Below are 71,467 nucleotides of genomic sequence, written 5' to 3'. Positions count from 1 at the left end.
CGGGGGTTATTTGGTAACAAACCTTATATCGAAAGTATTACCGACAATCATAAAACATCGACATTACTTCCCTCAGTGAAACACATATCGCTTCTACAGATTTATTTCGGTATGAAATCCTGGGGTATCAGTTTCACAGTAGACCCCGCAATCGTGACTCTAGTGGAGGTGTTGGAGCGTATATATCATCGAATATTACGACTGAGCGACGCCTGGATTTAGAAAACGAAAATATCGAACTTATGTGGCTGGAAATTCAACTGAATAATGCATAATAATTTATTGACCCCTGGATTCTTCCAACTTTCTGCCGAAAGACTTCAACCAACCTTTATCAGATAATTTAACTAAAACGATTTCGGAATCAAGTTATTCTAATGGGAGACGTAAATGTTAACTATTCAGACAAGAAATCGAATATTGAATTCAAAACGATCTTGAATTTACATGGTCTGAAGCAGCTCATAACAGCACCCACGAGAATAACGAAAGATACAAGAACATTGATAGATATTATTGCTACTACTAATTATGAAAACGTTAAATGTTCGTGCACTATTCAGTCCGGTATAGCTGATCATAAAATGGTTCGATGCATTAGAAAAGCTAATCACAATAAATATGAGCCAAAAACAATCACAGTCCGTGATTCCAGAAGTTACGATCCTGATTCTGCATGTAACGATCTAAACTCAAAGGACTGGAAGTACTTCTATTCCTTGAAAGACGTAAACTCAGCATGGAATGTTTTCTACGACTACCTTATTAATACAATCAACGTTAATGCTCCTATAATCTCGCGACGAATTAAGGGCAAAGCTTGCCCATGGATGACCCCTGAAATCAAAGGCCTTATGGCGGAGAGAGATCGCAGTTTTCGTAAAAGCAGGAAGACGAAAAAAGAAGCTGATATATCTATGTATAAAAACTGTACCAGACCACCAAGAAGGACTAATGCGACTTTCAAGTTCAAATACGTGTCCAAAGTTGAAGTGTAGTCTTACCTGAAATCAATCAAGCGAAACCAAGCAACTGGATTGGACGACTTGCCCGGTGGATTTCTTAAGGATACCGCAAAAATTATATCATCACCACTATCACATTTGATCAACATGTCTTTAGAATCAGGACTAGTACCAACACCATGGAAAGCTGCCAAAGTGAACCCAGTTGTTAAATCAGGATCCAAGAATGACTTCGGAAATTATCGGCCAATTTCGATCTTGCCAATTGGTTCAAAAATCATCGAAGAAGCTGTACAAAAGCAACTTACAGCATTTCTGGAGGAAAATAAGTTATTATCGAAAAATCAATTCGGTTTTCGATCAAAAAGATCAACTGAACTAGCTACCACTCTTCTTCTGGACGATATAAGAAAATCTGTTGATAGTGACTGCGTTATTGGAGCAGATTTTGTAGATTTCACAAAGGCATTTGACACTTTAAGTCATTCCGAATTCCAATCAAAATTAGCTGCTTACGGTGTACAGGATAATGAACTATCTTGGTTTTCGGACTACCTTTTTAACAGAAAGCAGTCAGTGGTATACGGTGGTCACAATTCCAATTCACAATCAGTTACATCTGGTGTTCCTCAAGGATCACTTCTTGGACCACTTCTATTTTTACTGTACTTGAATGACGTTGGTGATAATATAATACATAGTAATATAATACACTACGCAGATGACACCGTCCTTTACTATGCTGGAAAAGATTTATATGAAATTGAGTCAAAGCTGTCTACAGATTTCTCAGCCTTATGCAACGGGTGTGCAGATAACAAGCTCTTAATCAACGTGGAAAAAAACAAAACTGAAGTCATGATGTTCGGTACAGCCCAAAGATTATCTAAGCTGCCAAGAATAATCGAATATCAGTATGGTATCATTAACGTTACTACCTCATATAAATACCTGGGTATTAAAATTGACAGTACCTTGAACTTAAACAGCCAGTTTGATTTGATTATAAGAAAGAAAGTGCACGTCTCAACCTCTTGGCAAGATTACGAAATCGCATGGACATTGACATAGCTAATGCTATCTACACAACTATGGTCCTCCCGATGTTCAGATACTGTAGTCTTGTACAATTGAAACAAACACCAACGCAACTGAAAAAGTATACTACGTTTGAAAGGAGAGCTGCACGTATACTTGGAAACACTGACGATTCGAAACTACCAACAATTCAAGGCTTCCGGAAGAGAACAGCCTGCGAATTCGTTCGAAAGTGCCTTGATGATATGATATGTGAAAACTTTCACAACTACTTCGAGAAAGTTAATTATTCCTTCGCGACGAGAAACAACAATGTATCTTTACGTCTTCCCGCCCTGAGAACGGAGTATGGAAAACGGCCCAGTTGGTTTATGGCTGCAAAACTTTACAATGAACTTCCTATAAATATCAAAAGTGAAATGTCATTTACTAAATTTTCATTATTATTAAAAGAGCACCTCATATAGCTAATATCTAATGTTACCATTCTACTATATATATATGCTATATTTTAGTTTAGTTTTGATGTTTATCCATGATTTCATCCTTTCATTTCCTCATATTTTTTTGTTTTGTCATTCTTTAGTTCCCTTCAAATTCGAACTTTCTATTTTTTCATCCTATTTTGTTCAACATTTTAACATTTTAGCTACGCATTTCTATAAGTTGTATATTTTTACATACTGCTATATGATGCAAGAAGACTACCTCAATTTTCTATGTTTTTGGTATGTCTTTTTATATTGTATATTAATTAATTATATTTTGAAGTTTATTACTAATAGTTTTTCCCTGTGATTTAGTCGATGATTCACCCGAGTTCCTCATTCTAAGTGTTTTTACTTCAATTAATTTCTACATTTTGGTTCTGTCTGTTTTCAGCTATTGTGACAGTTTTAGTTTCAGTCTTTTGTTTTTACAGTTTTATGCGTTTCTATTCCTCATATTTATATTTATATTTGTTTTTGTTTTTACATTACACAAGACACATATGGAAAACAGCATTATATGTTGATATGTAAATATCCAGTATAAATATTAGTTAAATAAAATAAATAAATAAATAAAATAAAAAGCAAATTTTTGATATTATCCTTATTTCAGAACTGCGAAAAGTGAAAAAAGTAAAAATGGCGATGTCAGGACAACACAAATAATAAACAAAGAAATACCTACTTACTGCTGTGATAGTACATTAATTAGTGTACTTACTGAGTTAGCTAATTTATTCATAAAACATTTGAATTTGGAGGTGCCAAAGAACGTGGAAAAATGCAAAAACTTTACCAGCGTCTTATCTCAGTGATATACTTATGCTTTCCACCACAGCTATCAAAATGACTTATCCCGAAGGGTGGGTAACTGCTTCACCCCTCCCTTTGTTAATTTTTGGACGACGCCATCATCTTTTTTATATCAAATGTACATAAACAAAAAGACTATAGACATAAAAAGTTTCATTAAAATACCGATTCGGCCAAATTTGCCCACTCCTCTCTAGTGCTTAGGCGTCTAATAAAGCACAGGATCCCGGTAACTATATATAGGATCGTCTGAAAAAAAGAGTGACTCTAGATGCTCATGTATTTTTGGGAGCAAATTATTTATAAGGATCAGTACAAAACAAAACAAAACAAATCGGACGCAAACAACAATTTTTTGGCAGTTAGGGGGTAGGTATGTCTGGCTCTGTTAAGTTTGACGTAGTTTTTATATTCTTATTTATGGTAAAGTACCTCTTTTACAATGTTTGACCAAGATAAATAATTTGTCTGGCGTATTAGGCAAATATATAATGTTAAATAAAACAATAATGGGTGGACGAAATAATGTGAGACTTTCTTCCCTTTCTGGCATACAACTTTTAACTAACTTTTAGTCAAGTTTAAGGTGATGGAATACCTTTGGAGCTCGGAAGCAAAGCGAAGTGAGCGCCAGCAAACGGAGTGTAGCGAATCCCATTTCCTCATTAATTAAGGCAAATATAAGTAGGGTGGAGGGTTATAGGATTTTTGCCCCACTATACATCAAAATAATTGATTTTTCGCCGGACTTTTTTTTGGACTGGGTTGCCCAGTTGTTTAATCTGGTCATTCTCCTGTATAAATGTTTAATTAAGCGAGACAAGGTGGGTTCTTTTAAATACCGCGATGGAGTGCTTTTGTTGTTTTTTAAAGATGGCTTAGCGGGAAATCGTACTGTTTCAGAAGGTCATTTTCAAGAAACAAAGAAAGGGTATGTTTAGCTTATAAGTATAACACTATTATTTTACATGAAATGAACCCCTTCCTAGCCTCACTCACACTTACAGCTAGCTAGCAAAAGACTACCGACTTAGCTGGAATAATATTAAAACTTAGATAGCATATAGCTAACTATTATTTTAAGAAGAGTTAGCTAGATATCATAAAAAAGAACAAACAGTGCCATATAGCTAGCATAAAATTAGCTACAAAGCTAGCATAAAATTAACTACTTAGCTGGCATAAAACTAGCAATGTTGCTAAGATAAAATTAGCTATTTTTGTTGGCATAAAATCAGCAAAATAGCTAGCACAGAAAAATTCTTTGAGACAGATTTTTTAGCTATAGCTAGCTAGCTTTACATATACTACACAGTGAGTGAGATAATTCTACTCTGTAGGAATGTCCTATCACATAGCTTGTTCTAGCTACATTCTTTCACAGAATTTGTTTTCTATGGCAATTTTATACAAAAAAGTAAAGAAGCATAAAGTTTAGAAAGTCAGCAAAAAACGAACATAGCTAGCTAGATATTGTGCAGATAGTACGTTAAGGCATGTCACGTGTAATCATTTACCTTGCTGAGCCAAAAAAGGCAGTTTTTAACATAAGCGGGAATGGAGAGCCATATTATTGTGAACGATTGTAGCTATATAAATTGTACGCACGTCCAGGAAATAAACTTTTTAAACCCTGCCGGTTATCATACACCGTGCGGCTCAAGTTAACAGAAACGGAAATTATTTATTATCAGGAAACTTTTTTAACGTCTACAATTTTTTTGTTAGTTTTTGTTTTTTATTGCATGAGAGATATTTTCTTTATACAAAGTAATTTTCAATAATTAGTGGATCACTGTTGAAATACCTTGACGTTTCTGAATCATACAGACAGCATCTACAATTTTGAAGTAATGCACACATTACATACATCTTACCCACAGCACTAAGTTCAAGCTTAAGGTTTTTCTTGAAATTAACAAAATTACAACAAAGGTATCACCAAAACCCCATTCGACTGCTATTTGCACTTGACTCATCTTGAAATTCCATAGTGTTGTGGCGTTAGTCTTGTTCCTTCAGAAGCCAGCTTGTAAGTGGACTCTGAGTGGATAAGCTGGATCACCATAGATAATGTGAATCTCCATTACGTGCTTCATGCTTCATCGGCAAAGCTATGCCGATGAAGCGTTGGGAGTAACCCAGAATCATGACGTTTTTCTTCAGCAGGGCCAAAAAGGTTAGCTATAAGCCATTAGGAGCCACAACAGACTGAAATTTCAACATGTGCCTTTTTACGACCATTGTATACAATCTGTTGGTGATGTCTTTGTCTACTGATAGGTCTTACTGTTCCATCAACAAACCCCCAACAATTGTCAAAAGAAGCACCTTTTGCATCAATTTGATCTGCAAAAAGCTGCAAGTTATTGGTCATCCTGTTTTGCTGTATGTTTGTCAACAGTCTACTCGATTTGTTATCGTGCTAAGTAGAGAAACTGGACGAGCAAAATTATATTTTAAGTCAACATATCGACAAGGGTAGGCAAATCTACATAGCTTCAACAGAATCCTAAACAGTACCATTATAGCAGATGAATTCAATTGCATTACCTGAACTTAGTACATTCGCTAGCAAAATATCTTCCCTTACTTTTTTCAATTTTGGCGTTTTCTTTAAAATGTTTACTTTCGATTTTGCTTAGACAGGTTTTGTTTAAAGGCGCGCTTATTCCGTAAATTCAAACACACGGACAACGGGAATAATAAGTAATTAGTAAAAATAACGCCAAGATATGGAAAATGTCTTTCTGAAAATCACTTGAAGCTTAAAAAAAGTAAAAAAAAGAACAAAGTACTTTATCATAAAATATGATGCTGACATACGCATTCCGTTCAAAATGACTGCTACGTCTATTTTGAATAAAATGCATGTTCAGATAGGTCAAATTCTTTAGCCAATCGCTGCCACAGGTAACACAGGTAGCATGGTAGTACATACCATTATGACAGAGCAATAAATCCTTTTATATAATATCTAATATAGAAATATAATGCACATTTATAAACCTTGTGATTATGATTGTGAAATAGCGTATCAAACATTCTCTTCGATATATTAGCTCAATAGCATCTTTATTGCATAATCCCACTCGCTTTATTAGCATTAAATATCACAGTTAGTATAAAATATTGCTAACAATTGCTCTGTCAAGCAATAATGTTCATGTTATCAAGCTATAATAAGTTTCAGTCAACTAAGTCGTGAATTTTTAACCTCGCCCAATTGAAATTTTGTCAATTGTTTCCTTATAGGTTTCATTTAAGCCCATCGATCTTTCTAAGGTCATATGACCTTTAGACCCACCTTTCATCTGCATGTAAAAAAACAAAAAACATTACGAAATTGAAATATTTGTGTGGTCCTAACGTTGCTAGGACAGACAAAGGGCCTAGTTACTTATTTTACTGCAATGATTTTCGTTGTATAGTGGGAAGCATAATGTGAATGCAGTTGTTAAGGGGTGTGGAAAATAAAGAAATGAAAAGCTTTTACTAGCTATAAATAGCTTTGCGATTGGTAATTTCAGCTGACTTCAGTTGGCTTACTAGAAGTCAGTTAGCACACCACGTTTTCTACGCTATAATTAAACATGTTGTTGGTGAAAAGTATTTTCGTCGCAATTATCTTGTTCACTTCCATGCACATGATTTTATTACACGAATTAAAGCATTTAAATTTTACTCGAATACCTGATGTAAACGAGCAAAGTATTCTTGCAAGCGGACCTTTCATAAAACCAGTGAATTCGACCAACCTAAAAAGAGTTGCACCAACTAATTTTCTCAAGCTACACAACAACTGGGATATTAGGACAACGGAGGTAAGTTGTATCTTTGCATGAAATGCAAATCTTGTCAATTCTCATCAGTCTTAATTATAAACAATTCGCATCATAGAAAAATATTAAAGAAGGTGTAACTCTGTTGAAACTTTTGTTTTACGAAATTTTTTTATAATTTAAATACTTTCTTAAAATTTCAAAATAAATGTCATTAACTATTATCATTGTTGCTTGTATACCAATATATTGAAACCATTAAAACAATTTTCTCTACCCACTAGTGTCCTTTGGAAATTTTTACTGATTGTTATCTACATTACAAGTAGGAACGAGTTGTAACTGTATAATAGTTGCTCAAAAGTGAATTGGACAGGGGTTTTGGGGACTCCGTCTGTGGGTTGGTGATTCATAGACTAAAAAGAAAACCCTTCGAAACTGAAAATAGGACGGTTGGCATAAATGTTTGTTACCACATTGAAAGACACTTGTGATAAAAAAAAATTTGGATGACGTCATTAAGCCTAAGCTGACATCAACCCAAAAAAAACTAAAACGGTGGAAATTAGGATAAAGATTGCAAATATTTTAAATTTATTCATGTAACATGTTTTTAAAGAAACTTGCGACGTCTACCTTTACTTTCTGCATTTTTACATTCAAAAGTACTTGATTTATCATTCCGTGTTGTTTGTTTTTCGTAGAAATGCTTAAGAAGACTTAAAGATTTGGTTCGCCTAGTTGAACAAAAATTTCATCAGAAATACACATTAGTGCTGCTAGCTGGCTACACGTATGTAAAATGGACCTATCTATTCGCTCATTCACTACATTATGAAAGGAGAGCATTGGATTTAACGTTGCAAAGAAAAAATTCAACTAATTTCAAGGAAAAATACGTGAACAATGCCAATGCAAAGAACGATAGAATTCATCATCGACTTGCATGGTTTGCTTACAAGAAAGGAGGCTTTAAATTCGCAAAAATTACAAAAAATCATCATGGGGAACATGTGCATGTATCTTGCAGAAAATAGTTGTTTTGTGGCATATATCTTATCAATAACGTAGTTGTATATATTTATTTTATTATATACGTCGTATCTGCCGCAAATAAAGCCTGTCATACGAAAAGAAGCTTAGTATTTTTGTAAATTCTTTTCACAAACACAAATTACCTTTGACTGCGAACCCAGCAAATAACTGAGGTTCTAAACTAAGTAAATATAGGAGAATATCATTTAATAAGCCTGCGAAAAACGGGACGAAAATACACGATCCGTTTGAACGGATCAGTTAAATCTAATCCGTTTAAATGATGATACAACACACCTGTTTCTACGAGCGTTTTAAGAAAAGGCAAAGGTTGAAAAGTGGAGTTTTTATTGTTTTTAGATAATCCAGAACGTTCACTATTGTCAATATTGCTGTTGATTTCTGCCACCAGTATTTCATCATTAGCAGATGAATGAATTTCATCATTGGCAGATGAATTGTCATTATTATTACTAACCACAATATCACTAACTGCACTTTTTTCAACAGAACTCGTGTTAGAGCATGTTGCAGAAATTGTTGGGAGAGTCAATGGTGTTAGATGAGAGACAAGGTCAACATTTTCTTGGTTAACATGTGGAATTACTGCCAACTTCCGCACTTGATGCAAATAGTTAAGATCATCCAAGTCTATAACTTCCTGCATCATAGTACTACAAATTAAAACATTCAGGTAACTTCACAGGTGAATTTGCATATGATAAACATATGGTCTCAAGTAGTTCTGCAGAATTCAGAATTGATATAATTTTACGCATATTTTTGTAAACAACAACAAATTTCTTTTCTTCAGTGAATGCAATATCCATTGTTATTGTTCTATAAAATAAATTTTTTATTTATTAAAACTATTGGATTAAACGCATTTACTGAGTTAACAAAAACATTTTACATTTATAACCCCTATTTGAAAAGAAATTTGACGGCTAAAATGTTTTATCTTAATAAAATATAACATTGCCAAAACATGGATGGTCAATGAAAGAAAGAAAAAAATGTAACCTGAAAATAACCATATTTAATACATTCATCAAATTTTAAATAAATGCCATCAAGAAAAACAAGAGTCTACAAATTGAAATAATTCGACAGCTTTATTGTGTCATTATCAAACAAATATATACAAAACAAAAATTAAAAAAAGGTCAAAACAGAAGAGGTTAAGCAGGTATTAAAACTTATTTGGCACATAATACACAATTTATAACAAAACAGACTAAAACAATACGTGATACGCAAAAGTACATAAAATTTTCTGTCAATATAATACATTCCTAATGGATAAAGGTCCGGAAGGTGATCAATTCTAATTAATATATTGTTTTCACTTTTACGAACCAGGTAAGCATGAAAATGTGTGTCAAATTTTTCCTTATTAAGTTCTTCACATGACAGAAACGGTGAGTCATTGACCGTAATTATTTCACCCATTTCAAGATTTTTATAATCAACAGAAACAACCACAACACCACCTGAATATAATTTATTACCATTGTATGTTACACCCTGTGCTTCGAGAAGACTATGTGCAGGATGTGGTATAATTTGATTTAAGAGATCTTTATATAGTTCTGGAATTTCATTTATTGATTTTTTTTACAACCAACTGGCATAATGTCATGAGATGAAAAGCATGAGTCTTCTTTGTTGTACAAATACATAAGCATCTAATGATGAAAAGCCATAGACTTACATACATTCATAAATTTATATGAATTAGTGATTGTATTTTTAAAATAGCTGTGTTTGGATTCAAAACGAAGAGTCTTTATGAGCGTCCCAAATTTCCGAATGTTTGCAGGATAGTGTGTAATGAAATGTGCCTTAGATTTCAATGCTATTTCAGGAAATAAACAACAATAATTCTTTTAATTAAATGTTGTAAAACCTTAAAATGATCTTCGGTAAATTTTGGAGTACACAATCTCTTTACAATATCAATAAAATCAATCAACAACTTCCACATTTCATCATCTTCATCAACAGCAGGACCTATCATCAATGGAAAAAGTTGTAGTAAGTTCCATATCTCGCATGCAGTTTGCTTTACCCTTAACTGTGTAAGGAACTTTTCTTTAAGAATCTGTGGCTTATTAGACTTGTCAACCTCAGCATATGGAAAAGAGATAATAAAGTCATTTATTTTGCTCAAAGTTGTTTTCTTTTGTTTTATCCAATGGATTATTATATCTGAGAGAAGGTCATTAGCAAATCCTTCTAAAATATCATGTGCTATATCACCCGGTGCACCATTTGCGATGTGATAATATTCAAGGTCGTTTAAACAACAACTTTCTTTAATTCCATACAACTTTGTTTACGAAGCATTCTTTTCAACTTCTAAGATCTGTGTGTCATAGGCTTCATTAATTCTAATAACATCTTCACAATTGTTGTCCGAAATGGCAGATTTGACGCGATTACAGAAGCGACAAAAACTTTCTACAGTGGAGAAGTTTTGGTAATATCCCCCAATAGCATAGCATGCTAGGTTATCTGCCACAAGCATTGATATATTACCGAGAAAACTTATGTGTCAATTCATCAAAAGTGAGATTTATTTCCTAAAACTCAATGTTTTTTATCTTGTAAAAGAAAAGTAGGCTGAAAATTTTGTTATGTGAAAAAAATCCTGCATGCACAAACTAAACACTAGTTCAGTACACATAGATCCGCATTTTAAAGACGGCGTAGCCATGTACGCTTTTTTGCAAACTATCATAATTTATTGAAATATAGATGGTGAATATTGTCCACACGGTGGCATAGAAAAATAACTTAGTTAGTTGTTCTTGTTGTTTTTGTTGGTTCATCCCTGCAAACTGCATTTGTAATCAATTACGAAGCTTGATATTTTTGCAACAGTGTCTTTTACACCATGGGGAGCAATGCACTACGCATGATTGGGGACACTGTTGGTTACAATTATTATTATTGCACGGTATATGGTAACCGGGATGACATCCCTGAGGACATGTTTGTGTGCCAGTATATACGGATCCTTGAGGTAGGCAACAGCTTGTACAGCTTCCCCTTTGACAATCATCGGAGCATATTGGTGGACAATGCAACTTTGGAGATGTTCTCTCTACTAAGGTAGTTTTGCTTGTGGTTGCGCTGGTTTGTACAGGAGATGGGGTTGTTGTCGTCATTGTCCCTGTTGTCGTCGTTATTGTACTCGTTGTCGTTGTTCCAGTTGTTGTCGTCGACGTTGTTCCGGGTGTTGCCGCCGTTGTGGTCGTGGTCGCGGTAATATTACTTTCTGTTGTAGGTTTAGTTGTTGTTGTTGATGATGATGTTGTTTTTATGGTTGGCATCTCTATAAGAAAGAAAATAATTCCATATTAGTGATAACAAATAGAAAATCTACATTAAAATCAGTGAGAGGAAATGGTAAGAAAACGGCAAATTATTTTTCAGAGCGATTACAGTAGTTGGCTTTATTCTCTGTGCAATGACTATAAAATAGATAAGGTCGTAATATAACCATTTCGATCAAATGCCTATATTGGTGTTGACCATAGAGGTAATTGATCTGCTAAAGTGCGTGGGCGATATTAAATAAATATTATTTAAATAAAACACCGTTATTGTACATAATGGCGGTTATTTTAAACTTATCTACGCATCTGTAACGTGAAGGAGTGAAGTCTTATTAATACTGATGGCTGTATTATTTCCATGACATGTGTACATTCCTTGATCTGACATTGAAACATTGCTTATCGTTAAATTGTTTTCTGCGATACTGTGTTTATCATTTCCAAAAATCAGGGTCGTTTTAAATTCAAATCTTTGATCAATGTTGACTCCAGTGGCCATTTGCCACCATACAAAAGGTTTTGGATATGATTTAATTCTGCAAGACATTGTTATTGTGTCTGTTTCATTGACGCGGTAGCTTGTTGCAGGATAGCTTGTTACGAAAGTAGGGGGATCTAAAAATCGAGAATTAATTAACATTGTTGCACTGTAGAAATACCTTTTGAAGCAGGTATGCAGTGTGGAAAGAAAATAGGATCTTAAACACAGCAGCGTTATCTGTTCTGTCAAATGCAAAACAAACATTCGCTCTAGAAATAACAATTTTAATAAAACTTCCCTAAGTTAATTACTCTTAGAAGGTTGTGATGTACACAAATGTAGAATGTTTAACAAAAGTAAAATACTACATGTATTGTTCTACTATATTGTAAATGACTATTTTTGAAGCAAGGGACTTGTTTGCAGAAGAACAGTAAATCAATATTTTGTTTACAAGTTCATTACAGTGCAGATTAAATACTTTAAATTACGAACATTTCATTTAAAGCGTTCGAATTTTTATTTTCAATAATATCGTCTGTGTGATTGACGAAAGAAATTTACTATCAGCAATGAAGCCATTGACTTAAGCAACGCTGCGCTTGATTTGATATAAAAAGTGATCTTTTTTTAAGAAAGGTTAAAAGAACAATAAAAAACATTTCGAACAAAAACTATGCTGTTTCACACTAAAAATAAGAAATCAGGCCCTTGTAAAAAATTTATAAATTCTGAGCCGTCAGAAAAGAGAAGACCTTTTTATTGTTAGAAAAAAATTTTGAACGCATTTTTTAAAAATCTTTAAAAATCTTTAAAAATGAAGTAACTTGCAAGCAAAAGCGGAATAAGAACAGGAAAGAGGTCAAAAAAAAACAGGGATTATTAAAAACAATCTTTTTCTGGAGTTTTCTTTGCTTTCAAAGATTAATTTCAATTGTAGCGCCGGTCTACTTACTAAAAACTACAAGTTCTCCCGTCGTACGTAGTCGGGTCATCGAATTTTATCGAACAATTAACCACGCTTCTGTCTAATTAATTTTACCTTTAGTGTTGTCGCTCTTTTTTTAAAGCAAAAAGCAGAATCCTTTCATCTTATCCCATAAGAATTGTTTTTGCAGTACGCATGACGTAAGCTAAGCCTGACTGTGTTCTTAGCATAAGCATATCCAGCCTGACTTCAAAATTAAAATTGCTTTAAAGTCAAGCAAAGCGAGATTTGGTATCTGTAGGTAAATAATTGACAAACATCAAGTAAGTAACAGAGCGTTTTAAATACAGAACTTAAAGCAACGTTGACCCTCTATCAATATTTTGTGTTGCTTATGACAGAAATGGTTTTAATAGCTTAAGATTTACCGCGCATATAAAAAGCGTACCAGTCGCCTTTGAAGAATAACAAATGACATTTGTCTAAATCAAACGTAAAGTTATTTGACATAAAGCAAGATAAAAAGAAAAAAAATTACTTGACATCTTTAACAGGGTAGTTTTTTCATCATGCGATATGAAATTTCCAGCAATCCTGTTCCTTACTCGGCAAGTCCAATTCCCAAAATCACTTAAACCGACTCTGACTATTCTCAACGTAGAATCAACAGCCGTCTCATATTTTACATCTGAACGATGATAGTTTAGCTGTGGAAACAAAATGGAATTATTGTCTTTCAACCATGTAACAGTTGGCGCCAACTTTCCAGTTGCAATACATCGAATTGTGTAATTTTTCTGCGTCACGCCAGCAGAGATAATGTCTGAAGGAAATCTTCGTATCAAGACCTCCCCTAATAAAGAAAACAAACTTCGAAATAAGGTTGTATTGTTTTGGAAAAATCCACTTCGACAGAAGAACAATGGAAAAATATAGGTTGTGTTAGGAGTTTCTGACATCAGCAGTACATATTAAACAGATACTAAATTAGGTGAAACCGAATTTCAAAAATTTTTCAGTCCAGCTTGTGATATTCGACGAAACGCACCTGAGTCGCATATCATCAAAGCTAGTCTCAATAATTTTGATATCCGATTTCACCGAATCCATGTTTTATCATCCTCCCAAAAAAAGAATTGATATTGTTTGTGAAACATATCAAAATTATCTAGAAAGCTTAACAATGAAACATTTAACAATAAACATTTTTCCGCCACTCTCCTTTGTCGAGATTCTTTAGGATTAATTGAATTGTTTTTCCTAGGAACCGATAAAAGATGAAAGAGTGTCAAATATACGATATTAATTATCTAAAAATATTCGACAGAGCAATTCGCTTACGGGTTGATAATAAACAAAAATAGTTTCAGGAAAATCTGTTTACCCGTTGCCTTTATCGTATAGAGCTTAAAACGCCGATCAAGAAATTATATAGGATCATGTACTTTGGGGGGACGGTTACTGAAATATTTATGTTTAAAGGTGTTTTGATGACGTCATCAACCCATCCATTCCGAAAGGGATTCAGAAACCCACTTTGGTCACAAGTTTTGTACCCACTTTGGTACCAGGTTGTCCGTAGGTATCCATGCTGTTAAAAATGACCTCACCACCTCGTTTCCAAGTTAATTCGCCTCAAGATTGTAAAGGCATTGTAATGGCTTCATCATCTCAAGTTAAGCTATTGATGTTAAATTAATATTATTCACGGCGTGAAGTTAATTTTTTCGATTAACATTTAAGACGTGGATTTTGTGACACGAATGTTTGTTAGCACGGTAGTAAATAAGGATAAAAAAAATTCGAAGATGTCATGCAGTCCAAGATGACGTCATTTTGTTTTTACAACCCCCCCCCCCCCCAAAGGCATTGGAACACATATATTGGGATAAAAAAAGTGGTTCCAAATGTTTTGTGTAAATTACTTATAGAAACATAACTAAAAGCTGACTTTAAACCTAGATTTTTTCTGACCACCGAAACAGGCGTGACGCCATACCAAACATTTTTTTTACTTTTCTGAAGCTAACTAAAAATGACGAAAAGTCACCAATTTTTACGTCGTAAAACAATATGCTTCAGAAGTTATAAGAAAAAGGTTGGGCGGGCGCGAATAAGGTTTAAATGGCGTCCCCTATGGACAGGTGTCTGCTTTAAAGTGTTCGCTAAATTGAGGGTGTTTTTTGGGATTTATACTATCATTTCATCAGGTATAAAGGATGAGATGTCACTGTAGATGGATAGGGTTTTTATTCAAATAGTACGGGGACAGAGATTTTATTAAATGATTCAATAACCATAACTTTTTTTTTAACTTCAAACAAGCGGCTTCTAGTTATGTCAAGTTACACCTCCCAATGCATTGTACCCATTTTTCTACCAGCTAACTAACCATAAATCTAAAGCATCCAGTTCATGGCATTATTATTAGTTAATGTATCTTAAATTTTGCACATAATTTAGTGGAAAAGTATTTAATTCTCTCTCTTTCCCTCTCCCCTCTCCCCTCCGTCCCCTCAACTCATTCCTTCTTCTTCACTACTTCACAGTTAGTATTGCAGTCAAAAACAGCTTCGAAATTGAGGGGAAAAGAGGAATTAAAAAATCCATATATATTGTGACTCAGACAATTCAGAATTATTCTGATATAACTTAGTGGTCTCTAGAAAAGATCCGGAGTGACTATAAAATCTGGTTTAAGAAAGAAACAATGCGTAAAAAATGTCTTACAAAAAACTTCCACTTTGGTTGAAAGTATATCATACCCCACGCTGTTTGTAGCGTTGCACGTATACACACCACCAGACTCCAATGTTACCGGTTTCAATTTTAATATACTTCTAATTTGGTTGGTCCGTGGCCCAGGAACTACAACGATCCTAATTTTACCATTATGCCACATCTTCTTGCCATCCTTGTACCATGTAATGGTTGCCAACTCCTTGCTCTCAGCAATGCATGACATTTGGGATGTCCATCTCAAGTTAAGCTTCTTAATTGGACCGTGATATCGCGTTAATCGCGTTAACTTTGGTGGATCTAAGATTCATGATACATATGTTGCACGTTAATCTATTGTTTAATAATTGTTGAACATTTGCATTCTATTGCGTCTTAGCTAACTTTTTAATTGTAGTTTTCTGTAGAAATAGTACAAAATATACTTACATTTTACAACGATATTTGTAGCGCGAGAAACGTTTCCAAATGCATTTGTTGCCAGACATTCAAGTAAACCAATGTCATCTCTTCGAATATTCTCCATCTTAAGGATACTTCTTACAGTCACGAACTCGTTTTTAGTCGTAAGCGTAGAAACACTGTGATTAGTAATATTATTAGAATTCAACCATCATGTGAAAATGATAGGTTGTGGGTAACCACTAGCGGAGCATTCACATATCAAAGTCGTACCTTCCACAAGATTTTTAGTAGGTTGCACTAATGTATGATGAGTCATTCGAATAAACGCTTTAAGAAAAAAAATGTAAATTAAATTAAAAATTACAGCTAGTTTTTTATAGTAGCAACTTGTTTTCATAAAGTGGTTCTAATTTTATAAAACCTGCCAGTACTGATAACAGACTTACATCGGTTCTCCGTAAATTTATTATTTTCTTCCATCCTTTCTACTCCTTTCAACGCTCTTTGTGCGACAAGTTTGCTAGAAACATTATGGCCAATTAAAACTAAGAAGTAAAATGGAAGCCAAAACTGCATTACTGCAAAAAAAGAGAAACCCATGTAAGGTACAAATGGGCTTGCAACAACTACTGCTTGTCTTTTTTATACCGAACGAGATTAAATTATGCAGAAGGTTTTGGTGGCTGTTTAGAAAAAGGAACTGCTTTCAATAGGCCTGATAGACATGTTCAATAGATACAAAAAATTACAAAAAATAAAAAAGGCTAATATTTACGTACCTTACAGAAATACGCACTTTTTGTCAAATGTATAATTGATTTTGTGTTTTTTTTTTGCGTAAAGGAGATAGATATGCGTTAATAAAAATCCTGCTTGAAATTTTTTTCTGAGTTCTAAAAAAGCCTTATTAAGAATCAAAATGTTGAAAGTAAACTTATGTTTCAGTCCATTCAAACTACGGTTTCGCCGTTGCCTTAATCGAAATACCGTAATATAAATATGTTCATCATTGTTGTTTTGGTTGTTATTTTTCTGGGCCATCCTGCAGGGCGGGCTATCTGGGGCCTTTAATTCTAGGTTCGAATGTGATGAAAAAAATATTGATTTTAACCTAAATATTCCTTATTTCGCATTTTATCACCAAACTGGAAGTGCTTATCGCAATCTCAGCAAACAACCAGCAACTTATCTTAGACGCGTCGACTCACCACGGTAGTTGTAATACTCCTTAGCTTGAGTATATTTGACTCATTGAAAGACATCAAATGGTGCAAAAAAGATCGTCATTTTCGAATGACAACTAAGTTCGTAATTTTGATCCACCTCTGTGTACAATATTAGACTACCCTTTGGTATTCAATTTTACTAGTATTAGTCTCTCAGTAAAAGTTTATGAGAATTTACCTTTTCACTGACAGTGCTATCATTTTTAAGAATATGAATTCGCAATTAAGTACGGGAAATGAAGGTATTTGAGGCAGTTTCGGCGAAGGTTGCTTACTGTAAACGTTGGTAAAAAAAGACATTAATGATAAATGTACATGACGAATTGAGAAGCTATAGTGATTTTAAGTTGGTTTTATTGATAATAGAAAACAAGAATAGCAAGCTAGCTAAAAATTTGAGCTAGCTAAAAATTTTATTATAAAAGCATAACGTTCGTACTTAAGTATTTAGAATTTATTTGTTGAATAAATATATATTAAATCGTACTAAATCTGTCTTTTCTAAGCTATTTACTTCGCGTTTGTTGCTTTTAAATGTACTAAAAGCAGTAAGGTCACAGCAATTTCTTAGCCTAATTTCTCCTTATTTGTTCGTTCATGTATATCATAACATGTAGCACATTTAAACTGTATCTAATTTGGTCACGTCTAACTATTAATCGTATGATTGCGTTTTCAACAATTAGTATAGCGCAGGTTAATTGTAAAACGTATCTTCACAACATTCTGTTCTGCATGACGGAGCGCAGTTGATAGCGCAAGAGACTGGACACTGTTCGTCACAATTTTCTGACATACATGGAGAATAGTTTTGTACACAGGGGGGCGGACATGTTGGTTGTGACATCAAGTTAATGTCGTACTGTTTTGGATAATTGGAGCCTTCTGCGACGCAGCAATTTTGTGGGCATCCCTGTGGTGGACAATTATTTGGACATACTGGTGGGCAATAAGTTGATGGAGTTGTTATAGTTTGGTCTGTTGGGAAGGCCGTTATTGCCGATACGGTTTCTGTTGGTGTCTGTGAAGTCATGACAGTAGATGACCATCCGGTGCTTATTTCTGGTGTTGTAAAAACTGTTGTAGGAGATGCTGTTACAGGTGTAGTCGCATTTGGTGTTGTTATTGTTGAGGATGTTGTTGTGATAGGCATTGTTGAACTTTCTGTTGAAGTGTCAGTTGCGGTTGTGGTAGAGGTTGATGCAGCTGTCCGAAAAGTTGTAGATGTTGCAGTAGAAGTGGGTGTTGCTGTGGTTGTCGTTGTTGATGTTGTTGTTGTTGGCTTTGTTGTGGTTGTTGTTGTTGTTGTTGATTTTATTAATTTAGAAACCGGCGTGGAAGTCGTTCGAATTGTTGTTTTTGGTTTGGTTATACTGGATGTTTTAATAGTTGTTGTTTTTGTCTTTATTTTTGTCGTCTTTCTTTGTTTTGTGGTTTTTGTAGTTTCAGTTGTTGATAAAACCAAAATGGGCGAGGTTATTTTTCTGGTAGTAGTAGCAACTGTAGTTTTTTTAGTCTTCGTTGGTTTCTTTGTACTTTTTGTTGTTTTTGTTGTCGTTCTTGTTGTCGGTCTTGTGGTAGTTTTTACTTTTGTAGTTATAATACTTGTGGTAGTTGTCGTCGGTGTAGTTGCTGATGTGGTTGTGGTTGGTTCTGCTGTAGTTGTAGTTGTTGTCGTCGGCTTAGCTGTTGCTGTCGATGTCGTTGTTGTCATTGTTGTGGTTGTTGTCATTGTCGTTGGAACAGTTGTTGTTACGGTTGGCACAGTTGTTGTTATGGTTGGTTCAATTGTTGCTGTTGTCGTCACTTCAGTTGTTGGTCTCGTTGATTCGTTTGTGGTTGTTGTTGTTCCAGTCGTTATCGACTCAGTTGTTGTTGTTGTTGTAGGGTTTGCTGTTGTTGAAAATGGCGCGACAGTTGTAGATACGTTTTCTTTTATAACTAAAACAGGATGAAAGAAAGTTTAAAAATTAGCATTATGAGAAAGCCATTCACTTCATACGGAGGGCGACTAGCATGTCACATCCCTCCGTCGAAATATTAGGAGTATACCAAGCTATATTACCTTTATTACATAAATGTTTTGATATGGCAGAGGCCCACGAGTCTAGAATATGATAGTCAATCTTTATCATAAATGATTTTACGCCATTGTTTTTAAAATTTTGGACGATATCGTCGAGTTTTTCTTTAATTTTTTTGTCACCATCTACCAAAATTATGGCTACCTAAACGATAAACAACTATACATTTATGTCACAGACTTTAGGTAAAAAATAATTTATTTGTTGTATTTAGTTGTTGTAACATGGTGGCTGTGCAAAAAATCTTATTTATTAATTTATTTGTCTAATATTTACATTTTTGCAATAGGCAAATCAACAAATGAAGATAAAATTAATTTTAAAAAAAACGCACCTGCGGTTTATTTCGTCGCGCTCCACCTTTCTCACTAAACAGTCTTGTTTTAGCGAGCTCTATGGCCCTGTCGATATGAATCTCCCCCCTTGAACGTTTTATCCTGTTAATCAATTTTCTTACATTCTCTTTAGTGTAACTTCCCTTTAATCTTTTAAAATCAAATTCCAGGCGAGGATATGTTGAATATGTTATCACACCAACATGTGTAGCATCTTCATTGATGTCAAATTCATTTATTACGTGCCATACAAATTCTTTCATTTTATTAAAGTGTTTCTCTTGAATTGCCTCCGAAACATCGATCAATATTCCCAGATCCACAGAAACTGCACAAACTTAAACAAACGTTATATTGTTTTTAGAAAAGGACTTTGACTACGTGCATAAAGGAAATATCCTAAGCATAAGACATCCTTGCAAAAGTTAACTGCACTTTTAATTGTCTCTCTTGGAACGGCAAGCATTATACCAACATTTTTTCTTAGATACAATTTAATATTTTGAAACAATTCCTTGTTTATAGCAGCTGCCAAACTACCTTGTCGATTTCATTTCGCGCGTGAAGAAATTGAAACACATGGAGATTGATTTCTGTTCGAGAGTAGAAAACTCTTCAGCTTTTGGCGCTATTAGGGGAAAACGCAGACAAAATACGAGCCTTACATAATAAATAATATCTAAAAGAGCATATGACCTTAAGATGCTTCCAAATTAATAAATTTGTAGTAGACTTTTACTGCTGTAATACTCAAGTTAGTAGTTACCTTCAGTCGTCGTTGGTGTTGTTGTTGTTGCTATTGTAGTCGGAGAAATAGTTGTCGTTAACTCCTTTTCATCTAAATGTATAAGGTATCCGTTTTACTTATGTATTTACACTTGACAAGAATTGCTCTTGTGTTATAAGGACTTGCACTTAAATTTGGCACGGTTAAAACTTCGTTTAGTGTTTTACCTTTGCAAACGGCATCTGTAACATGGTTGACTTCTTTCAACAAATTTCCAAAATCACCTCCTCGTAGCACTTTACTCGGATCGGAAGCAATGCCAACTAAATTTCCCAAATTAAAACCGCCAATAGCTATTGTGTATATTTTTACTCCAGCATCTTTTAGAGGTTGTGCAACCAATTTAGGATCTTTACCTCCTGGTGATTCCTTCTCTTCTGATTGTACACCATCTGTCAAAATTACAGCCACCTAGATATTATCAAAATTAACAGGAAGTGTTAGCACTTTTCAAATATTTGGTAATTAGTTGTTGCCTGTTTACCAATTGCACCCTAATGTTTTTAGGTTTGCATTTGAAGAGAATCCAAGAAGATATGCAACAGATTATAAAGAACAAGGAACAAAGACTTGTCTCCAGACTATGTGCTATCGCAAAATGGTTGAAACAGTCATTCCTCATGTTTCAGGGTGTAAACAAACACATTACGGTTTCTTAGCTTCACTTCTTGTGACTGAACAAATAAAAAATATGTGAGAAGAAAGATAATAATGTATATGAACATATGTCAGTGTCTCAGTACCTGTGATTTTAGCAGTAACTAAATTGGACGGATGATTTTTCACGATTTATCAAGTAAGAATAGAAGTTTTTAGGGGCCTAAAACATGGGGTGACATTAAGTAAAGGTGAATTTTTTTTAAACAAACTAAAACCAGATCGAGGTATAATCATGTGTCACGGTAATGAAACCAGTAATCCTCTTCATTTCTGATAAGATTTTGGAATAGAACGATTTCAGAGAATATGCTCTGCACTTATGAGAAAGCGTTTAAAAGTGATCATAATAAAAATAAGCAGTCTGGTGGGTTGAAAGACTTTTTATCACCATATAATAAAGCTATTAATCGATGTAAAAGGAAAAGAAATTAGTTTTATTTCTTCTTTCGGATCATTCACCTTACCTGATAAAACAGAGGAAGATATTTTAGAATTATTACTAAACTAATTTTTGAAAGTATTAAGTCTTCGCTAAAAAAATATACATAGATTGGAAACATTAACATAAGGGCTGACTGATGCCCTTGTGGTATAGTGTTCGCCTCTAGTGCGGTAGGTCTTGAGTTTAAGCCCTGGAGGAGTCGTGCCAGAAACCATAAAAGTTTGAGTCAATTCTTTCTGCGTAACGTTGAGCATGAGAATAGGATTGTTAATTTAGGTGGTTGTTTAGTTAAGCGGCGGTTGTGCTTGCTTGCCTTCTGTAGCTTAAATGGGAGCTTAAAATGCATTAGATCCCCTTCGAATGACAGTCATTGATAACAGTTTTATTGAGAACTTAGGAGGCTAGGTAAATAATAGCAGTAACGGGTAAATAATAGTAATAATAATAACTGATGCATTAAGAAAAAGGGATTTCTTACTTGTGATTTATCCGGGCGAGCTCCGCCTTTACTGCTAAACAATTTTGTTTTAGCAAGCGCCAATGCTCGGTCGATCCGTGTCATACCCTTTAAATGTTTGATCCTGCTTATCAATGCCATCACATTCCCTTTAGTGTACCTTCCCTTTAGTCTTTTAAAATCGAATTCCAGGCGAGGATTTGTTGAAAATGTTATCACGCCAACATGTGTACCTTCTTCTTTGATGTCAAATTCATTAATTATATGTGCAACAAATTCTTTGATTTCTTCAAAGTGCTGATCTGTAATTGTTTCTGATACGTCAATTAATATTCCCAAATCCAAAGCGACAGGACAAGCTATATTAAAATATATCTCTTTATTAATACCTGTATTACCAATCCACGACTTGCCTGTTCTCAGACTTCAGCCCGTCGTACATGTTTCCCGAATCGGTATTTCGTGCATTTTAGTCTGCCAGTTTCGAGAAAAATTTCGTGCTACAGATGAACGAAATGCTGTATACATACTTAACCGCGCAAAAAATCTTTAAGCTATAAATAACGATTAGGATATAGTTTTATCAATCTTATTGTTACGGGCGAATTTCCATGGAATATCCACGGTCTGACCTAGCCCTTACAATAATATATAACACAAAATATCCGTTATATGAAGGACAAGCGAACCCGTGGCTTTTTCCACGTGCTAGCGACCGGTCTCTTTTGCACGAAATAACAATGCGGAAATACGTACAATGCGCGAAATTCTAAGGACCGGCGGGCCTGTGGCTTCTTCCACGGGCTCACGACTTGCTTATATATTAACGTCCGACTTTTAAATAGTCAGACAAAAATGGTAGCTTTGAGTTGCGACAATCGAATTCCCGTGGAGTTTCCGCTATCTTAGTTTCCACGGTTAGTAATAAATAAAGGTGGGAAAATTAACCTATACAAGCTCTAGCTATGTTACAAGCAAAGCGGCCATTTTAACGTAGTTATTAGCCAGATTTTTTTTGCTATCTTCTGGCCCTTTTCGTGTTATTTATATATTTACATATATTTAAATCAAAATTTAAGAACTGCCGTTAAATGTCTTCTAGGTTGACAAATTAAACCTACATGTTGTGGTTGATGATAGCGTGGTTAACGCTCTCACTTGCAGAGAAACTGGAACGGGCGTAGTGATTGAAGGCTTTGTTGTAGTTGGATGGAAATCTGGTTGTTTTAAAAAAGAGAAAAAGTTATGTTTAAGTGGTTGTACCTTTGTTTCGTACGTGATTTTCATCTTACGTCATTGATATCGTACGAAGAAATAGTTTACCTTACCTTCGCATATTTTTTTGGTGAGTTTCTTTCCAATCTTCACTAAATCGTCTATATTATCTGAGATAAACGTACTGTCTAAGTCAGAAGCCATAGCTTTTAATTCAGACTTCGAGTTTTTCACACCAACACCTACTGTATACACGTGGACACCAGCTTTTTGCAATTCCTTTGAGGTTTCTAATAATCTAGGGTCTTCTAACGTATACGTTTGTACGCCGTCTGTCATAAGAATTGCAATCTACAAAGAAAAGAATTTGTTCAACAGCAATTAGATTTTATTGCAACTGCAGTCTTCTTGGTGATTATTATAAAAAATTTTGATTAGAGGACTTAGTACAGAAATTAGAAAGCTAGCTAAGACTTGCTTGTAGTATAACATCAAATATCAGTTATTCGCCCTCCACAAACATACCTTGGAAACGTTTTTGCGACTGCCATGCTCTTCCCTAAAAACTTTGAGACCAAGTTTTAAAGCCTTTTCCATTCTTGTCGAGTCGCCATTGCTAGGTGGTATATTCATTATTTCATTCACCACTTTTTCTTTGCTAATATTCTTTCCTTTAAATTTGTTAAAATCGAATATTACTTTAGCGTTTGTTGCATACTGTATAACCGCCACGCTCGTACCTTTTTCCTGGATATCAAATGCTTTCGTTATCGAAGCCATAAACTCTAACGTCTTTTGGTAGATTTCAGGTGCCGTGCTTTTGGAGGACTCACTCATAAATAACAGATCAATGGGGTCAAAGCAAACTGCAAAAAAAAGAAGTAATGTTGTGTAATGCAAGGTTTTAAAAATATGGGTTAAAGAATAAAGAAGAATATAGAATAATTGTTTGTTTGGAATTACTTTCAGGAAGGGGTACAAAGTCGTACGATAATAACAAAATAATCTATAACGTAATCGTTGCTTTTGATCACTTTGTTTTCTAAAATATAACTTTGTTATCTAAAATAGGTGCTGGTCTGCCTGGTAATTTAAAAGGAAATAGTTTTTTACTTTTCTTATCTCTATAATAATAGCCGTCTGTTCGTGCGTCAAAAGCGACTTGTGTTAACCACGCACGAAATACAAAATACGCAGGGACGAGAAACCCGTCGGGCCCCCACCGGCACAGGGACAATTGCCGCTAAAATAAAGGTCCAATCAGGAGCGGAGTCTTCTATGAATGACCAATCAGAAACTAAAGCTCTTTATATTTCTTAGCAACGATTTTTACGTCATCGGTCCGAAAATTGGCAAGCAGATTGAACCAACTCATTGCTGGAGAAAGAAAAGTCTCTTAATTGTTTGCTTTAATTTTTCTTTCTGATACTACTATTTGTATTCTAACAGGATTGCAGTTTCTTTTACTTTCGGGTATTTTTTTTATTTGTTTACATGTTTATTCACCTATACTTTATAGTTAACTAGCTAGCTACCAGCTAAGCTACCTATTCAGCCACCTAAAGATTTGTATTAGTTTTATTTGCCTCTTACTGTCACGTTCTCTAGCCATATATTAATCTTAAACAAAACCAATTTTAAGATTCTGGCTACCAACGTAGATGTTAGCTAACATTTCGGATTTTTGTGGTAACTTTGCCAATCTGATTTTTAGTTGTGAACTGGGGTTAGCTACCTCTAGCTAAAATGTAAAAGTAACCAAATACAGTTGGCTGCAACAGAATTTTTAAGTAATCTTTTTCATACTAAATGCAATTAAGTAGTTAGCTACCACTTTACTGTAATATAAACTATAGCGACATTCAAAAGTTTATTAATGAGACACAGACAGGACACATAACTGTGCTATGTGCCTTTCCCGTGTTGTTAAACGACGGTCTGTTTCCTGTGTTTTTATTTAAACTTAAGTATTTTGGAAAAGGCTATTAAGCTTATAGGCATGTGCGACACATTTTACCTGTACTAAGTGCTAAGCTCAGTGTTAACGATGGACTGTTTGTTTGGAAAAGCTGTTACGCCTAGAGTATGTGCGATGTGGTTTACCTGTACTAAGGGGTCAGCCCACTGTGACAATTACTTTCTAAATTTTCTCGGGAATCACGTCTGTACGGGTGTGCAACACTGTTTACCTGGACTAACCGCTCAATCCCGTGTTGGTAATGGACTGTTTTTTGTGGTTTTATTTAAAAATTTATTTTAAAAGGGTATTGTCCATACACGCATTTTCAACTCTGTTTAACTTACTAAACGCTTAGCCCGATGCCACGATTAATTTTTTAACGTTTACTGAAACTTATTCCGCAAAATAAAATAATATTGACTAATTGTTTTTGCTATGACAGAGTAACAACGGTTTGTAAACTCTGTTTCTATTTTAGCCTTTGTTGCGGGAAAGTTATTTTTGGAAAAATATGTTACAGTCGCAAAACTACAATGGCGTATACACTTCACTTGATTTACGACATACTACATACCTGTACTAAAGCGCTCCACCTGACCGTGTGGCGCATTTTACGACTCTTATTAAGCACTCCTCAGGGCGTTCAACGCATGGTCACACCTTGACTTGTGGCTTACCCCGGCGTTTCGACGCCGGGTTTCCCGGCTAGTCTATATTATAATACCCGTATACGTCTGTCCGTCCGTGTGTCTGTGACGCAAAATGGTAGCTTAGCTACGCAAGTAGCGAGAATCACGCAAACCGTTATAAAAAGGACGGGCGAACCCGTGGATTATTTTCACGGGCTAACGACTAGTATTGTCAAATTTTTCCAAAATGTCTTTAACTGCATATTAAATACTCTTTGCAGCATTTATATCATATCAGAAAATTAGAAAACTAGGGACAAATTTTGTGATAATTCGCTTTGATTTCCCTCGATTGTACTCTTTTCCTCTCTGTTCTAAGAATGTCTTAAATTACTAAAAGTATTACTTTCGTATATTGTTCTTTTATTGTTAAACATTAATAAATTTAAATCCTTTTTTGTATAATACCTTTTTCTTCTTTGGCAACATTGTTTTTCTTCGCGTAGGATGTTCGATAGCGCTTAGGGACATATCTCGGTATGCCAAATAGTGAATGCGCACAGGCTGCACTGATCAAACAAAATATAAAAACTACTGGAATCTTCATGTTAAAGATGGTCTGTTAAGACCGCAGCTACTAAAAGGAATTCTTTGCTAAAACCTACAGGAAGTTAAGAGATGCGCTGAAGGTTATTTATTTCTGTTGTTATGTCACACGGTTGAGTTGGTTTCGGGCACATGACAATATTCAAGAAAAACATACACATGTCAAAATCAATGAAGCTTAAAATCAGGACAAGTACTTTCTGTGAAGGCTTTAAGATAAATATCAAGTTTTAGTTAATCTTTCTTATCCTTCTTTATGACAAAAAATCAGCTTTGAATTAACTGAGTAAAGTAACCGATTTATTTTGCGGAAGAGTTGACCTACAATGCTTTATTTCGAAGAATATATGGAATTTTCTGTTAATTTTAATCCTAAATTTTTTTGATTTTTTTTCATAACTCTTTTTTTGGTTGCATGGCTATGATACTTATTGATTTTTTATGTTTATAAATCCTTGTAATTGATAAATTTTGTTAAGGGTTGTCCTTAGAACTTGACATTCAAAACATATTTCATTAAGAAAAATCATCCTTCATAGTTTGAACACGTGGTTGTTCTGATTTCTCGATTTTTTTTTGGATTTTAATGGAAAATCGGCAAATTTCGACTTTTTTATGCGAATTATGTAAAAACCGGTAAACCTATAAATAACTTTCATTTGTTCATTTCAATATCTGATATGCGTAAAAGCGCAAAAGAAGTAGCTCTGGTATTGGCAGGTTGCAATCTAAATTTAATTGTCTTCCTAACTTCACGAGTTGACGGACGGGTTGTTTTAAGACGAGTTACATTGTTAAATATTGCGCAGGATATATTTTGCAAGATGTTTTATTGATTTAAAGGTTCTGATTAGGTGCTTTTGGACCAATGTGAAGTAATTAGCAGAACAAATGTTTGAAAAAAAGCTGTATTTCTTGAGTCCCTTTAATGTTAAAAAATATATAAATACGCAAAATATTTTGATTCTTCATAGCCGGAAGACAGGCAGGAACGCATGTGTATTGCGCTCCTTGCTGCAAGCCTAACGCTGCTTTCATTATATCAGATCATGTGTTTGCTCCTATTCTCGTTTATATTTCAATGTCTTAAGGTAAAATTAAGACAAGCAAGGCAAACGGCTTTTTCAAAATACTCACTATAGGTGGGTACTTTGACCGGCTAGTACCAGAGCTACTTGTTTCGCACTTGCCACATCATACCCCTGGAGACGAGATTGGCTCCTCCGGTTTTCTCTTTTTACAATCAACTACAAATCGATCTGCATATTAACGTGGTATTTCTCTCCTGACATTTTTTCATTTATATAAAAAATACCAAGTCAAACTAAGCAAAATGAAGTTTACGGAGTGCCCTAAAAGGTGTACTCGTCGTTTTTCCAGTCTTGATACTCAGGCACTAAGTTAGGAAAAGTAAATTTACAGTAACGAAGAACTCAATGGCTTAGATTGAAGTGCAGAGACATTTGACTGTCCATTTTCACTAAGATGTCTCATTGTGTGTGAGACGGTATACACAAAAATTAGGGGATTACCCCCACTTTTTAAAAAGGAATCTTTGTCGAAAAGAAAAAAAGATTTCATAAAAAAGCAACTTATCATTTACAAATCAGAGTTAAAAATTGTTTGACTCGGTGATTAATATTCTATAGTGACTAAATTTTAAACGAAGTTTTTCTTACCGAATAACCATATTTACCGCCTTTATTTTTTGCGTATTAAGTTTTTTTGTTTTTTTACTTTTGGTGTTCTTTAGTGGCTAATAACAAGATACAAAGTTTGAAATTATTTGTTAATTTTTTTTCTTGATATGGCAAATGGCAGTTGTTTAGTAGCAAGCACACCAAAATTTTTTGTTTTTGTGTACTGTATAATTTTGCAATTTACTGCTATTAGAAGTTCCCCACGTGATATCACACAAGCTAGCTAAAAATGAAAGAGAAATATAAAATATGTAAACAATGGAAGTTTAGATATGGTTTGGCTTTTTAAAGTAACCCGACATATTGTGCTTCTTTATGTTCTATTACATGAATATAAGATTTCCAGGACAACGTTTCGTCTAGGATTACTTCTAAAAGTTTTACTGTATTTTTCTCTTAATGTCAATGCTGTGTATTTTTAAATTTGAAAGGTTTAGAGGTAGATTGTCAATTTTATATAGTTTTGGAAAAAATAATGTTTTTACATTTACCGAACGAAGAAGTCTAATGCTGTGCAGAGTTTTGTACGCCTGCATAACGTACTTAAAAACATGGAGGTATCAAATTATATTTGACATCACCATAATAATTGATTACTATAATCTAGCAGACCTCTTTAAGATAAAGTTCGAGGAAAATGTGATTTTTCCATATTCTTGTTCTACAATAACATACTTAGATATGTTCTCTCCAGTTGACCGGGTGTCATTACAAAACTGTTTGCGTCAAAGCCTTATTTTGTAATACCTAATTTACAAAAAGGAAATACGTTGGCAAAAAAATCAACATACAGTCGACGCTCGTTATCTCGAACTCCCAAGGGACCGAAAGAAAAGTTCGAGATAGCGAGCGTTCGAGATAGCGGAGGTTCGACATAACGAGCGTATTTCATGAAAAGTTCGAGATAACGAGTTTTTCGAAATTTTTTGAAATTTTCAGAAAAGGGCAAGGGTCAGTAGTTCGGTCATAAGTATCTGTGGGCAAGCTTTTAAAATTAAAATTCACCTGAATTAAGGGTACTTGAAGGAACTGTTTGGTCAAGAAAGGGAAATGGATAATAAAGAAAACAGCATTTTGCGTACATGTATACTTATTGTTGACTACAATTACATACATTATTTTTGATCGAAAAAGCTCAAAATACTAGTTTGCTTCTTGTTTTTCATTTCACTTTTAAGAAACAAATCTTCAAAGCGAAGCAGGAGGCGTTGCATGTCATTTCCATCATCAGTGAATAGACAAGCATTTTGTAAAGTCTCCACTGCAGTGTTTATTTCTGATTTTGTTGGCTTGCTCACTGGCTCATCAAACACCTCGATGACATCGGCATTTTCATCATGCTCCTCGTCATTCTCATCTGTACTTGGCCGTACTCCTGTGCATAGCTTTTAGCTTTCTCCTTTAGTATTGTCCCATCGATTGGTATGTTTTTGCTTCGTTGTGAAACAAACCATTTGAACACGACAAGATCTACTTCTGAGAATTTACCATCTCTGATCTTTCTTTTCTTGCTTGAAGATTTTTCGAGAGCAGAAAAAAGTTTTTCCTTATTGGCTAGCCAAGTTGATATCGTGTTTTTAGGCACCCCGTACTTTTTAGCGATATCTTTATTTGGAATACCTTTTTCCAATTCTTTTAATGCTTGGCATTTTTCTGCCAATGTTTTTACAACGAGCTTTCTTTTCGGTGGCATTCTGACAAAGGAAATCACAAAAAAAACATTGCAAAATCTACCTGTTTTACAATGGAATGTCTTCTTTTTATTGCAACATTTTGTGACTTCAGCAGTGCAAGGTCTTCTTCTGAATCAAGCAGTGCAAGGTCTTCTTTTTTCAAAATTCCTCTTCAAGAGTTCGAGATAACGAGCGTAAATCAGTCCAAGGGACTGAGAAAAAAGTTCGAGATAGTAAAAGTTCGAGATAACGGAGGTTCGAGATACCGAACGTTTTTTTGCCTACTATTGCTTACAGAACTCAAGGGACAGAAGAAAAAGTTCGAGATAGAGAAAGTTCGAGATAACGGAGGTTCGAGATAATGAGCGTCGACTGTATCATTTCCACAGCAACTACGATTTTTATACGAAATTTATCAATAAAAATTACATTATCAGGAAACACGAGCAATTGGAACGTGGCTATTACGAGGGACTTTCTAGATAATTAGCTAATAAATTGAGGAAATTGAGCTATTATATCCATAACAACTTTGACGTCTTTTTTTTTTTTTAAATAACGCTGAAACGTGTTGTCAAAAATACAAACAAATAGAACCATAGCAACAACGTTTTATTAAATTATATAAGGTGAGACACAACCTAATTTTCGTTATTAAGTAAGTTATTCGAAAAAAAATAATAACAAAGTGGACCATAACTTGGAAATTTTTTCTCTATTGTCAAGATGCTAAAGTTTAGCGCTCTATACAGCGCATTGGAAAGTACTAATAATTTGCAGCGAAGTGTAAGTTTTGATGTACGGCAAAAGTCCGATTTGAATGGGAATAATGAAAGTTTTGTATTAAAAAGACAACACACATTCACTTTTAAAAGCAAACTTTTAAAGAGTTTACTGAAAGAGTCAATGAGCAAAATAATGACGAACAAGGGTATAAAAGTCGACTTACTAAAACAAAAGAACTCACACGAAGGCAAATATCTCAATCCTTACCGCAATGTTCAGGCAGTAGACGACAACAAACGCGTTGCTGGCGATGAAAGAACAGATACAACAAGTCACGACGACGATTTAATGATAAACGAATTTGATTCGTCGTTTGATACGAATATTTGGTATCACGGTCAGTTCGATATTGAATACAATCTCTATAAATACAACAAGTGCAATATAACTGTAGAAGCGCCTGTGAAAAGCGGGTCACTCGTCGCGAATGTAGACAAGAACGGTGACGTAACATGCGCGGTCATATATGTTTTGGAAAACAATACTTACGTGGAAAAAATCCCGTGTGTTCAAGGAAAATACTGTTTAGACTTTTCCGATGAATTTCAACCACGATTTGCAAGTTTAAAGAGAGTCGTCGTGTACTTGATTAAACAAAAGTTTTTACAAAGAGTAACATTCCCTTGGTTAATAGAAAACGGACTCAGTTAATCAGAAGAATAAATTTACTTATACAAAGACAATTGAGCTGTTAGTCTGATGTGCAGAGACTTGCACAAGACAACTTCCATGGATAAATGAGACGCGAGTTCTGGTACAATTGTTGCAATGACAATAACCACAAACCGGTAAAGTTGTATTTGTTTTATTAACATATCTAAGAGCTAGTTGTAAAGATAAAGATTATACAATGTCTCAATGTTTTATTTTTGCTTATAACCAAAAACTGCCTCTAGCTGGGTCAGTGGCAAAGTGCAGATATTACCAATTACGTTCAAAAGACTTTAGTTTAGCATCTCAAACTATATACTTAAACATGATAGTCTTACTCTATGCATGTGTGAGATAATTTAATTTCTTGTCACTGTTAGTTATTAGAGACATTTTAATTAGCTGCTGTATTTAGGACAGCAGTAGGCAAACACATTTATTTCCAAACAAAAAAGTAAGCAAACTTACAGCTAAAATTTTAGTAAGTAGAAGATGATACAACAGTCGGAACGTTAAAATTGTTCTTGGCATGGAAGTTTATACAATATGTTTATAATAAATCCACTAAAACATATACTTCCAAGCCTTTCAAGTGCAAAATTCTAATTGTGTTATAAAGTGATGCTTTCTTAGAAATCTTTTTTTTCTTTTTCTTTTTTATGGTCGACTTACAAAAAGAACAGGAAATTCATTTAAGCAGATCAAAGTCTAAAAGGCTGATAAGGAATAAGCGGAAAATCAATTTTTTTCTCTCTAGCGTCCTCTAATTAGCGACGAAAATCATGGAACTGTCCTTTAAATTTTTTCTGTAGAGAGATAAAAATAAAAAAAACAGTTTTAATTAAGATTTTCATTGCCGGCGGTATAAAACATAAACGTTATACAGTTCAGTTCTGTCTCTGTATTTTTAATATTATTCTCTTAATTGGAACAATTCCACATTCCTCAACGCTCGGCTTAAAAGCCTAAAAACATCAACTCTCCAAAATTCAAAAAAGCGTACTAGTTTTCACACCAACAGTGCCTACTAGTTAAAGATAATAGTCGTTAGCGAGTGGAAAATCCACGAGTTCACCTGTCCTTTTTATACCGCATTGCGTGCGTCTTGCTACTCGCGCAGCTAAGCTACCATTTTGCGTGACAGACAGACAGACGTATACGGGTATTATAATATAGACTAGTCGTTGGCCTGTGGAAAGTCAATGAGTTCGCCCGTCCTTTTTATACCGCATGCGTGCATCTCGCTACTCGCACAGCTAAGCTACCATTTTGCGTGACAGACAGACAGACAGAACGGCGTTGAACATTCTGTGGAGCGCTTAATAAGAGTCGTAAACTTTGCCACACGATGAGATGGAGCGCTTTCGTACAGGTAGGCAGTATGTCCTAAATTAAGTGAAGCGCATGCACCATTGTAGTGTTGTGACTGTAACGTATTTTTCAAAAAACAACTTTCCTGCAACAAAAGCTGAAGTAAAAACATAGTTTACAAAACCGTTATTACGCCGTCATAGCAAAAACAATCGGTCAATATTATTTTATTTTGCAGAATAATTGTCTGTGAAAGTTGAACAATTAATCGTGACACCGAGCTGAGCGCTTAGTACAGGTAAACAGTGTCGCACATGCGTTTAGGCTTAATACCCTTTTCAAAAAAACTAAATATATTGCAGCTTTGGTTTACAAAACACAGAAGATACTCTGCTGAAACACCGGCGTTGAACACTCGAATTAGTGATTAAAAACCGTCAACTGTGCAACACATTCAGGCAAGTATGCAACCTCTTTCCCAGGTCTTTTTGTCTCTCATTGGCACTGCGCTTATTGATAGGTCTGACGAAAAAGGCCCTGGAGGAGGCTGGTTTTATTCCGAGCCGTGATTGGTCGAAAATTTCACCTAATTATAAGATAAAACGTCACTTGGTCCGTGAAATATTCACGCTGAAACTAACTCTAAACAATGCACACCTACATGCTCAAATTAATATTAGCAACTGACCAAGAGATAGAGCTAGAGCTAGCTAGTTATAAAACAAGAAGTGTAGACATATATATAGTTACAGATAGATAGCTACTAGTTATTTATTATTACTATTACTAGTGAACATCAGAATACAAAGTAAGCGCAGTTAGCTACATCAACGCAAAAACAGATAAAGGATTGAATGTACTTTCCATGTTAATTACACTGATTTTACATATTGCAAGAATTCTGTTAACTCTTAAAATGGTAAGGGGTTATATATAAGATAAAAACACAAAGCTATCTATATAATTATATATATACATCTATATTGCTAAATATAAAGATTTTCTTTTTTTATTCAAGGTATAAAAGAATGGCTAAGCCAGCTACTCCTAAGAAGATTTACTTTCGTAACACTTACAATGATGGAACTTTCTGCAGGTTATGTGCCAAATTAAAACAAAATCTTTCTTTATAAAAATATTCAACAACATTGGAAAAAACAAAAACATTAAGAACAAAATAAGTCTAACAATGGGTTAAGAACAACGGAACTGGATGCTCTTCCAACTGTTATCAGTCAGTCTTGTGTCCCCTTTGTCGAGAAAATGTCAGACGTTCGGAAAAATGTTCAACTGAATCAAATTCAGTTACGACAAACGACCTGCTTAATCTTCGCCCATTTAGCCACATTGTTGGAAAAGCTCATCAAAGTTTTCCTGATATTAAACGTTCCCCACTACGGTACTTGAATATTGTAGAACATCAAAAATGGTTAGAAAAACATAAATTACAGTTATATGTTCCCTAGGATTTTATAAAGTAAGAATCTATTATATCAAGGTGAGTTCCATAAACGTATATATATTATTTATGCTAACATTGACTGCTGATAATTCAAACCTCCAGAAAAAGTAGAACTTTTTTAAATTCTGTCTACTGAGTGCTTTTAATCTTCCAAGTTTGTTCTATCAGAAGTGAATATTATACACTGTATATTTTAAAGTTTGTTTATATATATTTATATATATATTTACCTAAATTATTTATGCTTAGGGGCATACTTATTTATTTTATCGTATATGGTGGTAGCATATTGATCATCCAAACATCATATTCAAATAACAGATCATTTTTAGATCTTATAAATGGAAGTTAATTTTTATTGATAGATGGAAGTTCATAAGTTTGATTTAGCGTAGCCAATAGCGAAAGTCTCCAAGTTTCAATAGTTTCTTTCAGCTCATTTTATAAGCGTTTAAAAGCATCTTCTGATACTAAAGCACGGCAAGGTAATGTTTTTCTTTTATCAGCAAATTAGACTTTGTACATATTTTTTAAAAACAAAGAAATTTAGAATAAATTTCCTTAAGCAACGAATCTTTTTTTGTAATTTCATTTAAGATTGCTTTCTTCATTCTAGATGTTTGAGGAGCATGAAATTGACAAAATAGCTTTGTGTTATTTGGAGTTGCTGTTTGCTGAAATAATAAGAATAAGCATAGCCACAATATTTTAGCTTCATGTAAATGATTGTCATTGGATAATCAACCCGTAATTTATCTAGTTCTTTAGCAATGGGAACTAAAGTATCATCATAGCTTCTTAAGCCAAAGTTGTTTCCGCGTCCTGGCATTTTCTTTAAAAATATATTTTTTCTATTTGGATTTGCAACATCAACCTTACAATAAGGACTTAAACATAGTTTCTTTTTTAAAATTTTTATTTTTCTTGGGGGTGCAGCTGCTGTCAAAGCAATCATGGGTGTGCTTGGAAAAAGAGCTTTCAGTGTGCATAATTTTCCAAAATATTCACAAATTTCAGCACCCCTAAAACATATAAATGGAGTGTTTTTTTTAAATTTTGTATAGGCTTATATATTAGCATTTTATTATATTATGTACCAACAGATATATATTATCAACTTGTCAAAAGATATGTTCGTTTATATTAGTTTCATTATATATTTTCATATATATATTACATATTACATATAGCTATATATATATAACAGATTTTTATACTGTATATATTCAGTTTTGTTAAATATTTCATATGATATGTGCTCTATACATACCTACAGTATTTCATTATTATTTTATAAAATGAATTTTAAAAACCACCAAATTTTTTTATAATTCTATAATCTATATTCTTGAATAGCCAGCTAGAGCTAGTTTACTTACCACATTTCAACACAATACGCTTCATCAACCACGCAAGCTACCACATTTTGTTGATAAATTTTGCTCTTTAAAATTGAACGCCCTTGACCAGATAAAAAAGATTCTGGATGGGCATATAAAATCTTAATATCTCCATTTTTAATACCACAATCAATTGTAATATTTGTATCATCATCGTCGTCCTCCACTGCATCATTACTTCCAAACAAGCTTGCATCTGCCTCAAACTTCCTCTGTTCCAAATTCAATACAGCAGCAGAAAAACCAATCCTATTCAAGCATTTCACCTGATCATTTATAATGGAAGTTAAAGGACTGATGACCAAAACAATATTCTTTTCATTTTTAACTGGGAACAGACAGATCTCTTCCCAGTTAAAAATGAAAAGTAAATGAAAAATAAATTGAAAAATAATTGATTTTCCAAATCCAGTAGAAAGAACTGCCACCACATCATTCCCCTTTAACAAAGCTTCCAAACATATGACTTGCTTTGGTTTCAGGCAAAGCTGAAAAATGTAATTATTTAATGCGAAAGATATTCGCTTTAAAATATCAACATACGTTAGAGCTATCACGACCTAAAGCCTTCAAGGTCCAGTCTTCACTAAAAAGTTCTATTTCCATCGATCACGATAAAATCCAGACCCTAATAATTAAATTGAAACTCGCTTACCAAAGACTAGGAAGTATATAATTCCTGATAAACAAGACACGAGGGCATTAATTAAAACTCTGCGAAAATCAAAGATTTTTGATCAGCCTCCACCAGGGCCATGTTCGTCTCGCCGTCCGATATTCAAAAAGAGACAACTTGTCTTAAAATCGATGATTTAAGATTTGTACGTGGTTAAAAAAACGTAAAAATATATGTGCCTTACCATGTTAAAACAAATACTACAAAATTAAAAAGCTTAGGGAAGACAAAAAGGTCAAACAGATCTGCAAACTTGACACCCTCACTTTCAAGCTGAAATGGCCTCCGTAGCATGTTGTTCATCCGTTTCTGGCGTGATTCCGAAATTATTTCGAAATTAAGCTGGAGGTCCGTAAAAATCGGGTCCGCGTTATTTTTCCGAACAAGCTGCGCGCAACCATTTTGAAAACACAGAATACGGCTATTATTAAAGAGATACTGTATACGCATCATTCAACCCGCTTGAGGTCGTGCATTTTAGAATTTACTTGCTCGATAGGGTAAGGTTTGAAAACAAGGTATATTTGACAATAAATATTTCATCACGTATCATACTTTTCAGGTCGTTTTAAAACAAAAATATGAGCAAAAAGTATAAAAAGTAACATAGTAACAAAGCGCAGACGTGCAGAATTGATATTCTTCACATTAAAATACCATTAAATTTACGTTATTTACACTGGAATAAAAAAAAATCTGACGATTTTTTACTCACAGAAGTTGAACCTTACGATTTTAGTACTTTCTGTGGTTTTATACTTATATTTGGAGAAGCAAAATAGGGTAGCTACTCGTTTTCTTATAAACAAGTTTCTTATAAAAAGACATGTAACCAGAAATTTATTATTTCTAGTTAGCATTAGCTATAGCATATTAAAAGCTTTTACTTGGCACTTGTGAGTTTTATAACTAGCTAAAGACATAAAATACTGTAACCTTTACTACGTACATAATCTACAATCTGAGGATAAGATAAAATGATATACTTCCACTAGTCATTTAGATATTAAACTGATTAAACATCCAATAATTTCGACAGCAAACAACACTTGCAATGGTTCTTGAAACCATTGAAGAAAATGAATAAGGTATATACAGAACAGAAACAACGTTTCACATGCGCTACTTGTTACAAATGGTAGTAGCGACTTCAATAAATGTGAAATGTGAAAATTAGTTAGCACTACATAGTAACATAACAGCTTAATAATGTTTAACTTGACCACCTCAATGATATACAAGATGAAAGCTGAATAAGGAACAAAAATATACGCAACAAAAGATAACCAGGTTCTTAAACAGTCTATTTCATACTTGAATTAACTTCGAACTCAGTTTAGTTTCAGAACAAAACTGCATGTCATATGCATAGGAGCACAAGGCTGAATAAAATAACGAAAAAAAATATAGGCTCAGTGTCAAAGCTGCATAAATTTGACCATGATTAAATTGCCGTTGCCGTTTTAATTCAAATGATATTAAAGTGTTAGCCCTTGTACCTTGTGCACTGTACAGGCCCAGGCTAACATCAATGGAAACTGTGCGCGTAAAATGGATGGTGACGAAAGAGTATTACTTAAGGTGGCAGTAACCCTTTTTTAGTTGTCCAAATCGCTGAATTATTTACTGTGTTTTATTTATACCTTTCTTTTTACTATTTCCTGAAAATATAGGCGTTAATACATAATAAAATGATTTTAACTTAACACTAAAATTGCTGAGTCAGCAGAATTTTATATTTAAAAATGTATCATAAACAAGAAAAAAATCGGCTTCTACGAGCTCCAACTTTTTACAATCTCGTTATTTTTCGGTGAACGCTGTTAAAACAGTGTGCGGATTTTTTTTGTTCATTCTTATTTTTTAGCAATAGCTTTTTGTTTTTTTCCAAAGATTCTTTGTTAGCATCCCCTGCTGCATCGAACGCTGTTAAAAGAAAGATATTCCGAGTAAAAAGATTTCCGCACACCTTATCATGGCTGCATGGTCCACCAAGCATGTCCGAAAATTTCAAAGTAAAACGAAAATGCTATCAAAAGTTAAAGCTCGTGCAGTGTAGCAGAATGAAGATCGTCTTAAATTTATACATAATGCACAATCTTTGTTGTTATTAACGTTTCTCTTTAATAATTACGTCATTTTTTCTGTACAACTTCACAAGCGCGTAGACTTAAACTATATTCGGCAGAACTAATTAATTATTCATGATTTACTTTAAAGAGGAATTGTTGAGGCTGAATATTTTTGCTGAAATATAATAGCATTTTAGCCATGAAATCGTGAGAAGTGTGTTATAACAGGACAAAATTTGGATATATAGTCTGAAAATAACCTTTCGTAATTTATTATGTAGAAAAAAAATTCCGATTTTCAAAAGGGTTACCGCCACCTTAAAGGAATGTCAGCTTCAATCATCTGGGTAGGCACAAAAGCATTTTCTAAAGAAAATAATTTACAAAGAGGTGGCAAGCCACCGCAATGATGAACTCAACCTGTTAGGTCTTTGAAAATAAGCTAGAGGTTGTACTCCTCTAGAGAAAATGCCTCTAAAAGCACAATTCTCCCTTTTTACAAGGAATTAATTAAAAATATAAATAAAAAATAAAAAAGGACACAACACATTTGAAAAGATGAACAGAACTTTAACCAAGGGCAGGTAGGTTTCGACCCATATCTCTGAACCTAAGTACCCCGGATGTCTAGCTGGGTCACCTCGAAGAGATCCGTGGACGCAGCAGAAACTAGACATCCTTATCTTGCTAAAGTAAACTTTGACCACTTTCTGTTCAACTGTGCTATTTTTTGTTTTTAACTCAGGTAATAAGTGGAGTCGTTACTCTCCAAAGACAAGATCATGTGTGATCAAACTCCCCTGCTAATATTTTTTTAACTGGGTAATAAGTGGAGTCGTCACTCTCCAAAGACAAGACTGAGTGTAGTCAAGCCCCCTTGCTGACTCATTCTGGTTAAAATATTCTTACCTCAGCTCTTCCAAAAAGAAAACATATGACTCGTGACTGTTAATAAGGCGGTCATCACAGAAAATTACAGCTCTGTCGTTGCAATGTATCCACCTGTGAACCATTTCATCGAAGGCTATGGTTGCGTAGTGACCATTATTTAAGTTGCCGCAATGGTTGATAATAGCACTAATTGAAAATTTTTACGAAATTTCACTTCTCCATCTACGGTAAAAGGTATGGAAAGGGTACCAGGGTAAGCAGTAATACGAGAGGTAATTTTGACACAAGGCCGTTGGCACTGGCAAAACGTTTTAGCTGTGATATGAGATGGGAACCGCACGACACTATCTTTTTTTCAACTAGAACAGTTTGATGAGCGTTGCAAGCATGGCAGAAGTAGGCATTGGTGTCTGATAACTCCTCGCTTTCGAAGAAATTATCTAAGGAAGATTGTAACGTAGGGTGCAGAGAAAGTTGGATGCATGGTGCTATAACTTCTGAGGAGCTGGTAATATGACCAGAATTGCAAGTGGTTGATGTCTTGATGCCAATACTAAAATGACTTCCAAAAAATGGAAAGTCTAATGACAGACCAGGTAGGAGATATTCAAGAACCTCGGGGACATCGTGCTGAGCAAAGATATTAAATGCACTTCCCTTCGCAGCTGAGATATGATGTTTCATAGCACACAAAAAATGGGAGGTATCAACCGGACTTCTAGAAACAGCGAAACTTTGAAGAACACAAATGCTTCGCCTAACTTTGAGGTTGTTTCGCTGACAGAAATGGCTTCTTTAACTTTTGGAAGGTTATAAAAACATTGTAAGATTGAGTTTGCATTACATGTGTTTCCCAAGTTTTTTAGACTGCTATTCCTAAAATCAGGGATAGATGGCAATGCAACTGTTGTCTTGGAAGACATTGTAGCAAGTTATTCGGGTTTTTTGATTTTACAAGATTTTGTGTGACTTGCGGAAGATTTCTCAAGGTTTTGATTTCTTACATTCCATATTTGTAACAGAAGAAACTTCAGGAATGATTGGGGCCTTTTCAGGCTCAACCCAAGTGGTAGAACTTCGAGACGTCCAGATGTAAAAAGAAGCACTCATGGAGGTTAAAGTTAGGGATTTTAATAGGGAACGTAAAGGCTTGTTAGGGAAACCAAGGCGACGAAAACAGGTCCTTATTGATTCTGAACAGAAACCCCTTGCACCCACCTCAATGGCAAAGAAATGCACGATCCATCCATTGTTTTTCATAGCATAACAAAGTGAAGAATATTTGTTAAGCTTTCGTTTGTGCCAATATTCCGTGTTCTCTTCACATGGACAAGTCAGTTCTAACATAATTACAGTTTTGGAAGAACTGGATATTAATAACACGTCTGGGCGTAGTTGTGTTATTGCAATGTATGGTGGAACAACTAGAACGGAATCTAAATCTGACAGTATTTTCCAATCGGAAGGCCTGGACACTTTGTATGCCTCTTCTTAGATGGTGATTGACCGGCCGGAATGAAATTAATTTTGTTGCACTTGGAAACCTTAAGAGGTTCATATGATACCAAAAAATCTTTTAATGCCTTAACTAAAACTAATAAAACCGAGTCGTGACGGTATGTGTATCTTATCTGCGTAAGGGAGGTCCTACAGGCACCCAATATGTAAGAGACATTTGAGGATGGTTTCTTGCACAGAATGCTACTTTTGTCTTTCTCAATTCCCCATCCCCAAAATGTTAATTACCGTAATTAACTGTAATTATCAGCTCGTTTCTGATTGGTTAATTTTTATGAATTTCGATCCTCTGCAATTATATAAATACATGCTCAACACCATTTTACTTTGCCCGATGATGGGAGAAGGATCTTCCGAAACGTCGCCTACTAAACTATCATGTTCAAGAAATGATAAACTTTTTAGGGGCTGTTTATAGGAGAGGCGGGACGGGACGATTGCCGGGACGGGACGTTTGCCGGGATCCCGCTCTCATTAATAATTATACTTAAAAACACTTTGCGTTTATATGAAAAATTTTTGTTCCGGGACAATTTCGTCCCGTCCCGGCTGAGCGGGATCCCGCTTGAGCTAAGCAGGATCCCGGCTTAGGCGGGACGTTTTTCTCCATATAAACACACCGTCCCGGGACAAACGAGGTAATATTTGCACTATCAGCATATTTCAACAGAAAGAAAAAAACAAACACGGCTGCTAAACGTGCACTTGTTAAGAATCCAACAGATGTTCCAACCAAGAAAAAGTGTTTTAGATTCAATGATGAAATGGTTTTTAACCTCATTAACTGTCTATTAGATTATAAAGCAAAGTGTGAGTTTGAGAACATTGATTTTGATGCAGACAAACCAATGCAATACAAAGTCATTCGAACTGAGTTGGCAAAATTATATCAAAATGAAGAAGAAGTGTTTGGGCCAGTGGAGGATACCTCCACTGAGCTCTGCCAAGAAAATGTTAGGGAAATGAAAAAAATGATAGCAAGAGGCTACCAAAGAGTGTTAGAAAAAATAAAAGATCTGATCGTAAAGAGCTCCAAGAGATGATTAAAAATTCTAATGAGTCCTTTACAGCTGCACTTAATAATATAAGCCAGGCTAAGTTGCAAATTAGCGAAACTATGTCACAGTCCATGCAGCTGATGGCACAATCATTCAGCCAGCAAGCAGGTCCAAGCTCACAAAATTATGAAAGCTATGGTAGACGTAACCATTTTCAGCATATAAATCCAAATTGTAATGTCGTCTCAAGCATCGTAACCCAAAACAACAACATAAGTCCCAACGATCCCAGTGGCGGTGGTTATTATCAATCATTAATGAGGGAATAATGCGAAAAAAAACAACATGTGTATATAGTTCAGAGAGTGTTTCAGGAACAATTACATTGATGCAAGTTTATGTTCACAGACAAACCTAAAAGTTATATTATGTTGATTGCCTAAACATTTATGTTATGTTAGTTGCCCAACAAACTATATGCCCGAAACGTTCTAATCCGTAGATTTTTAACAAAAATTAACAACAAACAAAAATATTTTCACTGTGAGTTACATTGAGCATAATAGGCTTTCAAATCTTTAGCAGTATCAGAAGAAACTTTTTATTGAAATTAATGTGCAAATGTTTGAATTTAGCCTTTATCATTTCCTTTTACAGAACATGCAATACTTTATAAATCTTTACATTCTTTGTATATATTGTATATATATATAATTGTTAGTATGGAAGACTGTCCTGTGTAAAATTTATTATTACTTCCCGTACAACATCACCCTCTGCAAGATTTCCTAAATACACAGAGTAATCTAATTGTTGTGTCTCTGCTTTATGTTTTTCTATTTCAATTTTCACTAAATCAGGATCAATAACACATTTGTTAAGTTCACATATATTGTGCAGCACAAAACATGCATAGATTGCCACAGGAACAAAATCTATTTTTAAATCAACTTTCTTTGCTAAAAAACGCCATGTGGCTTTCAAACGTCCAAAAGCACACTCGACTGGGTTTCTTGCTGACCGGAGCATGTCTCTATTATAATAGCCGTATTCCGTCTGTCTGTCTCTGCGCGGAACCCCCGCTGAGTTAGAAAATTATGTCACGGAAACACGAATATCAAACGCGATATATTTTTATCCACTTTGTTTTGACCGCTCGCGCGTGGAATACCATTCACAACGCCTGATTCTTTAAAAAAAAACCAAGATTTTCGCGACCAGAAAGAATCCAAGATCTTCGCGGAACGAAGGCCATTTTGATAATGGTCGTGTTTGTGGTCAGTGTGTGAGGTTTGTAGGCCTGTTTGACTTTTTTATCTTCTAAAAGCCTTATATATTTGTAATATTTGTTTTCTGTTTGTTTTCAATGTTAGGATAAATATATTGTCACGTTTTTTAGCCACGTACAGATCTTAAACGCACCAGTTTTAGGATGTTTGGTTAGGAACGAAGATTAGCTAGCTATAGCTACTTAGCTAGCTAGAGCCTCACTTATTGCTATTCTGTATGGTATAAGAGCTTTTTATCCTAGCCAACATTTATTTTTATGTTGAGGCTGTGGCTATTTAGCTAGCTCCTTAAAAAGTGAAAGTATAAAAATGCAGTTTGGCTACAACAATATTCTTAAGCAATATATAATTTTTATGCTAAATGCAGTTAGCTAGCTAGGTATAGCTACATATTTTATTATTTTTCTGCAAACTTTTTCTGCAAATGAAATGGCTGAGCGATTGTTTTGGCTGGACGAGTAACGACAGGCTGTTCCCTGTGTTTTTATTTAAACCGAAGTTGCAATGAACATTTTTGGAAAAGGGTAATACGCCTTATGCGCCTGTTCAACTGTGTTTAACTGTACTAAGCGGTTAGCCCAGTGTTAAAAACAGACTGTTTTTTGTAAAAGGCTGTTACGCCTATGGGCATGTGCAACACCGTTTACCTGTATATAATAAGGTCAGCCCACCACTGTGACAATTAATTTTTAAACTTTCTTGGGAATCACGCCTGGACTAACCGCTCAGCCCTGTGTCTGCGAGAAAGTTTTTTTCAAAAGGGTATTATTACTATACGCTGTACAACACGGTTTAACTGTACTAAGCGCTCAGCCCAGTGTCACGATTAATTTTTTAACTTTTAAAAAGACTTTTCCACAAAATAAAATAATATTGACCGATTGTTTTTGCTATGATGGAGTAACAACACTTTGTAAACTCTGTTTTTATATCAGTTATCGTTGCGGGAAAGTTATTTTTTGAAAAATATGTTACAGTCGCACACTATAATGTTGTATGCGCTTCAAATGATTAACGACATACTGTATACCTGTACTAAAGCGCTTCACCTGATCGTGTGGGACAGTTTACAGCTCTTATTAAGCGCTCCACAGAGTGTTCAATGCCGGATCACACCTTTACTTGTGGCTTAACCCGGCGTTTTGACGCCGGGTTTCCCGGCTATCTCTTTAATAATAGCCGTATTCCGTCTGTCTGTGTCTGCGCGGACCCCCCGCTGAGTTAAAAATCGTGCTACGGAAACACGAATATTAAATGCAATATATTTTTATCCACTTTGTTGCCACGAGTAAATTTAAAGGTGAACGGGCGAACCCGTGGATTTTTCCACGGGCTAACGACTAGTTGTTAAATAACACTTGAGCATTTGTTGAACAACTATGGTACTCTTTCATACAGTACGGTGTCAAGGGGTATGCAGGGTCACCAATCAAATAGTTTGGAACTTTGGCTCGGCCTGGCAGGATGTCCTCATAAGTAATGGGTATTTTCTCATCTTTAAGTTTAGCAGCAATATTTGAGTTGGCGAACACCTTCGCGTCATGTGCACTGCCTGGCCACCTACAATCAACATCCATGAAATAGCCACGGAAATCGCATACTGCCTGAACGTTAAGAGAAAAATACATTTTGTAAGAAAAATAATCTTGTGAATGTTCACTAGGTCGTAAAATTTGTACGTGGGTGCCATCTATGCAGCCAAAAGCTTGCGTCAATTTAAATTTGGCCTCAAATTCTCCTACTTTTTCAAGCATCTCTTCTTTCGTTTTTGGCAGGGCTATGTATTTTGGCCCAAGCTTGTAAGTTATGCAGTTACAAACATCTCTTATGACTTTTGACACCGTAGATATGTGCAGGCCAAAAGTGTTTGCTGTCATTGACAAAGTGTCTTTTAAGTAGTACAACGTTACTGCAACTTAATTATAATTTGGAGATGTGTTGTCAGGAGTAATCCATATGCGTATTTGATCTACTAAATCAGTAAACATAGCCTTTGTCATTCTGAAGTTCTTTTTCCAATCCTCCTCGGGAAGAACATCAAAAAACATGTTCAACCACCACTGTTCCACTCGTCCTTGTTTGAACCATGTTGAACGAGGAATTCGGTTTTTCCTTTGCTCTTTCAATGCTTTCTGTTTTTTTATCCAACAGTTTCTTTTGCTTCCACTCAAAAGTGATGCAGTTAAAAGAGTGAGTGTATTGAAATGCTAAAATCATTAACAATGTATTGAGCTGCAACAGCAATGTTGATGATGTTAAAAAAATCTGTTTATTCGCTTGCAATTTTGTTTTGTTTTCGTTTTGACGCGCCATTATACTTTAGAAAAATTTAAATTTGGCGCTTGTGTTGTGAAATCGTCCCGGCGCACTTAATAAATATATAGGCGGAATGTAATATAAAGGCGGAATAAAATCATCCCGGCAAACGTCCCGTCCCGGCAATCGTCCCGTCCCGCCTCTCATATAAACAGCCCCTTAGACTCAGTTTGTTCTTAATTTTGGAAGCAATGATTTGAGATTTAGGCTGTTCTTATTTGTCAGCAAAATCTGAGCCTCGTGTTTTTTTAATATTTTTAATATAAAAAGCACGTAGTTTTTTGGTGGTAAAAATTTGCTGGTAAAAAATTGTTTTCTAAATGCTAGAAACTGTCTCTCCTCTTCTCTGATACTTTTTATGTCGTAATTGAGTCTTGCTTGTCGTACATAACAAGGCTTAAGTTTCTTGCAGACACATGCTCATTCAATGATCAATCCGAAAACGAAATACGCGACCATTTTATTTTTACATGTTGATCACAAAGTTTAAAGAAGAAATTACTTCAAGAAGAAAATCTTACGTTAAAAAAACTATTAGAAATTAGTCGGAATCTAGAAATATCGCAGAAACAAGCAGCCGAAATTGCTACTACAAAGTCGTCGTCAAGTTCAACTGAAGACGAACATTATAAACCCCAGCAAAAACGACACGACGATCGAAATCGTAGTAATCATAGCAACAAGTATTGTTATAAATGTGGAGAACACTTTACACCGAATCATCAAAAGACGTGTTATGTTATTGGTAAGAAATGTTATAATTGTGGTAAATCGAATCATTTATCAAAAGTTTGCAGAAATGAATCAACCAATTATGATGGTAAAAATCGACGTATTCGAAAAGTCGAAGAAGAAACCGACAGTGATAATTTTGAAGATGACCTAGGTCAAGCATTTGCTGTTTATTTTCTGTCAATCATAATTATGAAGAAGCATCGAAGCGTAAGAATAAATACAAATGTTATTATCGACAGTGGCGCTGATATAAATATAATCGATAGAAATACTTTCAATAGAATTCAAAAGACCTGTAAACCTATTCAATTAAAACGTGCGACAAAGAATATATTTCCACATGGTGTACGAAAACCACTGAAAATGCTTAGTTTCTTTCATCCAACAATAGAAAGTGAATTCACTATTGTTACCGCCCCTGTTTACGTAATCGATAAAGAATCAGCTGGTAATCTGTTTGGCTACTCAACAGCCAATGATTAAAATTAACAATGTCAACAACGTATCAGCCAATCAGAAAATTAAAGACAACGCCTTCCAAAATGTACCGAACGATTACCGAAAAATCTGCGAAAAATTCCAATGTTTATGTCATGGAAAAGGAAAATTTTTAAATTATAAATGTAAACTAAAAATCGACGAAAATGTCCGTCCTATCCAACAACGACTTCGACGTCAACCGTATCAAATTCACAAAGCTATCAAAGAAAATCTCGAATCGATGGAAAAAGATGGTTTAATAAGCAAAGTCGATTCACCTCAAGAATGGTTAAGTAATATTCTCGTTACACCGAAATCAAATGGTGATATTTGAATCTCGACGCTCGTGAGATCAATAAGCTATGGTACGACAAAAATATCCAATTCCTACAGTTGATTCGCTTATCGACGAAATCGGAGATTCAAACGTGTTTAGTAAAATAGACTTGCGTTTAGCGTATACTCAAATCGAGTTAGATGAACAATCAAGTGAATTAACAAGTTTTATTACCGACGAAGGTGTTTACAAGTTCAATCGTGTAATATATTGAATTAATGATGCCGGCGATATATTTCAACAATGTTTGCAATCGAAAATCAGTGATTTACATGGAGTCAAGTGCATCAGCGACGGCATCATAGTCTACTCGAAAAACATCCATAAACACAAAGAACTATTAAGTAAATTGTTTCAACGTTTGAAAGTTCATGGGTTTAAAGTAAATGGTAGTAAATGCTTAATTGGTAAAAGTACTATATCATTTTTTGGTATTATTTTATCATCAAGTGGTATAGGCCCAGAAAAAGTCCGGTGCTTATCAAATGCAAATGCACCAACAAACGTAAGTGAGTTAAAATCATGTTTAGGACTCTGTACTTACATGAGCTTTATTCAGAACTTTTCCGAGAAAACCACCCCTCTTCGCGAATTGGTAAAGAAAGATGTAAAATTTACATGGACATATCGCCATGAACAGGCATTTCAAATGTTAAAATCTGAGCTAACTTCTAATACCGTTTTAACCTTTTTCGATCCCCGTAAACCGATAACATTGTGGGTCGATGCTAGCAATTATGCTATTGATAGTAGAATACGTAAAAATGCTCCAACTGGTGAAAACATTACAAATGAATATGCAAATTTTATTACAAATAATTCCGTACCACACTCTATGTCGTTAAATGAAATACCCACAGCCTCAGAAAATGATGACGTAATTCAAGAAATACGTAAAGCACTTACATCCGACAATTGGTCCTCGTTACAAAAATATGAAGTTTATAAAGAAGAATATTGTGAAGTTAATGGTATTATATTACGTAGAGATCGTTTATTTATTCCGAAATCATCAGTGCAGAAAAGCATGGAAATAGCACATCGTTCATGTCTTGGTATAGTAAAATTAAAAAGTTTGCTACGTTGCAAAGTTTATTGGTACAACATGGACAAAGACATCGAAAATCTCATTCAATCATGCCCATCATGTCAAAAGATAAGGAGACAGAACAAACCAACACCTGTACAAATGACCGAATTACCAACATCAACATGGTCACACATTGCAGCCGATTTTTATGGTAATTTACCGACAGGTGAGAAAATTCTAGTAATTACAGATTTATTTTCGAAGTTCCCTATTGTCGAAGTTATGAAATCAACGACGTTCAATATTGTATCTACTCGCCTTGATAATCTCTTTTCAATTTTTGGTTATCCCGATATGATAAAAACGAATAATGGACCCCCTTGGGACAGTCATGAAATTGACCTATTTTTTAAATCACGTGGTATTGTACATAACAGTTCAATTCCTTAATGGCCCAGAAGCAACGGGCAAGCTGAGCGTTTTATGCCAAACTTGAGTAAATTAATCACTCATTCGACGCTGGTACCGACTGGAAAGATACCCTACGATCAATGCTCCTGAATTACAGAAACTGCGTTCATCCAGCAACTAACGAAAAACCTTCAACATTATTTTTAGGTCGTAAAATCAACACAGGAATACCGAAAATGAACAACAAAACGTCACCACAGTACGACACCGTCAAATGTCACCACCATACTTACACTCACAAAGCAAAACAAACACCGCTGACAAACATTGCCGTCCTGTCCCAATCCCAATCAGTCCATCAGTGTATGGCTTTGTATGAAAAAATATTAATTAAACAAAAGAACATTTTTAGCCTTTTTAAACGTCAAACGCGCTGGGTTTTTTAGGCAAAAATTGTTTTTGAATTTTTATACGGTTTCCATGGATCGCGTAAATACACCTAAGCGCACGAGACAAAGTAGCAAGGCAACCAATAAACGCGACAGCGCACACAATTAACACGATTACGCAGTCCCGAATTATTTTAAAGGACCAATGGACCTTACGTGGTGAATATATTACGTATGATTCATATAAAAGGTAAAGTTTTTATATATTTACACATATATAGTACTAGTTTCGACCTCGTTCCCATTAGTTTTATTTTTTTCTGGAATTATTTGGACACAACGACCCTAAGATAAATGAGACTGGGAATAAGGTAGGTTTAAATTAGTCGTGACGATAAAAAATACCATACACGTTTCTAAACTTAAAGGAAAAATTCAAATGTCCTCAACCTTTTTAATTTATAAAGCCTGAAAGTGTTCTTAAATATGTTTTTAATTTTCCTCTCATTTCGTTATTTTTGAAATTTAAACAAGCGTTTCAGTATGTCTTGGTATTGACAAAGCCTTAAATGTTCTTAAGTTTTGGACCCTCGAAGCCATATGTTTTTATATAGTTTGTTCTTATCATATATAAATATATATATAATTTTGGTCAAGGTGTTTTTCTAAGATAGTTGACAGCCTTCGTGGAATGGCGAAGACCTACAGCAGTATAAAACAAAAATTGGTGGAATGTTTCTCTATGGAAAATTGGAAACACATGTCTGTGGAGAAAAAAGCTCCACACCAGTTTGAAAAATGTCTGGGTTGTCAAAAAAATAGCACATTGAAGGAGCATTTGGGTTTTGTTCCCATAAAACAACTAAAGTTAAAGAATAAAGCGAACGAAGCAGGGTTATTTGTAGAAATAGCCCATTTTATAAAAACACAAAATGCACCTTTCGCACACTATACCGCCCAATCTCGTTCCTATATCTTTCTACGTGGGATATGTCTATATTTAATTATATTGTAGGACACTACAAACTCAACCGTTGAAGGTTTAGACGAGCAGTTTAAAACTAGAACCCTGGTGGAAAGGTGGGTAAAATATGATGAAACTTTTATATTGCATTAACGGTTTTATGACAATATTATAAAAATAATGGATAAATCTCAAATATCATGTCCATCTAAGCATTGTCACTAAAAACAAGATAATCTCTGTAATTCGTGTGGAGTACATGCAGAGTGTGCAAGCAGTTTAGTACATTCCTTTAAGCTTCCTCATCTGTGTTTGTAAGACAAAATTTATAAAAATTACCACCTATGCACAAGCAGCACTAGATCATGGAAAAGTAAAAATGCACAAGAATTTGAAAAAAGACCAACTTATAACATTACTTCACCAAAGAGGGTTGCAATTTTCATGTGATGCACCAACAAAAGATCTTTTGGCAATTCTGCAGACAGAGATGCTTGGAATACAAAGGCCACCTGCTCTTATATTTGAACATCATAATGCTTCATTGTCATCACTCAATTTACAAAACTACGAGAATTTGAATAATGAGCCACTACATGATGTATTTAATTACATCTAAAATATTTAAAATGAGGTTCTGCAACATGTTTCAAAGAAGAAAGAATTATTAAAAATTATTGGTGCATCTTTTAATAATAAAGAAGCAAAAAATTCAGCAGATCCCCGTGAAAGCTAGCTAACTGTGACAAATTGGGCAATGTTAACCTTTAACCCTGTGAAGACTGCAACAAAATTAACCTCAAACTATCATGCAGACAACATTACAAGTAACATAATTATAAGGATACAAGCAATGTCAAAGGTCATTGACTATAAGGATGAATGTCAAAAGCAGGAAAAGAAATTTGCAGAATTGTACAGACTAACCTTTAGTACTTTGAAGGGTTAGTATACCTTTTTTTGTTATAGGAACCAGAAAATTTGGCTTCAGCCTGAAATGTTTTTAATTTTTTTTACTTGTTCAGCCTGAAATTGTTCTTATTTTGTTCTTATATTTTTATTTTTCAGTGCATTACTTTTTTAGCCACATAAAACTAAGTAAAAGTTTTGCAAAATTGCAACAATTGATTATGTGAAAAATTCTGCCTCGAAATATTTTCATGTTTGTTGTTTTTCAGGAAAAAAGAGAAATCAGTAAAATTTCAGCCTTGCCATTTTTTCTTATTTTGTTCTTACTTTTTCGCAATTCTCAGCCTCATTGTTCTTACAAAAAAAAAGAAAGTCGATTAAAATTTGTATTATCAAATATAGAAGCTTGATCATACCATGTCTTAATTGTTTCCTACATAAAAAGTGTATCATAATTTAAATTTAAATTCTGTTTGCTTTTTTTAACAAGTTATTTCTTTGGGCACTAAAATTCATGAATAGTTTCTATTCATTTTTAGTCCTTGACAAATAGATGTTATTAATTTATGATTTGCTTTAGGAACTTTCATACCATTTACATGGATGACCAAAAATCAAGAGATCACCAGACATATCTTCAATTTATTTCTGAATATTTCTGCAAAATGAGGACGTTATATCTTCTGACAGTGGATTAAAGCTTCATCATTTTCGATCTTCCAGCATTAAAAATGAAGAAGAGTATCTAAAACGGTTACTCATTTTTTAAAATGATATGTAAGGTTCATTTGGGAACAAAATGTTGCATGAGATTAATTATTATTAAGTCCATTTTCTATTTTACCTCCAGTATTGTGAGTGGGTGATTTAAATAAAACTTATAAAAAATGTAGCTATGAAAGAAATATAATTCACGGTTGTAGCGAAGTGGAGATCCGTGTTTCAAATCCAAGCTTCTGTGCGACTACGCTCTTCGCAGTTTTGGGAGTTTAGAACACAGTGTAAGTGACTCACGAAATTTGCTATGCGGAAACCATGGACAGACGCTGAGCTATATTTGAATGCGTCTATTTTACAGAATTTATTTTCATCGAATAGACCATGATTTCTCAAAGAACTACACGACGAAGTCAGATTGACCAAGTCAAATTACAGATTTTTTAGTTTTAAAATTTTCCCTCACAATATATCGTCGAATAATCAGCAGTAATTTACTCAGTGCTTGTTGTTCTTTTCTTTAGCTAGTGCAGCTTTGTGGCACCATAAAAGCTAGTGCAGCTTTGTTGCACCATAAAAACTAGTGCAGCTTTGTTGTACCATAAAAAGCTAGTGCAGCTTTGTCGCACCATAAAAAGCTAATGCAACTTTGTCGCACCATAAAAGCTAGTGCAGCTTTGTTGCACCATAAAAGTACAATTATTATAATTAATATATATGTTATATTATATATAAAAAACTGCTACTGTGCTAGAGGTACATGTGGTGTGAATTGGATTGAAATGTAAGATGTCTCTCCTGAAAATTACTCATGGATCGTTTAATCAATCCCATTCTATGTTCGGCGAAAGTGCTGGAAAACAGTGTGCATGTTGTAGCTTGTATGCAGTTTCTTTTTCAACTAGAGTAAAGTCCCCAGGTAATTGGAATGTTAATGATATTGATTTTATCATTACAGAAGCAAATAAACTAAAGAAATCTCTCAATAAAAACACATACCTTACGGTACCTGATCTACCAAACAGTGTGCCTATATTTGGATCTAATGTTACAATTACTTATTTAGATAAAGAATATGGTCTTTTAAGTAGCTATTCTATTCCGCGCTTTTTGTCAAATTTGAATAACTCAATTGGAGACGGGTTACTTTTTTTCGTGAAATTTATTTGTGTTGCGATACTCCCTAAAAAGAACTGTGTCTACTTGTTTGATTCTCATAGCAGAAATAACTGCGGTCAGCCAACACCTGATGGTTTTTCTTCTTTAATGAAATTCTAAAGAAAGAGAGATTTAGAAATATACCTTCATACAACCTACATTGATCTAACGACAGTTGATGAGCCATATGAATTACAATACATAAGTATTGATTCGGATGAAGAAGTAAGTCTTTCTCGACTATATTCTAACAAAGTCAATAAAGAAAAGAGTCGTTTACGCATGGCAACGGAAGCCAACAAGGAAAAATGTAAAATAAGACATGCAACTGATGTCAACAAGGAGAAAGCTAAAAAGCAGCATGCAACTGAGGAGAATAAGCAAAAAGCTAAAAAACAGCAAGCAACAGAACACAACAGGGAGCAATCTAGAAAATGAAAGGCAACTGTTTCCAATAAGGAGAAAGCAAATACATATAAAAATGCTGATGCTAAGCGCAAACAAAAAAGTGCTAAAACAATAAATGATTGCATTTTAAATTTCCAGAAAGCTATTCAGAATGGCCCCTACTATGTCTGCATAGTTTGTAATAGGAGCCTTTACAAGAAAACTGTAAAATTATTTAGCAAAAACAATTATGAAGTAAGTTTATACTATGTGTTTACAGATGTTCTATGCTTTGATTCTCATGCTTACATTTGCATAACTTGCGATAAGTATTTAAAAAAAGCTGAGATACCCCCGCAGGCTGTTTGGAATAAGTTAAATATTGTTGATCTTCCTAATGAAATTCAATGTTTAAACAGACTTGAGCAAATTCTGATTTCAAAAAGAATATTATTTAAAAAAATAGCTGTTATGCCTAAAGGTCAACAACAAAAGATAAAAGGTGCTATTTGCAATGTTCCTATTCAAGTAGAAGCCGTTAATAACTGTCTTCCTCAGGGTATAGATAGTAGTGGTGTATTGTTTGTTAAACTGAAGAGAAAATTGGCTTATCGAGGCCATGTTGTGTTTCAAAGTGTACGTCCTGAGCTTTTAAACGAAGCCCTACAATAATTGAAAAATTTCAATTCCTTTTACTCAGATGTGCTGATAAGAATGGATAATATAACCCAGGAATTTTTAAGTTTATGTGATACAGATGCTGTGGTTGACACAAATGAATTTTCAGTAACAGTTGACATTGATGATGACAATTTAGAAGCTGAAAACCCCCTAAGTATGAATTGTGCAAGTAGCGATGAAATGTGTGTTATACCAAATTTCCAAAATCCAGATGATGAGGTTTTAGATATTGCTCCTGGTGAGAATAAACAACCACAATCTTTTTTTTTCTGACCAATACTGTGAGGAGCTTGCCTTTCCCTTTTTATTTCCCACTGGAAAATTTGGGTATAAGGTTGCTAGACCAGTGTACTTGACAGCAACAAAATATTTCAACCAGCGTTTGTTAAATTTTTCCCAGCGCTTTTCTTCAAATGCTGATTATATATTTTTTGCTCATTATGTAATGCAACAGTCAAATTTGTTTAATCAAATAAATATTGCAACGAAAAAGGTAAAGGGCACAATAACGGCTGGGCAGTTGCAAATTAATTTTCATGAAACAGTTCGTTCTTTTATTTGTGAAGGTCAAGGTTACCAATTTATGAACTCTATTAAAGGAACACCTGCTTATTGGAAACATTTTCTTTACGATGTTTTAGCAATGGTTAAACAGTTAGGATTGCCATCATACTTCCTTACTCTGTCATGTGCAGATTTGAGATGGGATGAACTGGTAGTGATAATAGGAAAATTGAATAACATTGATGTTAGCAGTAACGAATTGGATTATTTTAGACGTTGTAGTATTCTTAATCAAAACCCAGTTTTAACTGCAAGGCACTTTCAATACAGAGTAGAGAATTTCTTTAGAGAAATTTTGCTTCATAAGAGTAGTCCTATTGGCCAAGTAGCTAATTATGCTATTAAAGTCGAATTTCAGTTTAGAGGTTCACCCCACATCCATGCTTTTCTTTGGTTGTTAGATTCACCAACTCTTACAAACGAAACCACAGACAGTTACACATCTTTTGTTGATAATACAATACGCGCAGACCTCCCTGATCCATTAATTGAGCCTGAATTACACAACCTTGTCTCTCAATATCAAATCCACTCTCATTCAAATTCTTGTCGCAAATACAAGAACATTCCATGTCGTTTTAATTATGGACGTTTCTTCACTGATCGAACAGTTATAGCCAGTCCATTACCAGAGAATATGTCTGATTCTGAAAAATTGAGTTTATTCAGAAAGAACTAAAGTATTAAAGAAAGTCAATTTATTTATCGATGAAAACTTAGACCCTAGTAAGCCTAACTACTTGAGCGACAGCTGCAAGTCCATACCAGAGATTTTATTGAAACTTCACATATCAGAAGTTGACTATTATAGGGTTTTAGCAATATCTCCAAATCAAGACTTTGAAATATACTATCATCGACCACCAAATTCATGTTTTGTAAATAATTACTTTGCAGCAGGACTTTTACCTTGGAAAGCCAATTTGGGCTTGCAGCCTGTGTTCAATTATTATAAAGCAGTGTCATATATGTGTTCTTATTTCTCTAAATCGGAAAATAAGTCATCTCTTGCAATGAAAAAGGCAGCTGAAGAGTCTGAAAATTTAAACTTGCCAGATCGTATGAGAAAATTAGCCTTAGCATTTTTATCACACCGCCAATGTTCATTACAGGAAGCTGTTTATCAGGTATTGCCAGAGTTATGGTTACGTAAATGTTTCCCAGGAATTGTGTTTGCTAATACAAATTTGCCCGATAAAAGATACAGAGTTTGTAAATCTGAAGAAGAATTAGAAGAATTGCCTCCAGATAGTACATATGTTTTTAAGCGCAATAGTTTAGATCGATACATGGATCGACCCAAGGTTACATTTAAGCGTGGGCAATATTATATGATTGACAATTTATGTTTTGCTGAATTTCTTGCGTATTATGTGCTGGACACAAGTAAAAAGCTTGACATAGTAAATGATTATCAACCAGAGGTTCTTTTAGATGATGATGAAATTTGTAATCCCTTATTGCGTTTACCTAAGTCTGTTCCTCTGATGTCTTCCAAAGAAAAATTGAAACGGAGAAATAAAAAGCGTGTTGTCCGTTATCATACTCCTAATCCAGTTAATAAAGCGTTGTTAAACTTAATGATCCTGAGGTTCTGAGCATTGTTAATGAGAACAAGGCTAGATTTGAACCATGGGGTGATATGGTAAATAATGTTTTAATGAATGCTGATTTTTCACCTCGAACTGATCAATTTGCGCAACAAGAGAATGACAATGTTGAGGAAAATGTAGTTAGGGATAATGAATAGCAAGGTGAACAAGCTCAAGGTTTAAATGCTGCAGCTTCTTCGAATGCAGGGCACACATCAACACAGATTAGTTTAATGTCAGATGATAGTATTAATGAATTAATACGTAGTTTAAACGAAAAACAACGTTTTCTTTTTGACGTAATTAATAGATGGGCCCGAAGGGATGTTAAAAATTTATCAGCTGAAGAAGTTACAGAAAATCCTCCTTTGCATTTATTTGTTACAGGTGGTGCAGGAACAGGCAAATCCCATTTGATCAAGACTATAAGTGCATCAGTTTCAAAAACTTTATGTTATATGTCTTCATGCATTGAAAAACCAAATTTGCTTTTGCTTGCACCGACAGGTGTTGCAGCGGTGAATATCAATGGAACCACAATACATTCAGCTTTAGGAATTTCTGTAGAGTCTCGTGGGTTAACCCTTCACAAGCTTCCAGATAAAAAGAGATGTAAATTAAGGCAAGAGCTATCAGATGTTAAAGGTATCATTATTGATGAAATATCTATGGTATCCAATAAGTTACTGTTGTATGTGCATCAAAGGTTAATAGAAATATTTGGATGTGTTTCTGATTTTTCAAAACCATTTGCTGGCTTAACAATAATTTTAGTGGGTGATTTGCATCAATTACCCCCCGTAATGCAAAAACCAATTTATGCAGAATTCAGCGATGAATTGTATAACATTTATCCACTATGGCGAAACTTTCAGATGTGTGAATTGACTGAAGTTATGAGACAACGGGGTGATACTGTTCTAATTGACCTACTAAATAATGTTAGGCTAGGAACTCTATCTTCACAGGATGAACATCTCATCCGTTCACGATTCATTGCTGAAAATAGTAAACACTACCCAATAAATGCATTGCATATTTATGCAGAAAATGAGCCAGCTAGAGTTCATAATGCAAGATTGTTAAATAGTTTAAACAGCGCTTTGATAACAATAGATGCCATTGATCAAGTTCCGAAAGAAGTCCCTTCTCATGTTTATGAAAGAATTCAAAACTTAAGCCAATCAAGAACTGGTGGATTAGCTTTCCAGTTATCTTTAAAGATAGGTGCTAAGGCAATGTTGACATCTAATATTGACATTCCTGATAAGCTAATAAATGGTCAAATTGGTACAATAGTCCATGTTGTAGCGCAAAATGATTCAATTAAAACCATTTATGTTGAATTTGACAATCTAAATGTTGGAACAAATAAAATACGTTCAGACAGACTTGCACAACAATTAAATGCCGTACCAATTGATCGAGTGACTACCGAAATAAGAACAAACGATAAAAAACTTTCCTCTCCGGTCATTAAACGTACCCAATTTCCTTTAATGTTATCATGGGCTTGTACTGTATACAAAGTTCAAGGCCTAAGTTTACAAGAGGTTGTCATTAGTTTTAATTTGCTGAAACAGAGATCATTCAATAATGGACAGATGTATGTAGCTCTCAGCCGTGTAACGTCTTTTCAAGGGCTCCACTTAATAGGGGTGTTCAAGTCCAGTGCCATCAATGTTGACGACAAAGCTAAAAAAGAATATCAGTATTTAAGAGAAAATCAAAGTTTAAGTTTTACAACAGATTTGGTGGCAAAGGAATCCGAGCATAGCATATTGTCTTTAGTTGTTTGTAATGTAAGATCATTGCGTAAGCATTGCAAAGATTTATCTTGTGATAAAACACTTTCATCTAGTGATATTATTCTCTGCACTGAAACGCAACTGACAAATACTGAAAATTTAACAGATATCATGATTGATGGTTTTAAATTGACGTGTAATAATGATAATGAACACAGATTTTCTAGCTTAGCAATGTATTACAAAAACAAAATTGAATTACTAGATCATTTCAAAATTAATGGTTTTTCTGTTTTAGAAGTTTTAAATAGCCATAATCTTCCATTGAAAATTAAAATATTGTTATTGTACAAAAAAAAAGATATGCTAGTTGGACAATTTTTAGAAACTCTAGGCTACCTTTCTGTGTCTATGAACATTGATATTGTTGTTGGTGATTTTAATCTAAAACCAAATGCACTGCTAGAACAAACGCTTAATGGTTATGAACAGGTTGTTTCAGAACCAACGCATTTAGGGGGGTCGATACTAGATCATGTATACATAAAAAAATCGTTATTAGAACAGTTTCTTGTTTATGTGAGTGTAAAAAGTTTGTTCTTTACTGACCATGAGGCCATTACAATTTGTCTTAGAAATAAATAAATTTACAAGATTCTGGGGGAGGGTGTTGTGGGATGGTGGTTTTGAGTTTAGGTTTTGCACTGACAATTATATAGGGCTTAAAATAACGGGCGGTCGTCACTGCAAAGAAGAGGCTTTTCAGAGCATTTTCAGTCCACAAGATGGCCTCGCCTTTTTGGAAATGCTCTGAAAAGTGAAATGCTCTGAAAAGTCTTTTCTCCACAGTGATGACGTCCTAAAGTAGTCAAGTAAGGATTCGAAATAAATAAATAATATGATGTGATTGTGGAAATAAGAGTGAGTGTCTGCTCAACACTTTTTGAGACATTGATTTCAAAGCACTTTTTTGTTTTACCACCACCTACAATGAGAGGCTACTTACTTTATATGTGTAGAGATATGCATGGCATTGATAAAAATAATGCTAATGTTGATTTTATTTTGTGATACTGTATAGTTCATTGTAATGTTTATTCTCTTTCTAATTTAAAGTAAGTAATAAGCCTTCTAATTGTTTTTACAATAATTATGTATTATTCGTTTATAAAACACTCGATAACTAGAACTCTGAAGGAGTATTTGGGTTATTGAGAGGGAGTTGCACTGTGGGACCATCCATTTAGTACGTACGCATCTAAGTGGGGAGGGGATCTGATAAATGCGTACATCTATTGTTTGAATAACATCACTTCTATTATTTTCTGCGTACTATGGGGGGGGGCTTTTTTTTGCGTATATACTTTGTGGATGCTCCTTATATTAAATTACTTTTTAGTATATGTATTTGAATGTTATTAGATTAGTTTGTAGAAATTCTCCAACGATATACAAATCTAATAGACAATTGAAATAATAATAACATTCACTTCGAAATGGCAATAGACTTTTAACTCACGTATCTCAAAGAATTGGATAACAAAACTTAAAACTGAAATCCACTTTGAAATAAATGTTGCTGGTTTTCAAATTGAAACTGTTGAAATTGTCAAATTGAAAGTGCTGTTTCGAATTAAAAGGTTTTGTTATATGGATATACCTACACAATGTTGTCATTGGATAACCATACCTTACACAAAGCAATGTTTCCTGTAAGTATACCATATACTTCACCATTTCGCGAAATATAAAAAATCTCAAAATTTCGATTCACAAAATTTTTTCTCCCAACAATTTATTCCTTTAAAATACCACATTTTTGTCAAAAAGTTGATTTTGGAAAATACTTTTAATGAAATGGCTTTGAAAACAATGAAAATTTTGAAAAAGCTGTTTCCGCTCTTAATATAGCTTAGTTTAAAGTTTATGTAGTTTGCAAAATACAGGTTTGTGTTTTGTATAGGTTATAAAAAATTTGTAATGACACCCATTTTCTTAATAAATTATTATAAGGCCAAGACAAAAAGCTAGTGAACGAATTATATAAAATTTCGGCAGATTACGATGTTTCAATCAGAAGTTATAGCCCTGTCAGCCCAGAGAACTTGGGAACAAAAACAGCTTTTTCAAAAGCCTATATGAACCCATTGTTTTCAATTTGGAATCCCTCAAATCTTTATTATTTGCTTCTTTTGTTTATATCTCACCCCCGGATATGCGTATATGCGTATATATTCTCTTTTTCTCGTCTGTTGAATAATTTATCAAAACAAGTTTAAAAACGATTGCTTTTACTTTTTTAGAGTTAATGATATGATTAATCAATAATACAAAAACAAGTATTCCAGCTCTGTGTGATAGCTAAACGAAGCCACCATCTTCATAATTCTACCTGCCAAGTGGTTTGTGTATTGTTTCATTGATACCTGGTGAAGAAGGTCTATGTGATATTTATTATAGTAGAAGATGTCATTAAGACGACGACGCTTCGTTTTATTTCGTGAGTTGATGAAAAGAGAAATTTACCGCAGCAATTTTATACAAAATAAGCGTACTCGGGAGTAAAATATAAAGCATACACTACTTCCATATAATCTATTTACTGGAAATCAGACTGTTTTGTCCGGCAATTTTTCCTATGCCAAATTCAATTAAAGCTCAAGGAAATGCAAGAGAAAGGAATCGGCAAGGAGTCTGTCCTCACTGTTTTATTTTCATGTTTAATTTTATTCTTACGAAAATCTATGAACAATTGTAATTGCGTTTTCTTTTGTTAAATCTATGAAAGCTAAAATCCGCACAACGCGTGTTTTGATCCCTTCACCTGATTTCATGTAGATAATGACAGTTGCCATAAATACCCTAGAATCATGGATAGACCAGTGTCTGTATGCGGATAAGGCGTTTGGAATTAGAATTAGAATTCACTTGTAAGATTAATATATTAGAGCGTTTATATTCACGAATAATCGATTCTACTCTATACATTCAAAACAATAATTTAGCCTTGCCTTGCGATTACTAATATTCTTTTTCCATAAAAAGGCTAAGTGTTGAGTAACTTGTAAAAAGATCATAAAATAGCTGCTCAAAGTCAGAACGTTGGAGGGTGTTTTTGTTCTGGCTTTATTGAGGAAAATTTTGATTGGCTTATTTTAAAATTATTAATTTTCGGGATTAATTTAGTGGCGAATTTATATTTGCGACTGCCAGCCATTCCAGACTGTACTTTACGGATCTTATTTCAGCGATTTGGGGGCAAAAACCGGAACAATTTAATGTCCGCTAAAACTTATGCCCTTAAGATAAGATAATAATACTCATGTCACTAAAGAACTCTGGAAAGCTATTATGAAACGGGATGCCTCGCAATGGATTGATTTCAGACACAATACAATAATATTCCTAGTCAAAGATTTCCGTCTCTCCCATACGCATGGATATAAAGCTGGTTCTTCGCGCCAGACAAAAAAATCCTGGGAGCTAGAGGCAGGTTTAATAATACTTTAATGAGATCAAATTTCGCGGTAATTCAATTTCATTGAGATTTTGGCTTTATTCGGCAAATTACGCTAAATTTTATCCTTTCGAAAATTCAAGAAGAAGGGACCATCTGCGAAATTTAGCGTCACCAAAGTTTTAATTTGCTGTACGATCTAAAAAGATAGCGTTATTTCACAACAAACAGGGCTTTTCGAATGAGAAAAAATGCTACTAAAGTAAAACTTCATAAAATGCAAAATTAAATCCCCGCGAAATATTTATGGATAATTTATCCGCGAAATTAAATCCCCGCGAAATATTTAAATTTCGCAGAAGAGTTCATCTGCGAAGTTTTATCCCATTAAAGACCAACCTCTTCCCCAGGGCTTTTTCTCTCGAAATTTCATTCGTTATCTACAGTCTCGCCCTTGTTTTCCGCTGGGCCATCTCAGGGCGTGGTTCCGCAGTCACATAACTATAACAGGGTGTTACTTATGTAATTAGATATTTGCACTGATCAATTCTTTACGAAAAAAAAATACTGTTTTACAAAAAAATGTCATCAGAAAGTTATTTTATTATTTAATTCTCATTCCATTTTTATAAAATCAGGCTATGGATATTCGTTTTTTTAAAAACATTTCTCCATACTTTCTCACACTGGCCCCTTCATTGCATTCTCTACCCCCCACGACGAAGTAGCCAGATTGCTGGCTCTGTGCCACGTTTTTACCCTTTCAAAAATGGACTCCAGCAAGAAGAGCAGTCAAAGTGGGAAAAGAGGGGCAAAAGACTCCTCCTCCAGTAGTAAAGACTCCTCCTCCAGTAGTAAAGACTCCTCCTCCAGTAGTAAAGACTCCTCCTCCAGTAGTAAAGACTCCTCCTCGAGTAGTTCGAGCGACGGTACGTTTAATCTTTTTTGATTTTATTATAAATTTCCCATATTACAAGACTATTGTCTTTACCAAAAAAAACCTGTTCAAATTACCTCACGCCACCACCCACGTGTTTTGTTCCTCCACACGAGTTCTTAAAAATGACGTATGTCATTACTACTTTTTTAGTTTATTTCTGATAGATTTTAGCTGCTTAGTTTTTACCTTGCTTCGATTGTTTTTTTTCCTAAGAATATGCTTTTAGAAAACTTTGCAAAAACAAAAACTTTAACAAGGGGGTTTAAGGATGTTAATTTCCTGGGATGAGGTATATTATAAAAGGTGTTAGTAAAAATCAGCTAGACTTTTTCCCAAATTTGAACCAGTGAATCAGTTACCTTTTTCTTCTTAAATTCAGGTGCCTTGACATGTTACCTCCATGATCTCAGTCCAGTCAAAAAGGCAAGAAATAGCAGTGTTGGTTATTACAATTTTACTGTCCAAACTGATGAAACTGTTCACCGTGGTGTGTCATTTCGAATGGATTTGAGGGATAAGATAGAAAAAGCAGCTGAATCGAAGAGTCCCGTAAAGTTGGTTAATTATAAACGCAAAGCGAACTGGAAAGATAACAGCCTCCAGGACATTGAAGTCAATAGAAACACCAGATTGGAGGAGTGTAAAGCTGGTTTCGCTCACAAAAACATCAAAAAGGATGTTGCCAAACGTCAAAAAATCAAAACTGTGCTTGATAGTGGTTATGATAAACAGATGGTTACTATAATAGGATATATTGACATTGATAATGTGGTTATTTCAACTATGGATTCGTCTGCAAAAAGAACTGATACATTCGTTAACGATGACAGTGGGATTGTTTTGGTTTCCTTTTGGAATGAAATCGCAAATCAGCTGAGCACGAGTGGTACCTATGAATTACAAAATCTTTCCGTACGGGAGTATATAAATGTCCTCGGTGTTTTACTCAAATTGAAGAATCTACGCTTGGACAAGATTTTTTTCGTTGCGCCAAATGTAAAAATAGTACAAAATTTTCTTCGTTGTCATCAAATGTTACGATCCAGTTAATAACGAATGAAGGACAAGAAGTGGTTATGTATAGCACTCAGCTTAACCAATATCTCCTAGCGAAAAGGGAAAGTGTTGAAGTTGACGATGAAGACCAAGTATGCAAGGTTTTGCTGTTGGATGAAAAATCTGTGATTTCTGTTAATCACCGTAATGTTGTCATTGACTTCTAAACTTTAAATATAAACATTGCTTTTAAATTTCGATGCACTGCAAGCTTTGAAATTAACTATTGTACACCACATATGTAGTACATTCTGTATAGTTGCTAGATATGAACTGGAAGTTATAGATACACAGAAAGATCAGTTATTTCAAGTCTTGCAGTGCATATGCATGTTACTGGTTAGCATTGCATTTTGTTACTTTTGTTTCTGTTCATACATATGAACAAGCCTGCAGAAAGTTCAGTCCTTCATGGTTGATGTCTGACGAATATTCAAGGCTTGTTCATAATGTATATAACTATAGTTTCACGACTTGCTTTGTTTTGTTTACTCCTTGCACCTGTGATTGAGTGTACTTTTTCTGTATATAGTTTCCAGCCTTAAAGCAAAATATACACTCTCACAAGTGATGTCTAACAGTTATTTCAAGGCTTATTTAAAGTAGTAAATGTAGAGCAGTAACTAACAAACAAAGTAACAAGACATGCTTTTGGCTTGCTTTGTATTAAGCCGTGAATATATTTGTTTTATTCTATACATATATACTAGTTATATAAGTGAAATAATCATCAATCATCACTGTTGGGGAGAGATTTTTCGAAGCATTTTTATCCTCCATATTTGGCTGGAAATTCCTCCTCACTGATTATCAACAGTTATTTCAAGCCATCCATCTTTTTGGCATATTTTCTGTATATAACCTTCAGCTGTAAAGCATTTTCTTGACAAAACAGCTATATTTTTACTAGAAGTCATAATTCTAAACCCTATACAAATTTGACTGTTCCAGTCTAGCTCCAACAAGTCAGTCTGTAAATTTAAAACCCGATTTTCCCGGTTTTGATAGTTCGGCAAAACCTCTGAATCACGTCTGGGCTTTTAGATGTCACAATGCTAACGCCTATACAAAATTGGTTGTCCTGGTCTGGCTCTAACATAAGTCGGTCCGTAAATTTAAAACTGGATTTGATAGCCACGCTCGGGGCTTTTATTTATCACACACAATTGCTCGGGCAAATCTTACCCAGGTCATCTATGACGTTTTTCAAAATTTAATCCAAATGTCCAAAAATGGTCACACGCACGATAAACACTTCTGCAGCCTTATTGTGCGCATGACCATTTCTGGACAAGTGCACTAACTTTTTGCAAATGCACAAATTAAATTTTTGCCGTGTTTTGCTCAGATTAAATTTCGGCGGATCGGGATATTTTGGAAGTTTGCGTAAATTCGTTTTCGCGAATATGTGCAATGCATCATCACTTGCGTAGGCACATAAGTTCAAAATTTTTCGACACACTGCGATTTTGGTGAAAAATTATACCAAATGCTGAACGGGCCAAAGAATATCATGTGCGTGCTGCAACCGTGTTCGCGCCATAAGGCTCTTGTTTCATTTTTTATCGACAGGATGTGGGAAATATGTTGCCGGGATAAATGATTAGTACCTGCTGAAAAGATAGAGACCAATGGAGAAATGGTGTTGGTGAACACATTGACATATTTCCAAAAATCATCACCTATCTTATTATCTTTGAAAACAAATAATGTTAATGAAAACATATCCCAGAGTTTACAAGAAAGTGTGTTACCTATGGAAATAATACTGGATACATCCGTAACAAAAGTAACACCAAGCTCCAGCAAGATTCCATCAGTCACTTTACTTGGCCTCTGAGGATTTGCTTTCCCGGTGTGTTGATGGCGAAACACAGAACGTAAATGGGGCATTGAACCAAATCATTTGGAAAAGGATTCCCAAGGATGTTTTTGTAGGAAAGATGGCTTTGAATAATGGAGTATATTCAGCCATCATAAGTTATAATGATGGGTATAGTGGTTTGATGAAAGTGATGCGACGAAGTGGATTAGTGCCAGGAACTTATGCCGAAAATTTCTTCCGAGAAAGCGATATTACACGTATCAAAGCCAGTAGCAAACGGTCATCAGTACCTGTTACATCCAGGCGAAAGGTACTTCATGCCAAGAGAAAAGGTTACCAGGATAAAAACCTCGAAAAGGAAGGTGAAACCTATTTAAAAGGAGGATTTTAATTGATTTTCTTGGCTTGTTTTGTATTTTTTTTAGTATATTCTGACTTTTCGAAGCGAGAAAAAGCACGGAAGATGGCAGACGTGTTTAGCACAACTCTTAATGAATTATTGTTAAATGATATCAACTCAACTTTACCGGTTGAACTAAATCATGATGTTTCAATCAGAAGTGTCACGACAGAAGAGGAATGTAACGATGAAAAGTGTTTTAAATTAGAGACTTTCATCGACGAGAAATATGATGAAGTTGTGAAGTCAAAGTCCAGAACTGTTTTGTGTACGGAAATAAAACGTATTGTGCCAGATGAAATGGATTCGTTAAAATCAAAGGTTTTGAAGGATGTGGCCTCAAAAACAAACCTAAAAACCACTATACGGAACTTGGAAAAAGAGATAATATTTTTAAAAGAAGAGATGAGTTTTAAAAATACATGTATTGAAACTTTACTAGCGAAGAAATCACTGATGCATGAAAACCGATATATTTCTTCTCGCAAGTCTCTTTTTAATCGAACAAATTGCAGTGAATTTCCCGATTGCGTACCATTAAACGCTCCACCATCATTTTCAGAGGTTGTGGATGAACATGGCGATTATGAACACATTAACGAAACACCTGAGAAGGAGACAAACGATCATTTGAAGCATCAACTTGAGGAGATCAGAAAAAAGAAACGATTAGAGTATATAAAATATATGAAATTAAATGGTCTCATTCAAAATAGTAATGAAGAGAAATTAGCAGATGTGAGAAATGAGTTAAATTATAAATACAGAGAATACAAATCAACAGTTAAAACGTCATTGAAATACAGATTAGAAAAAATGGCAAACTACCATAATTATATGACAAAATATGATGGAAAAAGCTCGCTTCAAAAAAGCAACGTTAGTGAAGATTATCCAACAAAAACCAAGACCGTAACAAAAAGACCGAAAATACAGTACACTTGTATTATAGGTGATAGTATTTTGAAAGACGTAAAAGCACCTAAAATTGAAAGCAAATTAACAAACAGTCATAAAGTAATAATGGAATGTCACAAAGGCACAACTACAGCACGGATAAAGCAACATGTTAAAACATCACTTGAAAAGAAACCTGATCGACTGATTATTCATGTAGGAACAAATGACTTAAATACGGAAGCTACAGAACAACAGATTGCTCAGTCGATAGTAGACCTAGCTTCATTTGCCAACACTAATAGTACAAGCGTTGCAATTTCTAGCATTACACATCGTGAAGATAAATGGCTGAAAAAAGCTAATAAGGTGAACAGTTTAATGGAACAGATGTGTTCAGAAAGAAATATTTGCTATATCGTCAACAACATCAACAAAATTCATCTTAATGGTAGCAACTTACATCTGAACAAAAATGGTACTAAATTATTAACAAAAAATCTAGCTGAAGTTATACACAAATATTGATATCCTTCGAGCAACACTGAGTTGATGGCTCCTGAGCAACCAGATTTGGAGAATGATATTGATAAAATGCATCGTTTACGTCGAGACCAACCAAAAAATGTTTTTATTGGTTATATAAACATCAACTCAATTCGTAATAAGTTTGAGAGTTTCAAGTGTGTTATGGGTGATCTCTTTGACGTCATAACAGTTGCAGAAACAAAGCTGGATAGTTCATTTCCTTCAAGTCAATTTGTAATGGATGGTTACTCGAATCCATATCGTTTAGACATCAGCGCGAATAGAGGTAGATTGTTAACTTTTGTTAAGAGTGACATCCCATCACGTCGTCTTGAGCAGTTTATCTTAAACCCTAATATTCAAGTTACAATTGTTGAATTAAGACTACGAAAACAAAAATGGTTAGTATGCAGTATTTATAGACCACCAAGTCAAAACTCCAAATATTGTTTGTCTCAACTTTCAGAAGCTCTAGATTTCTATAATTATGATAATATGTTGATAAATGGTGATTTCAACCTAGATCCAGCTCATACTGATTTAGGGGAGTTTTTACTAACTCAGTCCCTTTATAATCACATAAAGGAGAAAACCTGTTGGAAGTCCTCTTCGGGATCTTGCATTGATTTGATTCTTTCCAACAGGAAACACTCTCTCATGCATACAGGAGCGGCTGTAACTGGGTTGAGTGATTATCATTCCTTAGTTTATACAATGCTTAAAACACAATATGTCAAACTACCACCACTTAAAATTAGTTACCGGTGCTATAAGAATTTTGATGAAACTTATTTTTTAGAGGATATATCTCGGTCTATGACCAATATCTCAAATTATGATGATTTTCATAGTATATTTACATCTTTATTAGATAGGCATGCTCCATTGAAAACCAAGTTTCTCAGGGCAAATAATAGGCCCCATGTCTCTAAAACTCTCAGAAAGGCGATTATGAAACGTTCGCGTCTTAAAAGGGTAGCTAACACTTCCGGGAAAGACGATAATGTGAGAGCATTTAAAAACAAAGAAACTTGGTAGTCAATATAAATAGGCAAGACAAGAAAACTTTCTTTTCCAACTTTGGCCGAAGTAATATGAGTAAAGGTTTTTGGAAATCGGTAAAACCCTTTGTTTAATGAAAAAGCCAAATATGGTAAAGAAAGAATTACTCTTGTTGACAAAGATATATTATATAACAATGATAGTGATATTGCAAACATATTTAATGAATATTTTAATAAAATTACTGACAACCTTAACATGCCACACATTCCTCAAGCTCTTTCATCCGAGTGTGATGCTGTTCTTGCTGCAGTTGAGAAGTATGCGTCTCACCCTAGTGTCCTCTTCATTAAATCGAAGAAACAGACACATACTTTTGAGTTGTCTCCAATTTGTGAGGATGTCATGTTTAAGGAAATTCTTGCGTTAGATGATAGCAAGAAAGTCAGTGGTTTGATTCCAACGAAGATGGTTAATTTAGCTGCTAGATATTGTGTTCCAGTACTTACAAAATGTTTTAACAGTTCTATTATTGACAGTTCTGTTTTTCCTAGTCTTTTATCTTTGGCAGAGATAATCCCTTTATATAAAAAGGGTAGCTCCACAGATAAGGTAAATTATAGACCTGTCAGTTTGTTACCAACTGTTTCCAAAGTTTTTGAGGGAATTTTAGCCAAACAACTGTTACCATTCTTCAACACCTTTTTGTCTAAATATCTTTGTGGATTTCGAAAGAGTTACAACTGTTAGTATGCTATTTTAAACATGCTTCAAAAGTGGCAAAAATGTCTCTCAAAATCTGGAAAAGTCGGTGCCGTTTTGATGGATTTATCCAAAGCGTTTGATTGTCTCCCTTTTGGTCTTTTAATTGCAAAACTGGAGGCATATGGCGTTGGATATAATACATTAAAGCTTGTACTGAGCTATCTATCAAACAGGAAACATCGAGTGAGGTTAGGCTCCTCGGTTAGTGAGTGGTTAGAAATTTTGTTAGGAGTTCCTCAAGGCTCTGTCCTAGGACCGATATTATTCAATGTGTTTATTAATGATTTGTTGTTCCTGTTATTAGAGGGTGATATCTGCAACTTTGCCGACGACAACACCATTTTTAGTTGTAAGAGTAGCATTACTGCTGTTCTAGAAAGTTTGCACTCTGACATAGTCAAAGTGGTAAACTGGTTCAACTCAAATGGTATGGTTGCAAATCCGTGCAAGTTTCAGATGATAATTCTGGGAGCTGATGTTGGCAATATCAGCATTCAGATTGGCTCATCTTCTATTGCTCCATCAAAACAAGTTAAGTTACTAGGTATTACTCTGGATGAAAAACTTTCATTTTACCCTCACGTAAAAGGGATGTGCAAAAGTGCTTCCTCAAAGACAAAAGCACTCCTGAGGATACGAAATTTTCTCAAACAGGATCAGATTGATTTATTATTTAACTCATTTAATTTACCTTGTTTCAATTATTGCCCCCTTGTATGGATGTTCTGCAGCAAACAGGCACACAATCTCATTTCGGCAACCCATAAAAGAGCGTTGTGTGCAAAAACTGGTCTGGTGCAGAAAACCTATACAGAAATACTGGAAATATCTAGTATGATGCCTATCCATGATAGAAATCTGAAAAGCCTTGTAACTGAAGTTTATAAGTGTCTTCATAGATTGAACCCTGAACTAATGTGGGATATTTTTCGAAAGAAGGAGACTACTTACAGTCTTAGGCGTGGTACTGTACTGGTCATTCCACCTTCTAAAAGCAGTATCGGGCAGAATTCTTTTCAATTTCGCGCTAGCCTAGCCTGGAATTACCTACCTGCGTGTGTCAAAAATGTGACAGATCTAAAAGAATTCAAATCTGTTATCAGGCACGTTGAAATATACTGCCAATGTCAACTCTGTGCTGCTCATTCGGGGATCAATCGATGATTTATTTTAGTATTTTATTTGTATTTTTATCACTTAGTATTTACATGTTTTAATTTGATAGTTGGTGTAAATTAGTACTTTGTAACTATACTGGATCCAACTTTAAATAAAGAAATAAATAAATAAATAAAATTTACGGCTTTTTTCTACAAACTACATTTTTTCTACTTCTGACAAAGATATCTTGTGAAATATTTTTGCTATTTGCTTCAAATTTTCAGCAAAGTTAGTTCTTATTTTAATCTATGTACTGAACCAAAAATCAGTACACTTCTTTTTAAAATTTTGGTTTTATTATACATAATTTCTTGAAATGTAGCCATAATATTTCAGTATATTGCCTTAATGATATTTTAAAAATGGCTGATAATTTTATTTTTTTTGCTTCAGTACATGCATACAGATGTGAACCATCTCCATCGTAAGTTTGAGCTTCATTAGTTATTTTTGACAAAAGAAAGGACAGTTTTTTAGACAAAATGCTAATTAATTATGTGCATAATTAATTTTTGAATTTTAAAAATTATTTTTTGCGTTTTTTCATATGGGGAAATTGATTGCACAAAACTTTGTTTACGCAAATGTATATGTGAGAATATAATATTTTTATTGGGGAACCACCTTAACCTATTGAAAGCCCTGTAACTTCTAGTACCCTTAAAAAAGAAGAAATTATAACAAAAAAAATGATAACAAAAAAAATCAAAAACGAAAGCACAGCATTATCAAGCTCTTCTAAAATGTTAGAGAATGTTATTGCGAATATACAACTTACAATACAAGTTACGATGAGCTACGTAAAAGGATGAAAGCAAGTCAAAGTAAAAGCTTGTTGAAAGTTATGAAGTGTGTCTTGCTGAAGTAGAAGTTAAGCTAAAGTTGGTTGAGAGTGAAAAGTGGGAAGAGCTTCGAAAGCTGGAATTAGCTGCTATGGAACAGAACAATAATTCTATTAGTCTGAAGCCAAAGAATTTAGACGATAAGATTAAATATGACGGTTGCTTGAAAATTTTGAAGTATTGTAAGGTTTTAAAAACACAGTTTAAATTATGAAAACGTTTGAATAACTAATGTATTTAAAATTTCCAACCCTTCGAACTGAATCATATACGGTTTTAAATGAGCCAAATACAGTCCCGTAGTGTGACCGCCATAGCTCCCGGCTAGCTTGGGAAGTTGTTTACTTCTGACTGCTAAATATTTTTGAAGTATATAATTAAATAAGTAAGGCTCTAAATTTTTAAAGACCATAGCCATAGCTAGCTAGGTAATAGCTGATATTTCGTAAGTTCAGTGTTGTATTCTTGAAGATTATAGCTAGTTAGGTTAGGTTCGATTCATCTTGACGGCGATTCAACATGGGCGAGTGAATGTTACCGGAGCCCATATTTTCATGACCAAATAACAGGCAAGAATATTAGCTCGCCTACGCCATAATCTGAAAATGGCAAGTGAAAAATAGACCTGCTAGAAAATGACACCTTAATATCGCCGAGAAGTATTCAATTCATCTTTCAACGAATTTCAACAAAAATAATAACAATATCAGGTGGAAGTTCATGTTTATTATCCTGCCGAGTTTTGAGTAACACCAAATAATCTTCAGTAAAAGTTCCAACTCTTATATTGTTTAGTAACCTTATAAACTGATTGTCACCTTGTTGACGCGCAGTTTTAGTTAATTCATAAAAGGTAAAATATTTCCAAGGATGGCAGAAGTTGAGCAAATCATTTTTGAAGGAACTGAAAACAGTACATTGCCGAATAGGTGGGAGTAATAAAATCCCTTACAAGATTTAATTCTACACTATATTTTAGTTATTGTAGTCAATTTGTTACAAAGAGTAGATACCTTTTTAATTCAGACTGTTTTTGTTGCGGATTTTTTTAACGCAGGGAAAATATGTAGTTTCATTGGCGTATATTTTTTCAGGAACATGATGTCAATGAAGTTATGATTCTGAATGATACTGGGATTGGTCTGGGGGACAAAACGGGCGAAGTGGTAAAGACCAGTGACGACATGGACTTTGAGGATTTGGCCGAAGAACGAAGTGAAAAGGAGTTTTAATAGAACGAGTTTTCGACGCCTCTTGGGAAGAAACTAATTAAGAAAAATCAGTAACCATGACCAGCAACCTGAAGTAGACAATACCAAGAAAAAGA

At 34.5% G+C, this 71,467-nt stretch overlaps 8 protein-coding genes across 9 annotated transcripts; 2 read left to right on the top strand and 6 right to left on the bottom strand.

The window, feature by feature from the left end:
• The first annotated feature begins 377 nt into the window (after window positions 1-377).
• LOC130621345 (uncharacterized) lies at window positions 378-998 on the top strand. Its single transcript, XM_057436638.1, has one exon. The coding sequence runs from the start codon at window positions 378-380 to the stop codon at window positions 996-998; it is 621 nt and encodes a 206-aa protein (XP_057292621.1).
• A 10,768-nt stretch (window positions 999-11,766) lies between these two features.
• Window positions 11,767-17,719, bottom strand: LOC130622212 (matrix-remodeling-associated protein 5-like). Its single transcript, XM_057437646.1, has 5 exons — window positions 16,468-17,719; window positions 16,046-16,348; window positions 15,608-15,916; window positions 13,416-13,730; window positions 11,767-12,083 (listed from the first exon to the last, which is right to left on the bottom strand). The coding sequence occupies exons 2-5, from the start codon at window positions 16,140-16,142 to the stop codon at window positions 11,767-11,769; spliced, it is 1,038 nt and encodes a 345-aa protein (XP_057293629.1). The 5' UTR covers window positions 16,143-16,348; window positions 16,468-17,719.
• LOC130622214 (cochlin-like) lies at window positions 16,357-20,986 on the bottom strand. Of its 2 annotated transcripts, XM_057437649.1 has the most exons (5): window positions 20,621-20,986; window positions 20,433-20,504; window positions 19,666-20,003; window positions 19,313-19,475; window positions 16,357-16,541 (listed from the first exon to the last, which is right to left on the bottom strand). In XM_057437649.1, exons 3-5 carry the CDS (start codon window positions 19,927-19,929, stop codon window positions 16,516-16,518), a joined length of 453 nt encoding a protein of 150 aa, XP_057293632.1. In that variant the 5' UTR covers window positions 19,930-20,003; window positions 20,433-20,504; window positions 20,621-20,986; the 3' UTR covers window positions 16,357-16,515. The 2 variants fall into 2 exon arrangements, with proteins under 2 accessions (XP_057293632.1, XP_057293631.1); XM_057437648.1 differs by lacking the exon at window positions 16,357-16,541 and having other exon boundaries at window positions 19,239-19,475; window positions 20,621-20,985.
• On the bottom strand, window positions 17,930-19,224 carry LOC130622213 (salivary glue protein Sgs-3-like). The gene has a single exon (XM_057437647.1). It carries the CDS (start codon window positions 18,977-18,979, stop codon window positions 17,945-17,947), a length of 1,035 nt encoding a protein of 344 aa, XP_057293630.1. The 5' UTR covers window positions 18,980-19,224; the 3' UTR covers window positions 17,930-17,944.
• On the bottom strand, window positions 19,934-28,157 carry LOC130621343 (collagen alpha-1(XII) chain-like). The gene is made up of 10 exons (XM_057436637.1): window positions 28,102-28,157; window positions 23,753-24,093; window positions 23,341-23,578; window positions 23,134-23,229; window positions 22,034-22,371; window positions 21,659-21,745; window positions 20,621-20,864; window positions 20,433-20,504; window positions 20,207-20,294; window positions 19,934-20,003 (listed from the first exon to the last, which is right to left on the bottom strand). The coding sequence occupies exons 2-10, from the start codon at window positions 24,062-24,064 to the stop codon at window positions 19,934-19,936; spliced, it is 1,545 nt and encodes a 514-aa protein (XP_057292620.1). The 5' UTR covers window positions 24,065-24,093; window positions 28,102-28,157.
• A 6,455-nt stretch (window positions 28,158-34,612) lies between these two features.
• Window positions 34,613-36,011, bottom strand: LOC130621342 (uncharacterized). Its single transcript, XM_057436636.1, has 4 exons — window positions 35,949-36,011; window positions 35,834-35,893; window positions 35,385-35,671; window positions 34,613-35,027 (listed from the first exon to the last, which is right to left on the bottom strand). Exons 1-4 carry the CDS (start codon window positions 36,009-36,011, stop codon window positions 34,613-34,615), a joined length of 825 nt encoding a protein of 274 aa, XP_057292619.1.
• Window positions 36,012-44,189: 8,178 nt separating this feature from the next.
• LOC130621341 (putative nuclease HARBI1) lies at window positions 44,190-44,726 on the bottom strand. Its single transcript, XM_057436635.1, has one exon. It carries the CDS (start codon window positions 44,724-44,726, stop codon window positions 44,190-44,192), a length of 537 nt encoding a protein of 178 aa, XP_057292618.1.
• A 2,016-nt stretch (window positions 44,727-46,742) lies between these two features.
• LOC130621340 (uncharacterized protein K02A2.6-like) lies at window positions 46,743-48,197 on the top strand. The gene is made up of 2 exons (XM_057436634.1): window positions 46,743-46,919; window positions 47,001-48,197. Exons 1-2 carry the CDS (start codon window positions 46,743-46,745, stop codon window positions 48,195-48,197), a joined length of 1,374 nt encoding a protein of 457 aa, XP_057292617.1.
• The last annotated feature ends 23,270 nt before the right edge of the window (window positions 48,198-71,467 follow it).

The sequence above is a fragment of the Hydractinia symbiolongicarpus genome, chromosome 12 (genome assembly GCF_029227915.1).
Source record: "Hydractinia symbiolongicarpus strain clone_291-10 chromosome 12, HSymV2.1, whole genome shotgun sequence".
NCBI classification, from domain to species: domain Eukaryota; kingdom Metazoa; phylum Cnidaria; class Hydrozoa; order Anthoathecata; family Hydractiniidae; genus Hydractinia; species Hydractinia symbiolongicarpus.
The sequence above is the reverse complement of the archived record's forward strand: the minus strand, read 5'-3'. Positions and strand labels throughout refer to the sequence as shown.

Bases quoted from the DNA above. Each gene is read 5' to 3' on its own strand.
- LOC130622212 (XM_057437646.1), bottom strand. From the start codon at position 16,142: ATGGAGAATATTCGAAGAGATGACATTGGTTTACTTGAATGTCTGGCA. The intron at 15,917-16,045 runs GTAAGTATATTT...CATGAATCTTAG, and splicing joins TACAAATATCGTTGTAAAAT to ATCCACCAAAGTTAACGCGA. The intron at 12,084-13,415 runs GTAATTTTTTTT...CTCGATTTTTAG, and splicing joins TACCCTGTTAAAGATGTCAA to ATCCCCCTACTTTCGTAACA.
- LOC130622214 (XM_057437648.1), bottom strand. From the start codon at position 19,929: ATGAAAGAATTTGTATGGCACGTAATAAATGAATTTGACATCAATGAA. The intron at 19,476-19,665 runs GTGCGTTTTTTT...TTTATCGTTTAG, and splicing joins CGCGACGAAATAAACCGCAG to GTAGCCATAATTTTGGTAGA.
- LOC130621342 (XM_057436636.1), bottom strand. From the start codon at position 36,011: ATGGAAATAGAACTTTTTAGTGAAGACTGGACCTTGAAGGCTTTAGGT. The intron at 35,894-35,948 runs GTATGTTGATAT...TACATTTTTCAG, and splicing joins TAGGTCGTGATAGCTCTAAC to CTTTGCCTGAAACCAAAGCA. The intron at 35,028-35,384 runs GTAAGTAAACTA...TATATGTTTTAG, and splicing joins GCGTATTGTGTTGAAATGTG to GGGTGCTGAAATTTGTGAAT.
- LOC130621341 (XM_057436635.1), bottom strand. From the start codon at position 44,726: ATGACAGCAAACACTTTTGGCCTGCACATATCTACGGTGTCAAAAGTC.
- LOC130621343 (XM_057436637.1), bottom strand. From the start codon at position 24,064: ATGAGTGAGTCCTCCAAAAGCACGGCACCTGAAATCTACCAAAAGACG. The intron at 23,579-23,752 runs GTATGTTTGTGG...TTTTCTTTGTAG, and splicing joins GTCGCAAAAACGTTTCCAAG to ATTGCAATTCTTATGACAGA. The intron at 22,372-23,133 runs GTAGGTTTAATT...ATTTTAATATAG, and splicing joins GCTATCATCAACCACAACAT to CTTGTCCTGTCGCTTTGGAT.
- LOC130622213 (XM_057437647.1), bottom strand. From the start codon at position 18,979: ATGACAACAACCACAACAATGACAACAACGACATCGACAGCAACAGCT.
- LOC130621345 (XM_057436638.1), top strand. From the start codon at position 378: ATGGGAGACGTAAATGTTAACTATTCAGACAAGAAATCGAATATTGAA.
- LOC130621340 (XM_057436634.1), top strand. From the start codon at position 46,743: ATGGTACGACAAAAATATCCAATTCCTACAGTTGATTCGCTTATCGAC. The intron at 46,920-47,000 runs GTAATATATTGA...CATGGAGTCAAG, and splicing joins GTGTTTACAAGTTCAATCGT to TGCATCAGCGACGGCATCAT.